The sequence below is a fragment of the Numida meleagris genome, chromosome 8 (genome assembly GCF_002078875.1).
Source record: "Numida meleagris isolate 19003 breed g44 Domestic line chromosome 8, NumMel1.0, whole genome shotgun sequence".
Taxonomy (NCBI): Eukaryota; Metazoa; Chordata; class Aves; order Galliformes; family Numididae; genus Numida; species Numida meleagris.
The window spans coordinates 9,006,240-9,073,949 of NC_034416.1; the positions used below are offsets into that span (position 1 = coordinate 9,006,240).

At 40.4% G+C, this 67,710-nt stretch overlaps 1 protein-coding gene across 4 annotated transcripts; it reads left to right on the top strand.

Annotated features, from left to right (window-relative positions):
* HDX (highly divergent homeobox) lies at positions 16,187-60,437 on the top strand. Of its 4 annotated transcripts, XM_021406218.1 has the most exons (11): positions 16,191-16,363; positions 18,314-18,459; positions 20,868-21,014; positions 24,763-25,884; positions 30,194-30,247; positions 38,392-38,538; positions 42,822-43,029; positions 46,140-46,219; positions 49,330-49,413; positions 52,100-52,222; positions 53,231-60,437. In XM_021406218.1, the coding sequence occupies exons 3-11, from the start codon at positions 20,868-20,870 to the stop codon at positions 53,354-53,356; spliced, it is 2,091 nt and encodes a 696-aa protein (XP_021261893.1). In that variant the 5' UTR covers positions 16,191-16,363; positions 18,314-18,459; the 3' UTR covers positions 53,357-60,437. The 4 variants fall into 4 exon arrangements, 3 of the variants coding, with proteins under 3 accessions (XP_021261895.1, XP_021261893.1, XP_021261894.1); XM_021406220.1 differs by lacking the exon at positions 30,194-30,247 and having other exon boundaries at positions 16,189-16,363; XM_021406219.1 differs by lacking the exon at positions 18,314-18,459.

A 67,710-nucleotide genomic window follows, 5' to 3' on the forward strand; every position in this document is an offset into this window, starting at 1 on the left:
TTAATATTCCGGCTTTTACATGGAGCTTCATAACAAATTTGTATTTTTCATGCTTTATTAGGTGACATAACTGTTTTATTAATGACTGTTAGTGAAAATAAATGATATCTTACATTAATTTGGTAATAAAACACACTTAAAGTAGCTTAGAAATCAGGGCTAGCATAGCAAAAACACAAACTATCCAATTTTCAGCACTATAGGTGAACTATTTTATAATCATTTGCTAAAAGTATGTCTTGACATTTCTGAGATGTTTTTGTGCAGTGCTTTTTTCTTAATATATTTGACTGCTCATGAAACCTCCTGCTCTGACATCTCTAGAGACTGAAGCCCTTCATTTAGCCCCAAAACAGGTATAGTATAGACGGAGACAGTGCAAATCTCATCCTACCTTACCATCACTTTTATCACAATAAAATCATCTGTTTTTTTTTTTTCAGAAATTGCCCTTTAGGTTTGTTACAATGCCTTGACATCAGGAGTGTTCTATATAGGATGGATTTCATACACCATACATTCCTGGGGAAGAAAAAAAATAAAAAGGTCACTTTTTGCAGACATATTCAGGGTTTTGATCATTTTCTGAGTGTGTTAATAACAAAGATATCTAAATCCATACAAAAAAAAGTTAACATAAATAATATAGCTCTTCACAAATGTAAATACTTTGACCTTGGTGATGACACTGTGAAGTTAGAGTAGGAATAATTTTTTCCCAAGAAGATGAACTAGCTGTTGCTTGACTAAGATTGCAAATGGTTTTCTGAGCAAAGAGTACAGAAATGTTTTCATATTAAAGGAAACAAGATCATCTATTTTATTTTTAGCTTGCTTGATATTATCACCAACATCTTTACAGCCTTCTAAACAGCTCCTGTAAGCTGGCACTCTCAAACCTGTGAACCAGTGTGACAATCTTCAAAGCATAGACACAAGAAAGAAGATACCTTGAAGAAGTGCATTTGTCGCTTTTTGTATGGATGCTTTTATACAGAAACTTGAACCACTGCAACTAGTCACTTCTACCTCCCTGCAGAACAGAAACTTCATGAGGACACAGATATTTAAGTCTTAACTTTCAGCTGCTACAAAACAGGGAGGATTGATTATACATGCACCTCATCTGCATAATTTCTCTCTTAAGCTTGCATAATTAATGTATTCAGCTTGCCATCATCAGCTTCATAAAAAGGGAACAAGTACAGAAAGATCATTTCTTGTAATTCTTCTATATACAAAATAACTACAAAGTTTTGCTAAATTCAGGATTGACTGGATACTGTGACTAAATTAATGCAAAACAGGAATATCTTGCAGCAAGTCTATTTCAGTCTCAAATGGATCTTGTTACCTCCAGAGTGGGTCCTACTGCATTAGGTAGACATGAGGTAGATGACAAAGGGAGCATCAGCAGAGCTGGTTAAGATCCATCCAGAGCAGGCGTTTACTAACGTTGATACCGTGATGCCTGAATGACATTGTAAAGCCTTACAGCCTGCACTTCAGAATCTTGCACTGTGCTACCCCTCAATGAGCAACAGTGAGTGTGTTGTAGCGGGCATGCAAGGAGCTTTCCTGGTCCTGCAGGCCCTGACAGCATTCTTGTATTCCTTTGTGTCCAGACCTCTTTTCCATATCCTATAGGTTTTCTCCCATTGTTATTATTCCAGTATTAGAATATTTATTAATATGTTTAATTCCCTACCGATATATCCATATTCATTTGTATACAATATAATTTATTTTTGTCTTTCCCTTCTTCTAGCAAATAAATTGAAAATATTTAATTATTTGGTAAAAACAGAAAAACTGCTTAATATACTTTCTCTGCAAGAATCAGATAACCATGCATAAGCAATAAACCATCTGCTTCTCACTACATTAGGTAAACCATATTACTCTGGAAAAAAAAGTAGCAATAATGGGAAACCTGACAACAGTAATAAAATTTCCAAACTATTGATACCAGATTCCCTTGTTATTCATTATTTGCTGGGTGGATAGCAGGCTTTGAAATAAAATTGCCCGTTGATTTTCCTAATGCCTTTGGGGAACACGGTCTGTATACTTGTTTGCCTGCATATATTTTTTGACATTTACTGTCAGAAGAAAGGAGTTCCACACCATTGCAAATGGGGCAGACCTGCCATTGACGAACACCGGTGGCAGAGGAGAGAAAAGCTCAAGTTCAAGCACACAGGAGAGCACTGGAGTATAATCAAGGCAATGACGTGTTGTAGTATTCCACTGAGAAAAGGCATTTTATTATTTTGCTCTTCAGAATCTTCTTCTCTGTCATTGCGTGGTAAAGCTTGCCTTACAGAAATATTTGAACATGGGCTTAAATATTAAAAGAGTCATTTTTGCCTTGCAGAGATATCTGACGGGGTTACTCAGGGTGTGCTGGCAAACAGGATGTCAGATTCATAAAATTATAACAATTATTATTATGCCATCTTTATTTTTCTGTGTGATTCTCAATTCAAGCTTGTCTTTCACGTTGCCAAGTGAATGGTGACAGGCAAAGCTTTTCTTGAAGGCATTCTCAAGATGGCTTTTGCTTTATCTTAGCATCTCTGCAAAGCCCTGCTATTATTAGGTCTTTCTAATGCCTTGGTTAAAGCCTCAGAGATTATTCTCCTACTTTATACTCCAATAGCCTCTTCATTCATGATGTTTAGTTAGACTAAATATTTGCCTGGAGGACAGGCTGTGCAGTGACTATGGAGATATTCCCAGCACATGACTAGAGCCATTTTTTTGTTGCCTTAATACTGTGAATGGAAAAAGAGAAATAATAATCTGAAAGCTAAAAAAAGAAAATTCATGTAGGCTGCTTATACCTGTCAGACTAATCTAATGTCCAAACATTCCCTTCAGCCGTCACCATGTTTATCTGGGTGAATTCATTATGTGAAGCTTCCTGTACTGCTCTGTGAATGACTGGTGTATGAAACATTAGGTTTAAGTGCATGGGGTTTAAATGCAGAGCTAGGATTTGTTTGTCCTTGCTGCAATAACATAGACACAACATAGAGACATAAGAAGGTGAAAGGATCTCTTTCCCTCAGTCTGTCTCCCCCAGTTATATCCCTTTAGCATTGAAAGAGACAAAGAAGATGGCGGTGGTGTTTCCTGGTGTGGTTTCCTGTACATCCGACCAGCACACTCTTTGCTCTAAACCACGAGCCTTTGTATCAGCAACTGCTTTTCCTCCCACAATTCATTTGTCAGGACTTTTCCTTTGCTCTTTTCACTTCACCTAGCCCCGCTCTCTCTTACACGCAAAGGGAGCTTTATTTTTAGAGATCTTGGGAAACAAGCATCATCATGCTTTCCTTTTCTCGTAAAAATGCACTTGAGCAACTTTAAATCCTTTAGATGGTGACAATATGTGCTCTGATCAGGTGGAAGTAGATTTAAACTAGTTACGGAGAGCTGAAAAGCTGTGTAGCTGTGGTGCTGCCAGCTTTCATGTCTCTTTCTCCTGCAGCTACAAATTGTGTGAGATAGCTCCAAAGTAAAGATCTGCTCTTCTGAAGCCTTGGTTACACTAAAAGCTGTGTCTGAAACTCTGGCCATTGGTATCTCCTCCTCCTCACCCTTCCTCCTTCTGACCCATGGCACTTCCATGAGGTGTCTCAGCAGCCCTCCAGCCAAACAGTCCGTTTGTTGCCTCAGAGTGCAGGATTGTGCTCACAACACATCCTTCAGCCAACAAGGAGCAACCACAGTTCTAGCGTTAAAAACTGGGAACAGTCTTTTCATCTTTCTTTGTTTCAGAGGTTTCCAATAGTTACAGCAACCCTTTAAATGCTCTCTTGTTTCTGAAGGCTGAGTGTTTCCTTAGGACCTGTCCTCAAAGTCCCTGTAAGAGCTGTTTTCTTTCCGGGTCTGCACGAGGACTCTGTCTTCTCTTTCACAGGCACTTCAGAATGACAGAAACCTGCATTTTAAGCTCTTAATGGAGATTGTCTCTGGCTTAGGAGAATGATTAGAAATGCACTCTAATGGCTGCGAGTAGCACAGATATGTCTGAGACCTAGCCCTGCCCTTGGAGTGCTGCTAGATGTCCATCAGCAATTTCCCGTGACACTGAGTTTTACTATTTTTGTTCCTCAGGCTTCTGTTTCATTTCCCAGAAGAATTCAGTCCACCAGCTGCAATACAAAGTTTTCTTTTTTTCTATAGGAAAACATCTCCTGCCGTTCCTTTTTATTTATTTTATTATTTTGTGTGTGTGTGTGGTTTTTTGTTTTCATTGTTTTTTTTAGTTCAGGGCAGTAGCAGCAGCAGATATTTCTGGCTATAAAACCTCTCTGCATGTGGTTAGTGCTGCAAGTCAGCACTGTGAAAAGGTGAGAGAAACAGGAATCCTGCTAAGAACCAACTCTTACTTAATAGTCCCAGTAGAGAAGGCCCTGTGCCTTCCCTTGGGTAAAGCTCAGTGATTTCAGTGGCTGCTTCCCCAGCTTTCAGATTGGATTCAGACTCCAATCCTCGTGCCTTCTTGGGTCTGCTTTTAATTACTAGGGAGCTTAAAGGAAGGCATTGTAAATGTAGCTGAAAACTTCTCCCTGGGTTTAGCTGACATGAGGACTGCTGCAGCCTGCTCAGTTCATCTCTCCCCCCTCTCTCACCATGACATTGGTCCCAGTTCCATATTATTTGGGATGGGAACAGTTCTGCAGTTCACAAGCAGATGCAGAAGCACAGAGGAGCAGCAGGAGTGGCTTAAGGCATAGTCACTCACACCTGCAGCACCTAGCTCAAGTTTAAATACAGACCTAAGCTGCGTATTCCAGTATGACTTAACTTTTCGTTATAGTTCCTCCAAGGCTAATCTCAGGATAATAACCTTCCATCATACAAGCTACCCATTTAACATCTTCCCACTGCTTTCATGAAGGGGCATAACTGTGCAGATAACCAACATTCATTTAAAAGAGTTAGAAAAAATATTGATTTCATTCATCTATCTATGGAAATATGAATACTAGTCCCATCTATTATTTATTAATTCATTTTTCATTCTAAAGTAAAACACGCCATTGCTTTTGTTTAATGCTGGCTGCAAGCTTTGCTGATGAAGTGCCACATTCTCAGCATTTCTGCATCATATCTTTTTAATAAACATCTACGATTCTACAACCATGTATCTTTCTAAGAAAGTTCTTACACTTTTTATAGATCACTCACGTTGTTGTATTGCTGCTTTCCCACATTACATCATCATGAAATTTAACAGGATATTTTTCATGTTATGGACATTGAATAATTCAATATATTTGAATATTATGCTCATGTATAAAGATATTTATAATTTCCTAGAGGAAAAAGCTGTTGTATTGCTTGTTTTGCTTTGTTTAGTTTTTAAAAGCACAGTTTATTTTCATATTTCTACTTATTCATGGAAAACACAAAGATAAAAAATAGTTTAGGCTGAGCATTTTGTTTGCTTTTCCTCCTAAAATTCTAAATTACATTATTTTACACAACCAAAAATGTACTCCAGTCTGAAACATGAAAAGGCAACAGAATGAAAGATTAATTTTGAAATGCATTTATTTATGGTAAATAGCAATGTAAACAAATTGCTAATACACATTTGATGAAGTTTTCAGGTAGAACAATGTCCTATTCATAACTGTAATATACACAGAAGTTAAAAGTTAATTCTTTTTGCTATTAAAATACCCCTGAAATCAAAACTTTATAGGAATTGTGATGTGTTCTTTGCTATTTTTCTAGTTTTGATCTCAAGAAAAGGGGTGATTTTAAAACTTGCTATGCTTTTGATTCCATAGGCTCTGAGTTTCTTTGCATATTTTGTTTTATTCAAGTGTTTCATTTAACTGGAAGATGTTCATTCTGGGTTTCTTTTACATTCATTCAAATACTTAAATAATTTTTAAGACATTGAATATGAGACTTTTTTTTAAACTTACCATTTCCAAATAAAATACAGTTGAGATTTCCTAAAAGAATTCTTCACATGAAGAACTTTGTTTCAGATTATTGAGGTTATTATTGATTATTATTAATTATTGAGGTTATGAGCTGAAGTATTTCCAGCCTCTCCAGAAAAACAGCCAATTTTGCATAAATACTGAAGTCACCCTGCCACAAAAATAAATAAAAAAAGTATTTGAGAGCTAGTACTTTGAGTTGCCAAATGAACAGTACAATTTTGTACGGCAACTACTTTTATAAATGAATTTTATAGATAATTGCAGTCTATATTATCTATGTGTTTTATCTAAATGCTGTCCAAGTATTTTAAACAGATAGTTTGGAAGCTGGAAGCATGGCGTTCGGTCTACATTTTTAAACCTTTTTTTGTGTGCCCTGGATACCAGTGTAAGTGGCCACTGAGGACATTTTCAGAACTGACAGCTAGGCAGAGAAACGGGGATGTTTTGGCTGAGGCCACTGACCCAGCTGGCACAGTGCTGTAGGATGCGCTGTCTGCCTTGAAGAATGTGAAAAGGCCACTGGCTGTCCACCCAGCTGGTGCCTGGTTTTCCAGGCACAAAATCTGATTAGGAACAAGTACTCTGCCAGGATTTGTCATACAAAAGTTTTCAAAGACAAGCGTGCTGTATACTGATTAAATGACATTTTCTAAAAATATCAAACCAGAAGACTTACCTTCCCCAAACTTGCACATCTACACTCTTATGATGCCAAACCTGCTAACTAACTACATTCTCCTGTTATTTAAATGTTTAATTGATGTTCTATTTTAGGTTTGCTAAAAAAGAGAGAGAGAGACAAAGGCAAGTCTATCTAGATCCAAAAATAGCGGTTCTGCTGACCTGCTTTTCTATTTCTTCATGTCTCATAAAAAATGCAACACAGGAGAAAAACAAAATTTACTAATGCGTTAGAGAACCTCTTCACTTTTTGAAAAGCATTTCAAAGGTTAATCAATGTATTTAATTTTAGGTTAGGCAGATTTATGTCTTTATTTCAGTAAGTCGTCAACTGGAAATTAACCAATCAATGCTCTATTAGACATGGAAAATCTTTAAATGCATAAAATCAGGTGAAAATCTGCATAAAATAACGTGTACAGATGTATGAAATCTGTATAATAATCAAGAAATCTCTAAAAACAAATAATAAAATATATTTCTATGTATAATTTATGTATAATATGTATAATTTATGTATAATTATGTATAATAAGGTGTGGATGGCAATACCCTAAATATGTGACTTCACTTGGTACAGACTCAGAACAGAAGAAAAATTTGTGATTGTGTTCCCAATCTCAATTCTGCTTGATAGTGAAACTGAGTGCAAATGGTCTGCAGTCATCTTCTCCTATGCACGTGGACCCTAGCTTCCCTGCACATGGCTTTGTACTGAAATCTTTTATTTTCCTATTGTCATGCTTATTACTTTGGGGGAGTCATTTTCCAGAGGCCAGGGTGACCATGCAGGCAGGCTGATGACGACTGGCCTGGAAGTTATGCAAGTCTGGAAGACTGAATGTCACACAGATTTTCTTCTGATAGTTTGCTGGCTTTCCTCAGAATTTCTTCTATATTGAATTATCTTGATTAGCAACCTCCTATGAAAGAAGCATTCATCAGAATTTCTCTGACGTATTCATGTCCATGAAGAATTTTGCTGCCTGAAGTAAAAAATTCTTTGGGCTTATAACTTCACCTTTCCTTTCTACAGGAATGGAAATGATGGTCTGTGTCAATTAGAATGTATTCCTGCCTTAATACCACTTAAGGAAAGCATAAGTGCCTGGTTTTACTTGGAAAGTGGTTATGCTAATTATCTTAAATTTGCAAGAATTTGACTCAGTAGAAACAACTTGACATTTAGTTTGAAAGGTCTAAATGTTTCTGTACCGTTCAGATAACAACCTTGCTGGTAAGATTCTCCCCCTTTTTTTTTTCCTTTCCCAAATGACACTACAAATACAAAAAGTTAATTTGCAAATGTTTACCTAAAATAAAATAACTTACATTCAGGTCTATCAGCACAGCTGACACAGATCCTGCTTACGTACAATCCCAGGCAACAGAGTCTGCCACAGAAGTTGGGCTGTTTGCTTTTCTTGAATCCTCCCTGGCTTTACATGCTTTCAAATCTTTTCTAATCCTTGCTGAAGGGCAGAGCTAATTAATCGGAGAACAGTGCTACACTACTGCTTTCGCAAACTACGATGACATACCTGCACAACACTGAGTCATGTCTGTAGATGTATCAAGTAGCTCAGTGAAAAAATATGTTTGCGGTATGGCACAAAGCCACCTTTCTGTCCCCTTTCTATGACACACAAAGGATAGCTCTCCTGCTGCAAGGCATCAGAGGCACGCAGTTTGCTGCACTGTACCTACATCTGATCCATGACAAATGTTATGAATTTATTTACTTCCATGCTTTATATTTACAAAAGCACACTAGTTCTTCAAGACATTCATGTGCCTGTTTCATTGCTCTGCTTTCCCTTAGCAAGCAGTGTTGCTTGGCATCTCCTCTGTAGTCCAGTTTCCACCTTGCTCTGATGCAAATAGCTTTGCTTGAAAACAGCTTTGAAGCAATGCTTCCTCTGAAACTGCAGAAGTTCACTCTTCATTTTTTTAATTCCCAAAGTTAGAAACTGATGACTTAATGAATGTTTAATCTTGATGGGCTGCAGCATGCTACACTCTTCCTGTTAGCTGTGAATCCAAGATAATCACTGTGATTTGGGTCCACCGAGCAGATCCGTCTACTGCATTGCATGGCAGGTTGCTGCTGGTTTTGCTTTTGGATATTTACTGAAATAGAATGCTAACAGCCATTGTTGTGGGGTTTTTGTTTTGTTTTGTTTTCACATTATACCTAAAAAAAAGATTGTTTTACTCCTCATCTAATGGTAGGGCAGAGCAGAGGCTCCCTGGGGCCACGAGCAGGGGATCCACATGGGGCAGGGGCTTACTCCAGGACCAAGGCACCCAGGGTTAGCGGTGTGGAGTGGCCCCCAAGGGGCTGCTCAGGGCCAGTGACATTTTAACCCTCACATTAGGAAGCCACGACTACGACCATCTGCCTTTCCAGATGTCACTGAGTTCACCTTTTCTGGTTCAGATTGTTGATTTAAATCATTTTTGAAGTCACTCAGGGTGAGCTAAAGTGTTCTCATGAATCAGTGCTATCCATTTTGTACATGTACTCTCACTGCACCTGGTTGAACGTAACTGAAGCTGTTGGGTAGCTAGTTACAAATGCACATATAAGTTTTCTATTAGTGTTTTTAGAGGAAACCAGCTGACAAGCTGACTAAAGAGTGAATCATTAAGCGTTAGTGGTGCTGACCTTACTCTGACCCAAAACTGTTGCATTTGAACATACCGTGTAATGACAACGTATTCCAGTAGCATTTGTAACAGAGTGGCATGACTACACCTGTCACTGTGAATGCCACCATGGGGCAAGGAGTTTGCACATCTTCCACCACACATTATTAGCTCTATTGACTCATGGCATCTTTTCTCATTGTTGTTATTTGTTTGTTTTTGAGTTTTGTTTGTTTTTGCAGTTTTTCATCTATTTAGGAAAAAACAGTTTTCAGAACAATGGTAAATAAGGCTCTCTAATGTAACGTAGAGTTGCCCCGATTTTATTCCCTACGGAATAAAAGAGCATAACTCCTATCATTGCTGAAACTGATACATTCACTAAAGTAATGCTGCTTGTTTTTACTTACAGACTTTCCAAGTAATATAAAATATTTCCCTAAAATATATCTGATTATAGAAAGGGCATATGATTGAGATTAATATTAATTAAAAAAATTGTAAATGACCCAACAGTATGAAAGGGAAAGATTTTACAAGACTTAAGCAGCAACAGAAAACCCATTTTAGTAAATATCCCAGGTTCCATATCTAGAAGTTCCCTGGCCAGCAGGCATGTGGCAAATAGCATTATGTTGATACTGCCAGGAAACTCCAGTCCCCACAACTCATCTTTGGCACATTAAAATATGACAAAAACAGTATTTCTATTATCTAAACCACCAATTGTTTGAGTTACAAATGAGTAGATCACTCTATGCATGTTTTTTAACCCAAAGCAACTACAGTCAGCCTTTGTAGGGGAAAGGATATAAGGCTCAAAAGGCTTTTAACATTACCCAACACATTTGTCCTCTGCTCTTGTATTCTTATCTTGCTTTTGAAAGGAGATGACTCTATTTCTGCACCAAATGCTACTTTCAAGTGCATCACCAGAGTGACGTTGCCTTATGATAACAAGCATTGGTGACAGCAGCTAGGCCTGTATCTAAAGGAGATTTGGCATCCTGTCTTGACTAAAGAGAGATAAAAGGGCATTTTCTAGATATGGTTGTTCAAGAAGAAGCATCTTTTGGGAACCCAACAGTACAAATATATTACCAGTAGATAGTTGCAGTGATTGGGAAATGTAACTGTCCCCTCCTCTTAAAAAGTCCTCCATTGAAAATTGCATCATTCCATTTTATTTGGACTGAGGTTACAGAAGACTCGACGCATGAAGTAAAAGAGATTTGAATCAATAATGTAGTCCAACCACAAGTAGGACTTAAAGAAATTGTTTAAACAAAAAGTGATTGTTGCAAAAGTGCCTGCAAAGCTTTGAAATGACTGGTTTCTTCCCTGAAACAAGTAGTTTGCCTTTAACCAACTTCCTCTGTGTGTACAAAAAATAATATGACAGACCTACTAGAAAGGGAAAATTATTTGCCATCAAATCATCAGCATTTCAATTCTGTTATCTCAAAGACAGAAATAGAAGATTATTTTGTAAACATATTTCTTATGAAGATATGTTTCTAAAGTGTGATGGCAGTTTGTGGTAAGATTTAATCTTACACAGACTTTTTGCAAAATATCTGCAGTGCTATGGTACTCAACAAAGTAGGACTTTTGTTTACAAAAGACAAGAGTTCTCTCCCAAGGAGGATGCTCTAGGAACCAGGCTGTGCTTTTAGAAAAATTCACGAGAAAGAGTTTTTGATAAAGCAGTTAAGAATGTGTTTTATTGTAGAAAAAAAAAAAGATAAAAAAAAGCAAAAACGAAAGGAAACAACTTTAAAAAATAATAAACTGAAGAACAGACAGTTCAGGAATGCAGCTGATTTTCCACCTCCAAAAATGTCAAGAGGCACACTGGTGTGACATGCAACAAACCTTCTGAAGGTGGCATATGGTGGAGTTAATAAAGATGCTGAATGTAACGCGAGGAAGGATTTAAACACTTTCAGTTTGTAGCCTAAAAGTTTGAAGACAGTAGCACTCCTTCCTGGGGCACAATACACGCTGGGTAGAACAGCTGTGCTTTGAGTGCATTGAGAATTACAGGAATAAGCAGAACAGACTGCAACTCCGCATCTGTAGATTGGACTTACAATACTTCAAGTACTGGAAATAAAAACTGAAGACTGTAATGTGAGAAAACTGGAAAGGAGCAGAATGTTCTGAAAAGCAGTACGACTGAAGAGTTCCCTCAGACTGAAAACATACAGCTGCACCATGGCCTGCAAAGCCAAGAAATGGAGGCATCCAAAGGAGAGTGAATAGCTTCAGAAAGATTTTCTGGTTGTGGGGCATTATTGCTTTGGAAAATAAATGCCCTTCTTTCAGGAATTCTGTAATAATGTGGCCTGAAGCAGTTGACCAGTGGATTCTGTGCAGCACACATCACAGTCTGGAAGAATACAGTCTGGAAGAATATAGAATCCATTTGCAATGTTTTTTAAGAATAGGTCAATTGCATAGGAATGATAGGAAGGAAAAAAGTTTGGGTTTCCTTCCCAGCTTTTTTTTTTTTTTTTTTTTTTTTTTACTCCTGTCCCTACTGTTTTTGTTTTCATTTCTATTAATTTTTTTTTTTCAAATTTGTGCTATAAAAATGCCTGTGATAAGAATACCACTGGATGGAAGGCCAATATTAAATACTTCTCACTCTCTTTTCAGTTTTGGTACATAGCAGTTTTATGTGTTGTACAAGTTCATCTTTTGCACAGCTCACCATTAGAAAAATACTCAAAGGTAATAAAAATAAAAATAAAAAGCAAAGGCGTTCTTGATTTTCATAAAAAATATCCCAAGGAGTAAAAAAGTGGAACAAATCCCTGCAATACATACACAGCCAGGCTCTTCCGCAGTTTTTTTTCCAGAAGCACCAGCTGTTTTTTGCATACTAGCATAAGGGACATATTTGCAGATTCAGTTTATGGGAGTTCTGTTTATGCACTGGGTGGGGATTAACAGTTAATTTTAACTAACATGGCAACACCAAGTTCAAAGAAGTTGGGAAAATTGTAAATCTCTTAAGACCGCTACTTCTGGCTGTGTTTGTGGATGCAGAAAAGGTCTGCATGGAATTTTCTACATTAATATTTTCACTAAGTTTTACATGCTGTAGTCATTTCTCCTTCCCTATTTCACAAGGAATCTCCTGATTTATCAGTCTTTAATTATACTCTTGTGCCTTCCGATCTTTAGTGTGTCTATAGCATTTCTGTAAAACAGAGAAATACCACTGTTGTCATTTCAAGTGACTGTTCATCTAGAAGAGTCTGTGACAGAGCAGGCACCTAACCACAGGTCTGCTTTCTGAGCAACCTGCACCTGGGCAAAGCCAACCACACTGACACAAAAAGAATGGCACACCCGTTTTCATGGTAACTAGTAAATGAACAGCAGGCAACTTAGATTCAAAAATAAATCATGTCAAAGCAATCTGAGTTTCCCCTGTGATAGAATAATGAGCCTTGTGTAGACATGAAGCAGTGAATGTCATATTTCCTGACTTCAGCAGTGCTGTTGGCATTGTCAGTGTTCTTGCAGCGAAGCTGGGGAAACGAAGCCTCCAAGCTGGTTGAGGAACTGCTCAGAGAACTGTTAGAAAATGCTTTTGACCAAATGAAAAGTGTGAGCAGATTTTTTACTGTGATCAGTCTTGAGACTGAAATTTAATAGACCTGCTTTGTGAGTTTAACTTAATTGAAGGTTCAGTACGAATGTTAGCAAAAATTTTCTAATGAGAAGGGCAGCTGAGCACTGGGGTAACTGCAGTTTTCACTGTTGACTCTTTGTTAAAGTTTCCCAAGCACAAGTTCAACATTTCTTTTTGGGATAAGAGGGCAAATTCAGCGATGAGGTCCCTTTTTGGCTGATGCTACATAACTACATGGTTTAGTGGTAAAACTTCTGACTGCTTCTTTCTATCCTGTTTCCACCTTCCCCTGAAAGCCATTGACTCTGCCAGGTCACACCTAGATCTGGCATAGAAACCAATGAACTGAGCAAAGCTGTCCTAGGAGAAGACTGTTCTTGCTGGGTTGGGGTTTTTTGTTTGTTTGTTTGGTGGGCTTTTTTTATTTGTTTGTTTGTTTTTGTCATTGGCTTTCCTGTTCTTTTCCAGACTCAGCAGAAAGCCAAGGGGATGAGCTTGGGTTGGAGGATGAGAAGATTGAGGTGATTTTACAGCTTGGTTCCTGGCTGGGAATGCAAAATTGGGCTTTTGACCTATTCCATATCCAGTATGGAAAGAGTATGACAGTCGCACCCAGTGGCTGCCTTTAACACAGGGTACACACAGCCACAGCGCTCACAAATTCAGCCCAGTGTACGTCCTGCTGAGAAATTCTTTCCGCCATGTAGAAGTAGCAACCCAGACTGAGCCAAGTAAACAACAGTAAGCTGAGCTAATTAGTTTAATGAGCTAATATGAAGTAGCTACATCAGAATCTCACTTTGAAGCTAATTCCCTCGTGTACGGAGTCCTTTTATGTCCCGGGCTACTGTTCAAACCACTGGACCAATTTGCCAGCCTCTGTTAATTTAAATCTGTCATTAATGAATGAGAAAGCACACGGATCTGGTTGCAAGAGCAGGATATTTGTTTTATTTCATCCTGTCATAGCTTTTCCCTCAAGGTTTGTCTCACTGAGAGGGAAGTCTCACTACCAGGGAAGGACATAAATAGTGCAAAGTTTTTTCTGGAGCTTGTCGCTCAGCTGCTGTACACAGTCCCCTCAGGCACTGCGGAGTTTTAATGCTCTCTGGTAAAAGCATTGACTTAAGGTCTTCTAACAAAAGTCACCAAGACGCTTCCAGCCTGTCCCTGCACTTTCATAGCAGGAACTCGCCAGCTTGTTTGTCTCCCTCCTGCCCTTTTTTAACCTAAATGTTCAGTTTACTTTTCTAAAGTGACTCTTACGTACTACTGAGTGCACCTCTTCTACCTCACTCTTAACACTAGCATTACAGTATTTTTTTTTTCAAATTTCCTTTCTTCTTTCTTTTCCTATTCTTCTTGCTGAATACAGATTTTTCTGGTTCAGCTCTTGGTCTTACTTTTCTTACTGAGGCAAATGCCTGTTACTGGGATCTGTACATCTTTTGTGTGGTCACAAGTCTGCGTGTTATTTTTGAGAATGTAAATACACAGCTGAAGTCTTCTTTAAGAATGATTCTATGACTTTCTGATATCAACTGTAGAAAGAGCACCTGTGAGCCCATTGTTAGTCAGAAAGGAGCCTTTGAAATAGTACTTTTTATTATTCAACATGTAAAAAGTTTAATAAGCTATTTAAGCTTATTAATAAGCTATAAGGTATTTTATCAAATATCACTGTATCTTTTTCAAATGACTTTTGAGAGACTGTCTCACCATTTTTCTTTCCTGGAGTCCAGATAACGTGAAAAGAAAAGGATGCAGTTCTCTCTGGAATCATTCCATAGCAAATTCCAAGTCAATGTTTTCTGTAGAAGTGGTGTAGTGTTTTCATGATTGCACTATTTACTTTTCACAAGCAGAGCGTTGATGGCACCAGAAGGGGAACATATCTAGGGGAAGCAGCAGCATAATGCAAGGTTTAGAATTTAAAATACATAGACCATCCACAAGGTCCTGTTATTAAATCGAGGTGCTCAGTGCTACATCAAATTCAGTGTGATTAGGGGCTCATGCCCACAGGGATGCCCTGGCCCAGGAAAGCAGGGCCATCCCATTTGCTGAGCTCCCAGTGCAGCATACAACTACTGGCTATGACACAAGCCAAAGTAAAGACTGATCCTTTGCCGAAAACACTATCAGTAACATAAAATCTTTAGCTAAATTAAGCCTTATTAATTGATTGATTGACTTTCCAATGTGGTAAAGGAAATGTAATTACAATGCAGACAGAACATAAGCAACTATTCAACTACTGAATGGTACTCCAATAGGACAAACTTTATTTGTGAGTGAACACGCAGCTGCTTGTTGCTAGATGGAAACCCAGACGGAATGCTGGTGGCCAGAAGCACAGTTAAATACATGAAAAATTGGTTTAAAAAATATGAGTTACTGTAATTTTAAAATTACAATATGTGCTGGATGCACATATTGACTGCTTTCCTGCTCTGCCTGCCAGTGCCAGTTCTTGTGTTTCAGTCCTGCACACATGTTCGACGAGTCCACATTAACAATGTGGCACAGAATTAATGGCGTTAGTTTCATACCAGGACTCGTAAACTATTCAAAGACAGAGATGGGGGAATCTGAAGGTTTTGTATGAACACAACAGGGCCTCGAATCTGAGGCTTCTCACTGCTACCACATCAGAGCCAATACACGCAGACGGGACGTGATTTCAAGTGTCTGCCACACCACGCAGCCCATGGCATGGCCAAGCAGCGTCGAGCTTCCCGCTCGCTGGGACGCGGTGCTCCTGCAGATGGAGCCGGGCCCGCTCAAGGCCGGCAGTGCTGCCTTCGCGCCGTGGATTCGCACAAAGGCACAGCGTGATGGCAACGCAGCGCTGGTGGGCGCAAGGGGCATTGTGAGGAGCCCGCTCGGCCATGTGCCGCACGCGTGAGCTCCCGACGAGACATTTATTGATCTCAAGCTACAAAAAGTTTATTTCTTCACCCTCGTAATGATCACGTAATCGAAATCCTGCTCCTTTTCTATCTTTTAGATGTTACGGGACACACCTCCCCATCTGCCCAGCAGTAACAAGGCTGCAAAGTGCAGCCAATGCTATTCAGCCACCATTCAGCGCCCGCAACCCCTCCACTGGGCGCACCCCGGCGCCCACCGGTGCCGCCCGGGGCGAGGCTGCCGGCGGGCACAGGGGCGCGGAGCGCGGAGGGGCTGAGGGCGGCGGGGCCCCCCCGGACCGGGGGGCGGGGGCGAGCACTGTCCCGGCCGGCGCTGATCTCACGCTCCCATTGGCCGCTGTCTGCGCTGACGTCACGATCATGATGAGAATTAATGATCGGAGGCGCTGATTTCATTGTGTGACGCCGGGACCGACCCAGCCGAAACCGGCTGAATCCGGAGCCCCGAGCCCCCCAGACCGGCCCCGCGCAGCACGGTAAGCGGGGCCGGGCGGCGGCCGGGTCCCGGGGCCGAGGGGTGCGGCTGGGGGCCGGGCCCGTGAGGCGCCGCGGCGGGGCCGGGCGGGCGGGAGGGGCCCCCGGGCCGGCGGCCTGGCGGTGGGGGAGGGCGGCCGCGCGGGCTCGTTCTCGTGCGCAGACCCACCTTGGCCGCGCACGCGCACTGCGCCTCCCCCGGCGGCCGCGCACGGGCAGGCGCTGCGCACCCGCCGCTAGGGAAGCGCGCACGCGCACGGGCGTTCGGCGCGCTCCGTGTATGTTGGGGAAGGTTGTCCCTGCGCGTGCGCGCACTTCAGCGCGGCGCGAGCGGATTCAGGCTGCGGCCGTCTGAGGGAGGGCAACTACGCCTGCGCACTGCCTTGAGGCATGTGGAGAGCTGCAGGGTGGCGTGTGTGCATGCGCAGAATGCCTCCCCTCAGCTGTGCGTTTGGGTGGCTGTTGCTGTCATGCTGCCGTTTTCTTCTAGTATTCCTTTTCTTACTTCTGCTGCGGTTAAAAGCAAGCAAGCAACTAACCAAAACCACTTATTCCCTTCTGTCGCTGTGTGTTAATCCATGATGGTTTTACAATGTAAAGATTTTTTACACAGTTGCTTGTAGTGTCTTGTACTCTGAATGAATATATTCCTAAGTACGATTTCATGTCCAAGACTGATTTCTGTTTAAAATTATAGGGGTATTCTTAAGTTTTCATTTCCCAGCTTTCAAAGCAATTGGTGTTGTCAATTTAGTATACTACAAGGATGTACCCTGTGAGTCTGCTTGGCTCAGCAATCTTAATATTTCAAGACTTTTTGATGTCTATAATGCTCTATGTTGTACATGACAAAAAAATACATATTTTTTTCCATCCGTTGCTGCTTCTCCTTTTATTTGTATTTTTTTCCCCAAAATCTTTGAAGTAGTTGTGGCAGAACAGATAGCTGTTGAATACTCTTGTCTTGTTTTTGTTTCTTGAAACAGGGAACCATTAGTACAGGAGTATTCCCTCTCTTTTTCACTTGTGATACTCCTTGACACTGATAAATCTTTGGGCTTCCCTGGGTCTGCCCAGAGAGATTCCTGATCCTGAATCAAGTAGCCAGAGTGGCAGAATTGGTTGTTACGGCCACCCATGGGAGACAGTTGTTCCATGAAGCATATGGTTCACAAAGAAAATGCAATACTACTTCAGAAGCCAACCTGACATTAATTCCTCCATGTTCTCCTTCTCACTCATGCTTGCTCTTGCTGCAGGGAAGCAAAGATGGTAGATACTTTGGGAAAGGTCGCTGAACCGTTGTCTAAGGAAGTTCAGCCATAGGAATAACCTTGATCTCTTCTGATGAGGAGCAAGTGTGACAGGTTGAAATGTGTTAGGGTTGTTCTTCCTGAGGCTCATATTCAGCAGTCTTGAAGAAACTGAAGGGCATTGCAGTACCCGTCTTCATTCTTAGTGCTTACGAGCTGTAGATCCCCAGGGCTTGACTTCAGCACTCGGAGTACATTTACATCTCCCTAATCATTAGGGAAGGGCTTCTTCTGGTAATATGATGTATTTTTTTCAGTTAGTATTCAGTTCAGACACTGAATGAAGTTCAACATCTTTATCTTGGTGGGTTTATCATAGATTGAGGAGTGGGAAATTACCAGACTGGAAAGTTGAATGATGTTGGTTGGCTTAGGGCTCATAACACTTGTGAAGTAAATACAGCAAACCTAATTTTTCGATTGTCGGAGATAGTTCCCAGCACTGTCACTTAAACGTCAACATGCTTGCCAAAACTGCCTCATTTTATTAGCAGAGCGGGCAGATGTTGAATTGTTATAAATACTGCTTTGTTACCCCTAGCTCTTATTGAAGGTTCATGGACTTTCACTTTGCATACTGTTCAGCCCGAATTTCACAAATTTCACAGCATTCTTTTCTGAAACAAACTCTCGTTTCAGTTTCAATGTGTTGCCCACCAGCTGGACACCTGGTTTTCCGAAAAGCTCCAATGTGTCTTTTCTAAGCTTGGAGAGTCAAGTTAAAATTAAATTATGATAAGAATCCATGTGGATTTCTAACTTGGAGTCTTCAGTTCAAGATAAAGGTGAGAAATCTGAATGAACTGGTATACTTTGTAGGTACACAAATTGGGGAAAAGGAGATTACATCCTTTAGAGTTACAGAGATTGTCCTGAAGAATACTGAATCTATTATGGAGACATATGAACTGCTGATTCCCATGATACTAATGTGGCTGCATTACTGCTAGGTAATGTCAGCACTTTATAAGTTATTTCCAATTTGTATATATTTCCACTAACAGTCAGGGAACTCCAGTATTAAAGAAAATGTAAGAATTAATATCTTGTTCTGTATAGCTATGAAAACTGATGCTAAACAGGTAATGCTTCTCAAAGAAATTGGGAAGGTAAAAGGAGAAACAGCAACCTGATATTAAGGTGATTCCTGATTTCCTTCCTCTTGTTCTGTGTAATCTAAGATCTTCATTAGAAGTTCTGTTTCCTGCCCTGCTATGAACAGCTCACATGTCACATGAGATTCTGCTTAATATGCAATCTAAATAGTTGAGATTAGTGTTTTTCTTCTGAAGCAGGACCACAAGTATTGGCAGAGTAATAGACACAAAAGTGTAATCTGGGCCCTGCCAATTGCTTTGGGGCCCCACGGGGAGGATCAAAATCAAATCAAAATGAACTCATATTCAGGCTCCTCAGGGCCCCAAGCTGCCAGAGTTCAAGAAGCTTTTGGACAACGCTCTCAGAGATAGGAATTGGATTTTGGATGGTCCTGTGTGGAGCCAGGGTTTGGACTCAGTGGTCCTTGTGTATCCCTTCCAACTGTGCATAGTCTGATTCTGTTCTTTAAAGGTAGCATAAACCAGATGGTGACTGCATCATCGTGTGTATCCTCATGGGAGGTCAGAAGACTGATCTTAATGTTATAAAGTAGATTATTATGAGCTTGATTGGTTTGTTATTCAACCAATTCCTTCCAACAGCACAGTGTTCAAAGCAAGTCTCCCCTTTGCCCAGCTTGAAAGTAACTAAAATACAGATTCTGGGAGGTGTGTAACTCTGGCAGAGCCTGACTTTGTTAGTAATGCACTTGACTGAGAATATAAAGTAAGAATTAGGAACAGAGGTAAAAATGTGATTACAAAATCATCTCAAGTATTATTGAAAAGAATACAGAAATTTTTGCTCGTGCTTTTGGACCCTTAATGATTTTCTTGGTTTGCATTGTTAGATGTTGTTCTGCGAGGATTAGGCTTATTTCCTCTCTACTACTTTCCATCTGAAATTTCCAAAAATAGTAATTAAAAGCTTGGTAACTACAAAGGGTTCTCCCATCCACTTTCCTGCAAGATTATGGTATGTTTTTTTCCACTCATTCTGCTTTATTTTGAAGTGAATATTTAAAGAATTAAAAATAAGTTGTGGTGGGTGATGGCTTTTTTTTCCCTCCTCCTGCTGAAGGACGAAGTCAGATGCTGGTTGTTGCTGGACAGTGGACTGCATTGTCTCAGCTGGCTCCATTCTGTTTAAGACAAAATAAAGGGCTTATTTTGGAAATTTTGTAGTGATGGAGCTTTACTTACTGATTTTAGTAATTCTAATCAGAATTAGATAACCAGGGGATTGTATATTATTGGCTTGCTTAGAGCGTATAACTAATGTGAAACTTCATTTTCCCACTGTGGAGTCTCTTCTGTGTTATTTTGTTTGCACTTGGTAATATTATGCAGTTTGCCATTTCCAATCTCAGGCATGATTTTAGTGTGCCATGAGGCTGTACCTGGTCTAAGACAGCCACCGAACTGCTGCTGAAGAGGCTGCCTTGGCCCTTGGGCTGCCACCATAGCCCCACACAGCTGCAGCTTCCCAGGCAGGGAGCGGGCCCATGCCCCTACAACCTTTGTTTGTGGTTGTTTTTTGAGTTGGTCTTCAGTTTTGGTCCCTGATCTTTTCAACCTTGCAGCTGCAAAGTGCCAGCACTGACACAGCAGGAGGAGTAGGAATGACTGGCCGTAATAGTGTAGGATTTGCTGAAGCCAGAGACAGTGGAAACTCCTCCTGCCAGACTGTAACCTTCATTCTTTTCTCAGATCATGTATCTCTTTTTGTCATGGGAGGGGACGCATCTGCCAGTATTGCTGGAATGGCTGGTGTTATTCTGTTTTGCCTAATGCCTTTTTTTTTTCTTTATTTTGTCTTGAACTGGAGGCTCTTGGACTTAGCAATACAATGTAACACTTTCTTATGAAATTCTGTCACTGGTGTTCCAAACATGTAGTTCACCTGTTCAACTTGAGTCTTTTTAGGGTTTTTTTGTTTGTTTGTTTTTGAAAGAAAGTAAAAGTATTGGTAAAGGATTCCATAAGAAAAAGATGTCAGCACTTAACATTATCACAGGCGTAAATAAGTGCTTGTGCATTCTGCAAGTGTTACAGTTTTTTATTCCAACTTTCAGAGTATCTTCTTTTATTTTTAGATGAATCTGCGTTCTGTATTTACTGTAGAACAACAAAGGATATTACAGCGTTATTATGAAAATGGAATGACAAATCAAAGTAAAAATTGCTTTCAGCTCATATTACAGTGTGCACAAGAAACTAAACTGGACTTCAGTGTAGTCAGGGTAAGTACTGAAGCCTTCCAAATTTATGTGTAAGTTTGTAAGTTATTTGTTTATTTGTAAGGAATGAATGTGTATAACTTTACACAAAATATCTTCAGAGTGCTGAAGTGTCTTCGTATGTGTCTGTAAATCAGACTTCACACTTGTATGACGTGCATTTTTATCCAATGAGCCTGTTCATAGTCTGTTCTCTCTGAAATGCTGAAATGTTACCACATGATTGCTGTATTAAGCAGGTGCTGGGTAGCACAAGAAGTGTTTGTTTTGTTGTTGGTTGTGGTTTGTTTTTGTTTCTTCTTTTTTTTTTTTTTTGTCTCTCATTGCTTGTATTTTTTTAAATTAAACTGCGCATGGAATTGTCCTGTAGAAACTTTGTGCAGTGCCTTGTATCAAAGAAAGGTCATGCTCGTAGGAAACTATCCTTAAGGTAAAGCAATTCTTATGACCTAAGGTATTTGGGCAAAAAATATAACCGTTTTTAATACGGAACACTGACACAATCACAAATATTGTGTCACACATTATTACTTACAGTGAGTACATTGTTTTCTTATAGAAGAATGTCAGTAGTGCTAACAGGAGCTCTTCCAAAGTCTGTGAATCCCATGGGAAGGGAAATAACAATCCCTTTGTGAAACACTAGACAATAAAATGGCTGTTGTCTTGGAGCAGAAGTAGAAATCATGGAGCATAAACTGAAAAAATAATAGTGGTAGTGAAGCTAGCAGTTGGTGCTGCAACACTGGACATTGTGGAGCAAGAAGTGAAACCAGCCTAATTCTTCTTAGACATGTGCCTATGGTATATTGAAAATAACAGCCCCTCCTGCCCCTTAATTCTTAACTAGGTTCCCATCTCTCAGAGTACTCTGGAAATATTCAGGTTACATTCTCAGCTCAGGATGCTCTGAAATTCACCCATAAATTCAAACTCACTGGAACAGACAGAGAGTTGTAACAGGAATCTGCTTGCTGATGATGTAGTTGTGCCTATTTTTCTATTTTTATTCTGATTCAAGGACCTAGAGGAGGCAGCCAGTCTCTCCTCTGCTTGTGCTCCTCATTCACTTTCCATCTTCCTGTTACCATTCCCTTCTCTATTACCCTTACTGCAGTAATGTGTCATAGCCTTTTTCTGTAGTTATCTTCCTTTGCTGAGCCCTTCTTCACGTAACATATACTCTTCCTCCTTGTGAAGTGCAATGGAAACAGACTATTTGTCCTGCATTTGTCATATTTTTTATTATCTTACCTTTTTCTTCTTCATACTTCTCCTTTTTGCCTCTTAGTTAGCAGTCCACTGTTTTGTTCTTCTGTAAGACTTTTGGTCTGGGATTAGTACTTCCTTGTATACTTTCTAACAGAGTGATGTGTAGGTTGCAGCTGACACTTGTAGATACAACTATAAGAGGAACACAAATTACCTAAATGTATGTTATAATTCAAATGTTATCACTCTATAAATTCATTCCCCAAGTGAGTATTCCTGTAGTCTTGTCCCATAGAACCACATGTGGTTTTTCTAATCTTGAGGTGTGTTGGAAAGAAGACCTATTATGATTTGGTGTGAACATCTACAGATTTTATTGCTGCAATACATAAAATATGCCTCTCCCTTTCAAAATTAGGAAACATAGAAGAATTACTTCTAGGAAGATCCTCTGCCCTCTTCAAATTTGATGGAGATGTATGTGAACCATGCAGGGTTTGAATGGCATCATTTTGTTGGTTAATATTAGCATAATTGTACTGTTGGTTGTTTTTTGGCATTGCAGTAAGAATGAGCAGGTAGGACTTGTTAAAGTGCAGAAGTTCTCCAACTTTCAGTTTTCATAGTTGTTATCACAGAGTGCTGAGGAGCACTGATCAGGGTGGTGGTGCGTGCGGTTCTCCCCTCAGTACAACAGTAAATGTTACTGTAACAGAGCGCTTAGAGCTTCATTATTCTTTCACATCTCTTGAAGGAGTTCCTGAGGACATCTTATTGTCATATTTAGGGTGAAAATGGTTAAAACTAAAGGCCAAGTGCTACTGATAGTCACTTGCTGGTGTGTATACAGATTATGGGACAGTCTGAAATTCAGGGGGGTGTCCCTGTTCCTTACTCAGAATTTGCATTGTCTTTAATTATAATTTCTGTTTTAAAAGTTTGCTGTCTGAGGAGAAATAATGAAAAATAAATTTGAACTTCTAAATTTATGTTAAGCAATAAAAGGAAGTGAGACTTGTGGCTCTAATTTCATGTATTTAAACTTGGTTCTGTAAAGCAGAATTCTAAAACAAGTAATGAGACTTGATTGCATGCAATAAATCATGCCTCAAATTAGGCATTTTGTAAAATTGGACGAGGAACATGAGTAGAGTGGATCAGAGACTTCAAGGTATTTCTTTAAAACAGAGGAATGTATTTTGGTCTAGAAAATCAATTTACTTCTCCAGCAGGTGTTAGTATGTGAAGAAATCTTGCCTTCTTTCACGCGATGAAATGAAAATCTGAGATAGGTACTCAGTGCTGTTTGCTTGTGGTGGGATGAAGTGGTTTATTGATCAAATCAACTCGTTTGGGTTGCTCAGTGCTGAGATGTGTCTTCGTTTGGTTTTAGGTGTGCAGCACATGATACCCGGCGTGGTACAGACAACTGTTTCACTGTATCTGTATATGATAACCAGCAGAAGCTGATGCTGAAGGATTATTATTATTATTAGTTTTTGGCACTTATGTCTGCTCCCTTACGCTGTCGCATTCAGCACAAACATGCTGTGGTGAAAGAACGGAGCAAGTCTTGCCTTGCTGATCATGAAAGTTCTCAGGAGTAGTTAGATGGTGCTTATGCTTCTGGTGCCAGAGCTGATGCTTCCACCACATTAATTCTCTTCATCTTGAAACGCTGACGTTAATATTTCCTTTAAGTTCCTTTAGCTATACCTTAATTTGTTACTTGCAAGACAAGCTTCCCACTATGTTTAAAACAACAGTATGTTTTATCTTGTGCTCAACTCTTACAACAAGGGAAGAATTACCTAAGTGAAAAATGTATCTATATATTGTCATTGTCACTTTCAGAGATGTCCATAGTAGTAAATTCTGTTGCAATGTAACCCCAGTACTAGTCTTGCCTACCAGTATCTTTCAAAAGCAGTTTTTGATATCAGATCTTGACAAGTGCAGCTGGCAGAAGAGGAATTAGTTGGTAGGTTTGGATATTTTACAAAAGTGTTTTATCAGAAGGAGTTGTTCCTCTTCTTCTCTTCTTCCTCTTAACCTAAATTCAAGAAGTAACAGTTTCTGGTCAAGACAATTCTGAGAGTTGTGTCCATCAGTTATTTGGTTACAGAATCTTCCTTCTTTTAGAGGTAAATTTAGCTATGTATCTCAGTGAAGGTTTGGCATCCCAAGGCGCTAAATATAAAAACTGATATTTGGGGGAATTAGTGACGGGATGCCAGTGAAATTAATCTTAAGGATAACTTTGGGATAGGAGGCACGATACAGTCTCAGAGATTTTGAGAAACGAGGGATTTGAAGTCAAGATGGCTTCTCATGTGTTTTACTATGTGAGTCCCAAGCATGAGAGACATGGATTTCTACCTTGAGTTGTTCAGAATCTGCATAGTTGTTAAATGATTTATGGATTTGTAAACTTAGGTCTCAACTTCAACACTTAATATTTCATCAGATCTGCTTATAACTGAAATTGCCTAATGTTTTCTGCTTATTTAAAGCTTGTGTTTGTTATTGTTGTTTGCAGACGTGGGTTGGCAATAAAAGAAGGAAGATGAGCAGCAAGAGTGCTGCAGAATCTGGAGGTGCTCTCCCAGGGACCGCCCCTACTGCTCCCTCAGTACCACCAGAAGCAGCAGTTAGAAATGTGGTAAATATTGCTCGATCCCAAAGTCAGCAGTCTTCTTGGACCTCTTCTAATAACGATGTAATAGTTACTGGTATATACAGTCCTGCTAGTTCATCCAGTAGGCAAGGATCCACCAAGCAAACAAATGCTTCAATGGCAGAAATACATAAAACCTCTATTCCAAGACTACCAGGGAAAATTGACACAGACTTTCAGCAGCAGCACATCCCTATAGGACGACAAATACCACACTGTAAAAATGCTTCCCTATTAGTAGGGGAAAAGACTATTATTTTATCTAGACAAACAAGCGTACTGAATTCTGCGAACTCCATTTATAGTCACACGAAAAAAAGCTATGGTGGTTCATCAGTCCAAACTGCAGAGTTGGTGTTACCTCAGAAACCAATGATATGCCACAGACCCTGTAAAGCTGAGCTCATGGGATGTCAGAGGTTACAAAAACCAGAACATGCAGCTCTTACATCGCATATGCCCCCTGGACAAAGGGCTAACACTAGGGACCCTTCTTGTAGCACACAAAACCTGGAAATCCGTGAGGTGTTTTCTCTGGCTGTTACAGATCAACCTCAAAGAATTGTGGGAGGAAGTACAGCACAGAAGCATTGCTCAGTGGAAGGCAGCTCTCTGTCCATTGCGATGGAAACTGGAGATGTGGATGATGAATATGCTAGAGAAGAAGAACTAGCATCCATGGGAGCACAAATACAAAGCTATTCAAGATACTGTGAAAGCAGCAGTTCTGTTCGAGTGGAGAACCAAAGTGCAGCCTTGTCTGGGCCAGGAAGAAATGTGAGCTGTAGTTCTCAGATGGTGAATGCCAGGGACATGCCTGATGGTATGCTGTATCACAGCAGAGACTACCACTTGCCTGCACGGACCTCATTACACACATCCAGTACATTATATAACAGTGCTAATACATCAAGAAGTACTTTTTCTCCTCACTTTACATCTTCAAATCAACTGAGGCTGTCACAAAACCAAAATAATTACCAGGTAATCTGTCAGTTATCTGTCTGCAAATCTTGAAGACAAGGTCATAGATAAGCACTGTTGTCTTTGGAATCCATTAGCTAGTAAGTGGTAGGTTTGTATTTCTGTAAGCTGTACTTGATTTATGTCTTTCAGCAGAGATAATACCTTATTAAAAGTGAAGGTAGGACTGTAGTATGGTAGCACTTGTATCTGGTAGCTCAGCCTGTGGCTGCAGTGGGTAGTCACATACTGAAGATCAGCATGGGCTTTGTGAATTCAATAGATAAACTTAGTTTATGGGGGGATCATACCCCTGATTGCTGCTACATGCTAAAGCCATGTGTCTTGACTTGGCTTACCAGTGCATGTCACAGCTGTACCCTTCGTTGATCCTCTGCAGCCATACTGTGCATGTGGCACAGGGCAGAACGTGGGATCACACCGTCATCCGTGTGCTGTACAGTTGCTTGCCCTTTTTAATGTCAAGTTGGATTAGCTCTTCCATCAATGTCTTATGACTGACAGGATGTTATATTACACATTGCTTTTGCATGTTATTTCTGTTTTAATTTATCCTGAAGATGAACCATGTAAAAATATATCATCTTTTCTTGTGTGTTGCTCACTAGTATAGGGAACAGTATGATATATGGTGGTTTTTCTGTCTTGCTCCTATATCCTGTGAGAACTTGAAGGAAAGCTTTTTGGGTATTTAAGTGCTCCTTCTCACCAGAAATCACCAGAACTACTCTGGACTGGATTCTGCCTAGCAGATGGGACACTGGCAGCCCTTACTTGGGGCATTTTTTAAGTTGAATACTTCAAAGGAGCTGTTTTTTTTTCTCCTTTCTCCCTTTTCTTCTCAGATAGTCTGTCAGTGTTTGATATTACTGTTTCTTGAATTATAAAATTCATTAAATGCTGTTTAGTTTTGAAATTCCTGTTTCATAGGAGAAGAAAAGCTATAAATATGCACATCTGTTCTGTAAAGGGACAGTAAAACTGCCAAAGTGGATACAGTACAGCTAAGGAAACTTGAGAAAAGTTTCACTTAATGAAATACAGTGTGGATACATCCAGCTGCGTGCTCTTGGCACTCTATTTCACTTTTGAAAAACTGTCACTATTCCTTTTTTTTTTTTCTTTCTTTCTTTCTTTTAAATTTTTAATGAAATTTGAAATAACTTGGATTTGGAATACTTTGGGGTAGGGACCGAATCTCTTTATAGATAAAATGTCACCTATCATGAGCCATTCTGTCAGGCCGTGTGGTATGGTATAAATCAGATCAAGGATGTCTCTGTAACTTACTTTACTGTTGTATCTTTGATCCTTTTTTCCTCCATTAGAATGATGTACCTGTTGTTTGGTAAGTGAGGAATTCTTCACACCATTTGAATTCCACGTGAGTCTTTTACAAACTGTGCCCTTTGGATTTAGGAATATACCTTGAATCGGTGGAACTCTTATTTCCTGTGGCATCCTTTGCCCTTACGCGCTCTTAAATCTTGGAAGAGCTGGGAAGGTTGCTATTCATGCACTTGTTGCTGTAGCAATCCACTCTGTGAAATATTAAGATGGCACTTTTCAGTATCAGAATGTATAGGGGAAGACAAAAGCTGTGGTCTTAAGGCATGTCATGGTTCTGTAGAAACTGCAGAGGAAAAGTGTCCTACAACCTGGGCAGATCCTGTACTGCCTTGAAGAAGTGATGGCTCTGACTTCTCCAGATCATTGTATTCCTTTATGAGAGCTCTAGCACATTTCAGAACAATGCCAATAGTGGAAAACCCTTAAACACAGGGAAATCTTCCTAAATTTAAAAATGGATTAAAAGTGAGTTATGTGGTTGTTAGAGTAGTTAAACATCCACACAGATGCTTCTTTTAAGGCAGGAATGTGTGATGTGTGTTTTGATGAAGTAATTACTGTTGTACATTGGTGGGGCATCTAATTAGCAATTAGTTGCAGCTTTCTTACTGGTTCAATTAATCAAATTCATCTTAGTGTAACCTAGAAATAAATTTAATAAAATGATCAATTTTAATGCCTGAGCAGTTTCGTTAAGCAAATTGTTCAACCTACTAACTTTTGTTAGTTTGGTGTTGAGCTTATTGACCAGCAGAGGCAATTCTTACTGGTCCTCGGGGCTGAACAGGGATTTATTCTTAGTTTCCTTCCCCAGTCCTAAGGGGCAAAAATACTGTTGAAAGTATGTGTGGTTTTTTTTTTGTTTTTTGTTTTTAATTACTTTGTTATACACACTGAAGCCCAGTTAATCTAATTTAGCCCCGTGCTCTTCTAGGGAAAATTCTAAGCCTTGCAGCCAGTACAGCAGAGTAGGATATATGTAGTACTTTTTCTTTGTTACTAAGATTCACTTTAAGGATACTGCTTTATATGAATGAGCTTTAAGTTAGTTTTATTAAAGGAAACTGATAATGTTTGTTTTGTGTTCTTATTGTGTCAAAGTGCATTGGTTACTTCTTCAGAGATTTTTAAAGATGAGAGGAGGACTTGCTTGCTAATTTTGGGCAGCACAGCTTTGTGTTAGGCCAAGCAACACGATTCTCTAATGGGACTTGAGCAAAGTGTTTCCTGACGCTCATTCTTGTAACAGAAGCTGCATCTGTCCCAGGAGTTACCTGCGCTTTATTTCTGGGATAAGACTTGCAGAGCTGTGGTCAGAGAGTGCTGGGGAGAGCAGCAGGCTGCAGGGGCGCTGTGTGCCGCCTCCACTCACAGCAGGACACAGCAGCTGAGGGTGGCGGGGGCCTTTTGAATTGTCCCAGCACCGTGTGTTCAGGACAGTGAATCCACAGGTGAGCTGGGAAAAGGCTGTGCAGGGACCTTGTACTGCGTAATCACTTGTAGAGCCATTTTAGATTTCACTGTATATTTCCGTGCATGTTGTCTTTCAAATAGTTACACTGAGGTATTGTGTTTGACATCAGATCTGTCAGAGCTAGTGTGTGTTTGTCTTCCAGTTAACTGTTAATACTCTGCCATACCTTTTCCTCGCGTAGAAAAGCACTGTTTTCTGTAGCTCTGCTTGAAATTTGTTGGTCTGTTGAGGTGTAAGAATATACACTAGTGTTAGATCCCATCCATATCAGCTTAACATTGTAGTTAATTTAGCAGGGGAAAAACACTAAACAACTGAACAGGAAGCCTGAGAAAAGCCAACTGTGTGAGTACTGACAATGCATTGCTGTTGGGGATAGCAAATCTTAATAGGTGTAACTTGTTTCTAAAATGTGTGCTACTAAGAAATTAATAATTTAGACATGAAAGCTGATGCAGACTTCCTATTAGGAGGGAAAAGTGTTCAATTCTAGCTCTCCTCCTCCTCCTCCTTGTGCTGTAATGAGAAAGTCTGCCATTAGGTAACCCTCAGCACTCTCGGCGAAAAGCTTGGAGAATAAAGGTATGTACTTGTACAAAAGACAAACTGTACCAAGTATTCTATATTTAGTCATACCCATGCTGAAAGATTCATTATGAGAGCATTTCCCTAATACAAAAACTGTAGCGTTGTTTGATATAGTCATCAGGAGGAGATTTTTCTTCCTCATGTACAGCGTGTGTAATGACATGAGATTGATTAATCTCTTGAGCTATGTTTATTCTCTGAAGCATTGCTTGTCTGCAGCAGAAGCTGACATGGAATCCTAAATAAGCCTAAAATATTCCAGGCTATAAAACATGGTGCATGTCCAGGGAAAATAGTACAAGATTTTATTTTTTAACAAGTCTGACCTCGAGGAATGATGGAGGAGCAATGAGAATCAAGGGAACTAACCTTCACCTTCATACCCATTCCTCTTCCTCCACTAGCCTCGTGTCCATAGGTTTTCTTCTACTTGGCAAATTCTTGTCATTTGACATTGAATAATTCAGTTACTAATGTCCTAGTGGTTTTTTTTTTGTTGTTCTGAAAGTTTAACTGACATAATTGAAAAATACAACAGTTCTGTTAAACATCAGGCCCCTGCCTGACTCCAGTCTGCTTAATCTGACAAGCTTTGTGCAGCTGTGAGATGAAAACTTGTATTCTGAAGTCTAAGTTTTGAGACAGCAAAAGTACAGAAGCATCTGAATTGCTGTTACGTTGTCGCTCTCATGTGAAGAAGCAGTTCTGTTTTTAGTCCTGTAACAGTAATGCTGTGTGGCTTTGTTTTGCTTTTAAATCTTAAACATTTTATCTTAAATGTTGTTACCAGAACCAAATGCACAGTACTGAAGTCTTTTGGAAGTTGCTCACTGTTTGTTATTGTAGCAACCTAAGCTGCTGTTGTTTTCTGTTCTGTTTTCCTCTTCCTCTCTACAGATTTCAGGAAACCTTACTGTGCCTTGGATTACAGGTTGTTCCAGAAAAAGAGCAGTAAGTATATTTCCATTCAAGTATCTAATGCATCAAGTACAGGTATGAGAACTTTATCTAAATGCATTCTTGGAAATATCAAGTCCTGTTGTACATTCCATCTTTTTTTTTTTCTTCCATGTACAAGTTTTCTTGAGATAGCTTTTGTAAACGTAGCCTTTTTCTGGAAGGCACCATCCAACTATCATTTAATGACCTTTTCAAACATCAAGCAGCCAGTCAGTGCCCTCGAGTACAGTTTCAGCAGCTGGCTGAGGTGGTTTCACAATGCTTCACGGTTGAAAAGGGGGAATTTTATTCCACCCACGCTCCCTACGGGTGCGCTGACACCCCAGCCATAGCACTGGTGCCGGTATCTAATTGCATTCCAAGTTAAGCATCTGATCTGTCTGATACATATTTCTTCCACTGAGTTTCTTTCTGCTGAGTTTGTATTTTTCTGGGTTTTAGTGAGCTGAATGTACTTGGGATCAGATGAGTGCTAGCTCAAAGTAGGCAGCAGGATCGTGTGGCTGGGAGCCACGAGGAGGGTGGGGCAGCAAGAACTAGCTGCGAGTTTTTACACTGGCACTCTTACTTCATTATGGTACATAGTGCCAAAATGCCCCTTCCTGTATGCTTTCCATCTGTGTGTGGTATGAGTAATACTGGTGCATGAAGGCAGAGTTATTGATGCTGATTGCAGCCATATGCGGCAGATTCTGTCCTGGTCTAGGGCAGAGCCCTCAACTGCAAGGTTACTGGGGGTAACGCCAAATCTCCTCTTGTGTCTCCAGTTTAATGTCAGTGGATAATGTTTAGGCAGGACATCTTGAACTTTTGATAGTCAGTAAAATTGTAATTTAGGAGTGTTCCTAAACATGCAGTTTGTTTCTGAAAAGACTTATCTGTTCTTTGCCATCATTCAGACTTTGTGACACGTTATGTTCATATCAGACAGAATTAAACTCAATGTTTTTCAGTAGGGAATCACGATTGAGCACACTACATTTTTCCTATCAATTTCTTCTCTTCTGTATGTACAGACTAGTGAGTCACAAAGCATTTGCATGGTCTTTGGGTAATTAGCTTGCCACTTAGGCTTAAGTGTGTATAGTGTGTGTATGGTAGGGAAGGGTGAGAGAAAACACATGTGGGGGTGGAATTTCTTGAAGTTTGGGCAGGCACGTGAGCAGCTCAGTTTTGCAGCTAACATCTTTTCTTGCAGATATTTGGGACATTTTATCTCCTAATGAGCTACAGATTTGCTTACTGATTCCTTCTGTAGCAGGGGAAGTCACTGCACCAGTCTGCTCACTGTTTGCAAGTGAGATCTCTCCAGGGGGAGAGTCTCCTGGGAAGGGGTTGGTGGTTTCGCTTCCTTCTTGCATTTCAAGTATAGCTATCTTTCCCCACAGCATGCCATCCTCCCACTTTATTTTGGAGGTAAGCATTACAACTTCACACTTCTCTAGCTTGAGCCTTAGATATTTGGACCACTTAAGGGAAGACTTTTCCGTTAACATCAGCTGCTGCTTAAGCATTGCCTCTCTCCATAAACTGTAATTTTAATCACCTATTTAACAATGTAAACTATTTTTTTTCCAATCCATATTTGCTCTGAATTCCCTATGTAAATGAATTTGTTTTGTTTTTTTTTTCTCTTCTCCTATTCCTCTTCAACCAGGATGGATGCAACACTACACTGATTTATTTATTTATTTCCCCCCTCTTTTTGCTCTACCAAGGCTGCACTGCCATCTGGGGATGAACCCAACTGGAAAATGCAGATGTAAGCAATTGCAGTAGATGAATTGCAGTGGATGCTTCAGGGAGGTATGACTGAGAAGGCAATGGGTAGAATTCCAAGGCAGCCATCTTTGCAGCACAGAGGGAACCGTAAGCAGAGCATCCCCTTTGCTATGCAGGGCAGAGAGCATCCCACCTTTCTGTCAGTCACTCCAGAGAAATTACCCTCATCTGATTTAAACTGGGATGTTAGACTTCTCCATAGATGAATCTATGTAGAGTGAGCTGGATAAGCAATCAAGGAACTGGATGGTTTGTGTGTTGGTATTCAGAAGAGTGTTTTATTTTTTTATAGGTGACCAGGAAAGTGATAATGGCCAAGTAGTTGTGGAGTTGGCACTCCAAAACTGATACATGTACATGGGTGTAAGGAAACGAAAGAGAGGAAAATCTCCTACTTCTTAGGAAACTTCAGTTTCAAATGTGAAATTCTTTTGAAGAAAGAACATGAGGAAACAGAAATAGAATGCATAGAGTTGGAGAACTGTGATTATGGCAATTACTACCATTCAAACAGCAAAAAGGCTGATATGTATTTTGTTTAAAATAGAGAAGATTGTGTTTTAGATGCTCTGAATTTGTTTTAATCTTCTGCCTTGGTAATTTGTTTTCCTCTCCTTGTCCTTCAGCTGCATCGAGTCAAATAACTGTGCAGTTCTACAGAAACTCTTGCTGGTCTTCTCAGCTATGCTCTAGAATGATGTAATCCTGACTGTTAGTGAATACTAGTGTAGAACTATCACTCTGTTACTCATATGAATGTCCTTCAAAAAACATGGAGTTCTGTACTGTGAAGTAAGTGAAGGTCTTCTGACCTGAACGCCTGCGTTTTGATTTTAGATCACTTCACTGGGTTATTATAGCCAATTTCAATAAAATTCTGGAGACATTGAGTGGAACACTAATGCCAGAGTTCTGCCCTTCACAGAGGGAGTACAGTCATGTACTTTGGATCAAGTAAAGGACCAGATCCAGCTCCAGGTGGCTGTGAGTCCTGCCACCAGTTGAACTTGCACATCTGGGGGAACTGGGAACTGGCAGCTGGTGTGTGTGGAGGAGACTGGTGGAGTGGATAAGTCAGTACAACTGCTAAAGAAAGTACCTTGTTGAGATGTGGTCTAAAAACCTCATGAAAACTACAGCCACAGTAAGCCTCTGTGCACTGATGAAAAATCTGGTGGCTTTTAAAGTAAAATGAGAACCTGTGGGGGTTAAAACCAAGTGCACTTCAGTTGTACCTTTTTATTTTAAAACTCTATGCTGATATTGAAGTATTTATCAGTCCTGCCTCCCTCAGAGCAAACGTCAGGCTTGCTGAAATAGTGGAACAAGGTGCATGAAGTCTCTTCCAGAAATCTGAGATTGCATACCAGCGGTACGTGAGCCGTAATGGTTTGCAGTCCATATCCAAGCACGTTTGGGTCTGAAGGCTCTGCAGACTGCATTCTTCTCTGTATCTTCTGTTCTATGAATGAGAGTAGCGGTAACAATTCTAACATCTCACTCCTAGCCTTTTTGCTGGGGCCTTCAGGTGTTTCTTTGTCTGAAGATTGAAAGTGTCTTGTGATGGGTACGTATCTGCTCGTATGTTGACAAAGGAACTCTTGAAACTCGGGGAAAATTTGTGTCCAGAAACCAACTCTCCAACTCATTTTGGTAATTATGAACACCAGCTGCATCCTTTTTCTTTTTTTTAATTCCCTAGGGGGAGACGGGTAGCCTGGGAGTCCTAGTGGGTTGGGTGGAAGTGCACGCAGAGCACCAGCCTACAGAGAGCAGGCTCTGTCAGGGATACTCTGACTGCATGTTTCTGCTGATAGTGTTAAGGGAAAATTGAGTCCAAAATTTTGAAGGTTTTTTTAATGACAGTAAAGCAAATTCTATACTCTTGAGTTGTGTGTGACTGAAGTCTAGTCTGTCATTTCTATGAAGAGATGCACTGTTGGTCACTGGAGAAGAAATTGCAAAGTTTGCTAGGGAGCAAGACACTGCAGTAATGACTAATATTTGCTGTGAGAGGTTTATTTGCTAGAAGTAAATGTGGTCTTCGAACACTTCATCACAGAGCATCAGAACTGAGCTGCTGACTTCTTTATGATAACTTCAGTGGAATTTAAACGTAACTTTTGCTATGGAACAACATATAGTGCTCAGCTGCATTATAAATGCAACAGTCATTACATCATATTAAAGCTCTAGTTCTTTCACTTTAGAATATGCCTTTAAGATATACCTGATCTGAACATTTTCAATTGACACATAAAAACTGATCTAGAAAAAGCAGGCGCTAATAAACAACTGGCTAAGGCCACTCCACTGAAATGTAATTATTCATACCAATTACAGACACTAGATTTGCACCACAAATATTGCAGGCACAGTGGGTATTATGAGGGGCTTGGCCAAGTGCCAGGGATGCCTATAATAAACTGGGTCATCTCTTATAAGAACGTTGTTATTACACTTGAGAGGTCAGGGGATAAGCAGGGTTTAACCCTGAGCTTGGCAGAACTGCTGATTCAATTTGCTCACAAGGATTGCTTTTCATTGTGAGCTGATAGGCTATTTTCTGCTGGAAGAAGCTTCTCTGCTTTTCAAAGTATGGACAACAGAACTGATAGATGTAAGGTATTCCACAGACAATTAATGCTCTCAAGGATAAAGTCAGGCCTCAAATCAGCAAGTAGTGGATCTGAAGAAAGGACATAAGAATTTTATTCACAATATTTGTAATATTTAAGTAAAAAAATAGGAACTGAATTACTGATTTCAGCTATGAGAAGAGTTATCCTAAAGATGAAGCTTTTCAGTATTATCTTTTTTTGTTTATTATTTTTTTCCCCTCCCCTGTGGTAACTGGTACATCACCACCAAGGCTATGGTAGTTGTAGAACTGTACATTTTCTTCTTTTTTTGCTTCCCCCATTCCTCTGATGATAGGAAGAGGTTATTAACTAAGCTGATGGAAGTGCAGATGCATATTCAGTGTAGGAATTCTGCCCTTTATTTTTTCACAGAAGGCACGAACTTTTGTGAGAGTGTTAAGTAATTTTTGAGCATATAATGCAGGAGTCAAACTTATTATAATATTTGTCAAATGGATGATAATGTAATAGAATGCTGTTTCTGTAAGAAATCCATGCGAAGACACTGCATGGTCACTTACACAAAGTACTCAGTGTGGATCTGAGTTTTGGACAGGCTGAGGTGTTGTTTACATTTAGTAAGCCTATGGGCTGAGGTGGATCCCAGCAGTGAGAGCAGCGTGAGTAAAGGATAGAATCTTCCTTTGTGTTCCGTGAAGCAGCGCAGTGCAGCTCACGTCTGCGGGAAGCAAGAGTGCGGGCAGGCAGCTTCTGCAGTTCATTTAATGTGCAGGAACCTGCTGCCCATAGTGACTTGTTGATCAGTCTGAGCCCCCAGGTGCCGAATACTTTTCTTTAGGGGGCACTGGTAAAATTTCAAGTCTCAATCCTGTCCTTGGAGATACTCAAGGTCAGGCTGGACCAGACTCTTAACTCCGTGATCGAGATGTAGGTGTCCCTGCTCATTGCAGGGGAGTTGGATTACATGACCTTTAAGGGTCCATCCATTCCAACTCAAATAATTCTATGATTCTGTGATTATAGCTTCTGTTTCCTACTTCATGTGTTTCTAAAGAATATAATCGTCTATTTACTTGAACTGCTTTCCTCTCAGTTTTGTTTCTTCCTTCAGGACTTTAGCATGCAGTGTTTGTTGTAGAGTTTTGTTTTTTTCTTTCATATCAGTTGACTGGAAAAGCTTGTTCTCCATTCCCTTGTCTGACCTGCGATCAGTATCAGCATGATTCATGTGTTGCTGCACGAGTCCTTCAGCAGAAAGAGGAAGGGTAAAGTACCTGATGTGACAGCAGCTGCAAGAGTAACCAAAAAGCAAAAATACGTGTTGTCATCTTAAACACTGGGGATTATTCTCAAGAATGAGGAAAAAACAAATCATGTATTCAGTATGCAAAAGCGGGGCAACCTCTAAAAGAGGGGAGATTTAGGTTAGATGTTAGGAAGAAATTCTTAACTTAGAGGGTGGTGAGGCCCTGGCACAGCTGCCCAGAGAGCTGTGGGTGCCCCATCCCTGGAGGTGCTCAGGGCCAGGTGGGATGGGGCACTGGGCAGCCCGAGCTGGTGGGGGCAACCAGCCCATGGCAGGGAGTGGGACTGGATGGGCTTTCAGATCCCTTCCAACCTCAGCCATTCTGATCCCAGCAGTCTTCTCACAGTACCATTTGTGGGTAACTCAGGCAATTGCTGTGTTTCTCATGTGTTACTTGGGATCCTTTATTGTATCACATAGAAAAAGCTTTTTCATTACAAGAGGTTTTCTTGCCTGGTATTCCTTCAGTAGGAGACGCGTTTCCTTAGATAATGGAAAGTCATATGTCAAGAAGAAGCATAGAATCGTGGTTGGAACAAAACAGTAATGTCATCTAGTCCAACTGTAGACCCATCACCTCTCTACCTACTAAACCATGTCCCCAGCGTGAACTCATACGCCACCACCAACTGTTTTCACTGTGCTTCTTGCTCCTGTTTGGCTGTTAGAACAGACATGGGGAGCACTGTGGGTTGGCGCTGCTTCCAGTGAAGGATCAGGGGCAAGAGGCAGAGTTCCTGAAGCTTGTCTCTCCTCCACTGGGCTGGGAGAGTTTCCACAGCATGCCCAAGGGGGGTTCTTGAAGCTACGCAAACTATGACAAACTTTTCTGTTTTCCTGGTAAGTGAAGATCATACAATGCTGTTTGAGTGGTGAATTGTTGCAGCTGGGTTGTCAATGAACTTTCTTGCAATAATGAGTGATTTTTGTTTAGTTTTTTTTAATAAACTCAATATGCTTCAGAAGATAAAGTTGCCCTAAGCTTCCAGCCCATCCCACAGAGCTGGGGAGGCCAGAGTGACTTGTTTCTCCTTCTGTACTGAGCATTGCTATCACATTCCTTTCTACCCTCCCTTTTCTCAGTGCTTGGCTGCCTCTCCCTGACCATTTCATGCCGAATGAAAGAATTCTTCCAGCCCTTTTTAGAAGTTACAGTCTGCTTTGCCAACCACTATAAGAAGAGATATTGTCACAGTGATTCAGGAAATGACCATATGTCATTCTTTAAAGGTGGCTTGTAGGTAGGAAGAGCATAGGTCAGGTCAAGATTATCAGCATCTGCTTAGGAGTAAATGTGCATGAGGGGTTTAGTTCTGTTCAGCAGTGTGCTCTCGAGGTGAATTCCACTTACTGCACTTTGCTGCTTGTCCTAGTTGTGTCAGCAGCTGGATGGTGAGGGTGGGAACAGCTTCTGGCATTATGTACTTGGATGGATGAAGCCACAGCCAAATTTTGACACCCTTTTTACCAGTGTATTAAGGAAACTCAGGTGCTTCTAACATTTTGCATTTTAATGCACTTTAAATTTATTTCATTCTAACTTTAAACAGCTCTTAAATGAGCAAACTTGGATTTCAGGTATGAAACCATGATTTCTTTCAAAATTCAGCTGTTGAAATGATGACAAATTTGGCGTGTGTGACAGCTACTTACTAACGTACTTTATGGTTGAGTTTGTATGCTCCTAATGGCAGGAGAGATGACAAACATGGACTGGTATAAAGAAACTGGAAATGTTAGTTAAAATTCTGGTCTAAAAATTATTGATAAAACTTTAAAGTCCTGCTAGCAAACCGATGCCCATAAAGTGGTAGGAAGAAGTAGTAGGAAGTGTAGGCTTTGTTTCTCAGTTTCACTGCTTATTATCAGTAATCTACTATCACCTATTTTGTTAAATATACACATAGAGTTAGGGAACTTGCAAATAAACTGTAGAACCAATTTAAACTCTGAAGCTTACCGAATAAACATTAACGTATTCCCTTTAGGAACTCAGAATCTTTTGAATTATGCATGTATTGTAGTTTGCAGTAAGATAAAAGAACTTTAGGTGGGGGATGGTGAGAAACTTGAAAAGCCTTAAGGAATAATTTGCATAAATTGGGTGGAGAGAGTAAACAGCGCAAGTGGAAATAGTTATTTTCAGTAAGGCCTTTTAGAGTGAGATAAAACAAATTAAAAAATCAGGTGGACTTTGGAACAAAGCTGAAGTGCTTTAAACTTGCTTTAGCACTGCCACTGCATTTCAAACAAATCCCAGGGAGCACTGTACTGGCCTGGATAAGAAACTGAACTTAAAAAAAATTCTTAAGCGAGAGTTAGAAGAAAAGCCACAGAGACGGTATAACATACGTCCTACTGTAAACAAGACCTCTGGAAATTAAATGAACAGTATAAGAATTTCGAATCTAACAGTATTCTATTTTTTTTTTTTTATCTTACAGTTACAGGACCGCACACAATTTAGTGACCGAGACTTAGCTACCCTAAAGAAATACTGGGACAATGGCATGACCAGCCTGGGCTCAGTCTGCAGAGAGAAAATTGAAGCTGTTGCTGCAGAATTAAATGTGGACTGTGAAATAGTACGGGTAAGAAATCCAGAGCCTTCCCCTATCTTGTCACAGAATAGGACAAAAATAGGACAGATGAAAGCTTTTAAAAATTTCATGAGGAAGCTTGAAATAGATTTCGTGTATTACATAATGAATGACCATGTTAGGAAGTGTTCTCTTGCTCTTTCTGTAGTCTATATATAGAAAAAAGCCCTCAGGTAAGAGTCTTATTGATCAGGTGAAGGAGTAGCACTCCAAACTGTTTGACATTCTCTTTAGATTCAAGTGAGGTTTTGACTAAAAGACCTGCATGTTTTTAGGGATATCCTAGAAGAATGAGGAGTGTTTTCATTTATATTGCGATTAAGATACAAAAAAGCCTTTCTAAAGATACAAGGAAAATATTTTTCAATACATATAGGAAGAAGTAATTTTAAACATAAAAAAGAAAACATTCAAAAATAACATTTATTTTCCAAGGCTGTCTTGAAGCTGGATTGAGATGTGATAGAGGGCAGGAGCTACTGTAAAGAATTCTGGGTCCTTTCAGTTTGATAGTCCATGTCTTTGAGGAAGGATTGCTTTAGGAAGTACATGGTTAGTGTAGATAACTTGTTTACTGAGAATCATTCTGCCTCATCTGCTCCAGAGGTGGGGAAGTTTTGTAAAGCATCTGAATATAGTTGCCACTGTATTCACAATTACCAGACGTATCATCACTCTAAAACTGCAGGTGTCTTCTTCACTCAGTGCTTCCATTCTTCAGAAAACTGTCTGTCTGTCTTTGCAGTCAGCACAAAAATATGATTAGAGTCATCCTTTCCCATCTTAATGGGCATGACAATTGTGACTGCTCCTTTCAGCCTTTGTATTCTTTTTCCATCTCTCCCTTAAAAAACTGACGTCAAAGGAAAAGAGGATGACAGCAATCAAACTCCTCAAAAATGTATGAGAAATACAAGGAAAATGCATGATTTTTTTTTTAATTTAATAGAACATAAAATGATTGTACTTAAAAGATCAAATGCTATCAAAACAGAAGAGGAGAGATGAGAGCCTTTATTTGAAACTCTTCTATTGTGAAGATCTCTGTTGGGTTGGCATACCAATATGGTACCAAATTAGTTTCAGTAGTGAACACTGCTATGGTTATTTACCTGCTCATTTTCCTGAGTGAATCTGAATTAAGAAAAAATGAAGGTGCACTTTTTTGGAAGCTTAAAGGAGTTACTCTTTTCTCTGTAGAGAACAAAGCTTCTCCATGTTTTCCAAGCTCTTCAGTTCACTTTCTGAAAGGTGAAGCTGTTTCCACTGAAAGCAGCAAAAATGGTCTCCTGGATAACAGGAAGACTGACACCCTTGCTTAGCCTCCCTTACTTTGTTCCCTTGTTGGCTTAGCAGATAATGGCAGCATGAAGTTTTGTGCACATTTTTCAATAGTGTCTTCTTGAAATGCTTTTGTCTTCAGGACCGTTGTACTATGTTCACATGAGCTCCATAAAACTCTCTAGCATGTGCATGCACACTCAAATGGATGAGCAAACAAAAAATTCTTTTTTTTCATAGTAACTAATTATTGTTACCAGTATCTGACCAACCTCTGCCTCAGGTTCCTCTCTACTGACAGACTTGAGAATTATAGTGAGAGTTAGGTTGGTCCTGCTTCTTCATGCTATGCAACTTGTGTTACTAGTAATTCTCCAGAGATATGCAGCAGAAAGGTTGCATAATTGTATCTGATTAACAGCTTCTTTCTGGGGGCCTAGGCATAGTCTAGATCCAGTTTATGATCAAGAGACAAAGTGAAAAAACAGCTTAGAATGTTCAGTCTGTGTTTTTTCTATTACATGGGATTTCCGAAGGTTCCAACCTAGAATCTTTCTAGCATGTTGACATCCTAACCTCAATCACTGGAGACCTATAATCATGCTTTTTCAGTGACTCCCTGTCAGCTTACCTACAGGCTTACTCAGGGCAAACACACCAGATGCTTCTGCCTAGCCTCTGTCCTTTCTTCCTTATCTCCTCCTGGTCATCAGGGGAAGTGCTGCTGAGTTTGTTACTAGCTGTTGTAAGTGGGCTTAGTGAGTCTGATTATATGTACTTTACAGGTGTTTTTTGAAGTTTTTAAGAACTTTATCCATTTTAGGGATATAACTAGAATTACTACTCCTTGCCTACAGGAAAATGCTATTCTGTTCACACTCTCATCATTGTACTGCTCCAGAATATTCACATTTAAGCGTAGCATGTAATCTATGGAAAGTTACAGCTTCTCTTTCCCACTTTGATATGCCGTAAAAATACACTCATTTTCCATGACATACTGAATAGGTTGAATTAAAGAATTTCTGCTTTGAAAAGTACATAAAAGGACTGGTCGTATCTATCTTGTCCAGGAGCCTCAGTTTTTTTTGCAGATTTTTTTAGTAAAATAAGCAGATCGACTCTTAAACCGTATAATTGTTAGTACTATTTATTGGCACCCCAGATGCTAATATATTGTACAAAAATCTTTAGTTAGCTTTTTCGTACCTGTTTTGCATTTGTCACTGAGAAAAATTAGAGCTGGGAAAGCAAGTAGCAGTAGACCAGTGTTAACCATGCCATCCTCTACCTACTTAGAGTTGCAGCTTAATGTATTGTATTTTATTTTTTCCCAAGGCTGGCACAACATGAAACTATAATAGTCAGGATTGTAGTTCATATTTCTTAACTTTTCTATTTGATAACCCAGGTATTATAAGCAGTAAGTTTTTTACTAATCTTTTTCATGCTACACGTTGGAACAGTAGTTAAACAAAGTGGGTTGGGAAGAAGGAACAATGCAATTATTTCCAAAATAAGGCCATAGTAATGTTGCTTCATGTATCTTTAAAGAAAAAATTCCTGTAACATTCTAATGTGTTTGGCAAACTCTGGAGCATATGTTTTATGGAAGCAATGCACATTTTCCATGCCCTGTTCACATGCTTTCAAAAATAGCAATTACGTGTGCTTTCTAGAGGTATGCTTGTTTTTTAGCAATCCAGAAATTCCAGCACTAACCATGCTTCAAAACCCGCTGTTGACCACATTGTACATACCTAATCACTGCAGTAATCAAGCATGCTCTGTATGATTATAGCTTACATGGCCCACTTCCGCTGTTAGCCGTCCTGGGCCAGTGTGTGGTCAGGTCCTAGAGTGACGATGGATGTGCTTCCAGTGCTGGCAGCACCGTTCCTGTCATCTTACGAAGGGTGTGGAAGGAGGAGGAGGGCCAGGGCAGGAAGACTAGGAGTTTTGATGAGGCAAAGAAACTGATTCCAGGCTCTGAGAAGGGTTTTTGGATGCCAGTGAAAAATTGACTTTGATGGAACAAAGTGTCTGTGAACAAGAGCTGATAAGTGGAACTGAAATGGGTGAGAACTCAAAAGCTTGAGTAATGCAAGGAAAGGAAGAGATTTCAGATGTAAAGAGTTGCCGACAATTCTTACTACATCACATTAAACTCTTCTTTGAGTCTTTAATAATTTTAGCATCATTTTTCTTTAGAATTTATAAGAGAAAGCAAGTCAATTAACAGTTATGAAGCTCCATAATTTCTTTTCCTAAAGGCTCATCCTTCAACTAAAGAGGAGGGAAAGATAATATTGCTTTGAGCTTACTTCACTTACTTTACAAAGTTTGCTCCCGTATCAAAGTGGTGTGATGTAAAGTTACCATCTTGAACATTTTCTTCTGTGCTGTAGGAAATCTTGGAACAGGTGGACCATTCGGGTCACTGGATGGTTTGGTCACATTAGAAGTTGTGGAGCAAGAGAACTTGAATAAAAGATCATATGTTGATTTGATATAATAATTTAGGGAGGGATGGACCTTACAAGATCACCTAGTCCTACTCTTTATTCAGAGCACAACTGGCTTCACAGTTAGGTCAGGGCTTTGTCCAGTGAGATGTTGAGTACCTACAAGGCTGGAGATTCCAAAACTCCTGTGGACAAACCATTCCACTGCTTAACTGCCGTCACTGTAAAGCATCTGTTTTCTTATTTCTCAGTTCTACTGGGAGTTTTCCTTGCTGTGACTTGCAGCTGTTGCCTCTGTTCCTTTTGCTCTGCACTTTTCTTTCTTTACCCTTGTATCAAGGACTAAAACTGAACACAGTACTCCAGGAAGCAGTGTCATGAAGGCCAAATACAGGGGAATAGTCACCTCCCTTGGATTGCTGGCCATACTCCCGTACTTAGAGTACAGATGTGCTAATTTCACTTGGTTGTGGGTCTGTTGCTTTTGTTATAGTTTCTGTTATAATTCATGTTTATTTCTCTTGCAAGACGTGGATTGGGAATCGAAGACGGAAATATCGTTTAATGGGGATTGAGGTCCCACCCCCTAGAGGAGGTCCTGCTGACTTCTCTGATCAATCTGAATTTGTTTCTAAATCAGCACTTAATCCAGGAGAGGAAACTGCTACTGAAGTGGGGGATGATAATGACAGGAATGATGAAGTATCAATCTGCTTATCTGAAGAAAGCTCACAAGGTATTTAAAAATGCAGTTACCACTGTGCATGTATTTTTAATTTTGTACTGTGTGCATGCTTTGGGTTCTCTGTTGTACACATTCAAAAATGTCTGAAAGAGTGTCTAACAGCTGCAAGTTGTCTATACTGACGGTACTATTTGGTCTCTTACCTCTCTGTGAATGTTGTCAGTATTTTTATCACAAAGCTGGCAGAAACTTTTTGTCATAAGATTCTTTTTCTGCCAGAGTCCTCAGAAGTTAATTAACAAGTTCACAGTTTGCTCGTGCAACTGAGAGATGAACAGACAGTACAAGTGGATCAGTCTCATTTCCCCAGGAAGCTGAGTTTTCACCAGCGCTCTCTGGTAACTTAACAGTTCTACTCAGCCAACTTGAACATCGATTCCTGTTAGGGTCACATCAACAATTCTTGGCTAAAGAAGCACTGATGCGTGTGAAGCTGCTAGCTTGGAAGTGACCAGAACTATGCGGTTATCGTTTCCACAATAAACTCAAAATGATGAGTTCAGAAAATACATCAGCTCAAACTCTGTCTTGAGCTAAAAGAGCTTCAGACTGTGTCAGAGCACGGCAGAACTTGTGTCATTAAGCTGTCTCAGGTGTGTGTATGCGCTTTGACAGGCTGATACAAATCTGCAGGGAAGATCAAAGTAAGTAGCTGGGGACTGTTCAGGAAGCCTTAGAACTGCACCTACAGGGTGCGTGTTTGTTCACAGTGAATTCCGTGCTCTGGAGTGATAAGTGTCTCGAACTTAATTCCCTTTCACTGCGCCTCACAGAACCATCTGACCACGTGGGACAAACCTCTGCCTTCCCCTCCTGTACACTCGTGCTCTGGGCTGAGGGCATGAACTGCCACTCTGCTCCTTTCGCCAGCTTTGCAACCTTGACTAATTGCTCCCAGTGCTTCCGATTAGAAGAGATCAATAAAACCTTTGCTGTCTAAACTGAAAGAAAGTCTGATCGAGTGCATGCTATTTCAGTTTAATATGCCAGACTTGATCTTGTCATTTTGTCTGAACAATTTAAAGGAAAGAACTAGAAAAATGGAGAACTGCTGGGAATGAATTTGAGATAGCTTTGTCATATCTTACTGTAAAGAGAATAAGATGATAAAGAAATGGGTCAAATGACTGAAAGCCAAGTGAGATGCAGAATCAGAGTCCTTGATTTGCCTGAGGTGTAGAAAGCACTGATTTAGTCAGATCTGTTTGGAAGAAAGTGGTGCCAGGGGAAGAATCTGAGTTCTCTGCAGCTTAAAGTGAAAAATAACATCGCGTGTATTGAATGAGGCTTTCTTACAACAGAGTGTAAGACTGTGAGTACATGAGTATAGCCAAAGTGTAAGGAAGTACCAGAAATCTGTGGGATTTGCATCGCATCCAGGAATCCCTCTTCCATTCTCCCAGGAGAATTGTTTCTGTTGGCTTCTACAGTTCCAACCAGTAGGTTTTACTGCTGCAGCTCTGTTTACTAGGAACTTCTTGGAACTACTCACGCTGATCATCATGTACGCTGTTCAGCCACAGATGTGATTGTTTTAATATAACTCTCAGTCCTAATTAACAACAAAACAAACAAAAAACCATAACTCTTAAAGGATATTTTAAATTGCCTAATTAGAGTGAAAGTGTTGGCATTAGCTTTTAAAAAGTGCTGTGTAAATATTAAAAAGGGACAAGAAAGAAAACAGAAGGCTATACTCTCCAAAATTAAGCATTAAGGTACTCAGTGCCTTGCCTTTTTTGAAGTTACATTAATTGAATCCATAGTTTGTGTAAATGAATGGAACGTGGAGACCATTGTCTTCTACCAGTTTACATTAGCTGAGAATGAATATTTAAAGACTTTAAAGTGCTGCAGAGAATTGGATTCACTGGGGGAATGAGGCTGCAGGCTGCGGAGCGAGGGGAGCTCTGTGCTGCTGGGGTCCCTGTGAGCAGCACAAAGTGGGTGGCGATTGCTCCCTGCCTCACGCTTTTCCCATTTGGAACCACTTTTGTTTTAGCAGAAATTTTCCTCTGAAGTGTGGCCAGTGGCAGATTATTTGAATTTAAAATTTGTTCAGTTTAGAGAAATTTACTGGCAGAAAGGCTATTCAAAACAATAACTGTCTCCCTCTGGCCTGGCCTAAATATTATCCTTTCTCTGCAAGCGTTGGTAGTCTCCACTTAAATCCTGTTGTTAAATGGTGTTGCTGCTCTGTGTGCTTGGAAGAGACACGCCTTGTCCCACTGCTGCCCCTCTACCTCCTCTCTTGTGCTGCGGGTGCTGGGCTGCCCACGGCAGTGGCTGCACGGGCACCTGGTGCCGTGTGTTTCCATCAGTGGCCTCACTGTTAATGACCTCACTCAGGTTTCTTACCAGAGCACTCTTGTCTCTGTCTGCTTATTTATTTGCTGTTTCTGTAAACCACTTTCTTCAGGTCTTTATATTAAATGTGGAGAATTAAAGTAAATCTGAGAAACGTACTTAATCGTAGGAATGAATATCTTATCTTTCTCTAGCCATAGTCAGGGCTAATGGAATCATCTAGTGCTTGTGGTTGAGATCTAAGGATAAGATTCGCCCTGTTTTCAGCATGCGCTTTGCTTGTACATACAGCAGACCAGCCTAGATCTATTAGAAATACACAGTTTGCCATGCAAGAAGGAAATAATCTACTTGATCGCTTTTCTGTTCAAAAGTAGCCAGTGCCTGCAAGTAGGAGGATTCTGATATGTACCCTATAATTACAGGGCATGCTGGATTTTTCATGTATTAATTCCTTAAAAAAAAGTTCTGGGCACCTCTGACGTGTGAAACACTTCATCACCTTTGAATATTCCAACCTGAACCTAAAACTAGGAACGTTTTGGTACGTTGCAAGAGAGTAACTGATATTTTTTCTGTCTTTTCAACTAGCAATTGGCATGACTTTGGCCTGAGATACTTGTGCAATGATGTCTTGTTTAATGAGACATAGAGTATTATTTTTTGTCTAGCTTCTGATAATGATTCTCATTTTTTGTATCTAGTAGATGTGACGTATTTAGTCGTAGGGACAACTAATATTCCTTAAGCATAAAATTTGAGTGAAATCTGAAAAACTCAATTTATTTTTGCAGAAGAGACAAATGAAGCTCTTCAAAATGAAGAAATTCATCACAAAGATGATGACCGGAATCCAGTATCTGCCGATAATGTGGTATGTACATCTGTCCTTTTCCACCGATATGACCTCCTTCATGTCTAATGTTGAAGTTGTTGTCCAACACCATGTTCTTTACTAGGTAAAAACTTCAGTTGGCTTCTGTGAGTGTCTTTTCTTATTGTTTGAGTGCTGAAAGAAACTGTTCTAAAAGTTCCAGTAGAGACAACTATGCACATTCAGTAGAAATTGAATACTAGAGATTTTTCCATACCGTAACAGTGCAGTGTTCTTTTCCTGTAGTGCAAAGCACAATGCTTGGGTAGTGCTCTATTAGTACATAGTGTATTAAAACAGAGAGAATTAAAAGTAAAAATTGAAAGTGGATTTCTGTAGATTTAAGGAAGTCAGGTATTGTTAGTGCTTCCTCTTCATACCTGGCCTTGAATCTGTGAGATCAGTCTAGGCTGGTATGTGCTCTTCATTCCCTTAATCTCAATAGGACATTATTTAGATGATTGTTGTTTTCTCACTTGCATTCACTTTAAGTCAAACACAGTTCTTGCTGTTCTTAATTGACTGTGGTGAGACAAGGAAGGAAGGACAGAGGGAGGAGTCATGGCAAGTAATGCAGTATGTCCCTTTGTTTAGCCTGCCTTCTCTCAGATTAGAAGAAAGGAGAGGAGGAAGAGAAGACCCCAAGTGGTAGGGTGATTTTTATCTTAAAAAGATATCTGGAGAGTGAACAGGTCCCAGTTACAGCCATTGCAGCCAGAGGCTACAGCTCAGAACACGATTAGAACATTTGTTTTTACATTAATCACACAAAAGCTGAAGGGCTAATGAACAGGAGATTCTCTTTCCTCTATAGGTAGATATATGTGAAGAAGAGAACATTTTATTTCTTTTTTATTTCTTTTGTTCGTATATGGTCAGCTTTTGGATAAAAAAAAATCCCAGGGCTGTATGTTCTGTGGCTTGCCTGAATAGAAGCAGCTCCTTTTTCCTTTCTGTTTACCGTAGCAGCCTGCTGTGACCTTAGATATAATCACTCACGCTGATGTGTTTGCCATGGAGATGCAGAATGTAAAATGACAAAGGTAAAAGGTTTGCAAAGGGGATGTCCAAGAGCCTCAGTTCTCCACCTAAACTCCAGCATTATATAATTTGATAAGGGAGAAGGGGGGAGGAAAAGATGACTGTTTTTTTTTTTCATGCTCTGTTCTGGTAGCACTGTAACAATTCTTAAAATGTGTGCGCTGTTGTAGTTGCACTTGGACTTTGCGTAACACTTTTTCTTATTTGAAATTCGAATCCATTCTTTCCCCTGCTATCTTAAAATGTATAATTATAAGAAAGATAGTGTGAATGTTTGACATTTATTTAGAAATTTTTTCCTCAAGCTGAGTCTAAACCCAAAAATATGTAGATCACAGTGTTGCTCAGTGTATGATACAGCAGCATCTCTTTGTGGCATTAAGCCTTTGAAGTGCTGTCACTTCAGCTGGGTTGTCAGACACCGAAGGACAGAAAATGTGGTTTCCCCTCCCTCCCTGTGACACATGTTTTTGGGTAGTGAGAGTCATAGCCACTCCTTATGGACATCTCAGTGGGGATTAGAAGGAAGTTTCTGATGGCTGGTCTGCAGGAGGAGGGAAGAAGGCACACACACATGCTCCTCCTCTAAAATAACAGCTCAAGAACCAACCATTAGAGTCTATTGTGTCAGTGAGAGTCCTTGCCTACACTGTATTACATAGCATACTAAATAATGGAATAAAACCACTTTAACCTGTTATATGCAGTCTCTTATGTCGGCGCTTGGTCCCGTTACAGAATTCCCTCAGTCAGTGTGGCATCAGAATAGCAAGTTTTCTTTATTGTGTTTTACACACACCTTATATCCTTCACTCGTAAGCAGTAAATCCACTCACGGTTAATTGTCCTTAGGTTCTTCACAACAACGTAGATAACAAACAAAGGGCTGCTTAACTGTCCCAGAAGTGACCACATTAGCTGTGCATACTAAAGAGTATTCTGTTTACACCTTAGCCCTGTCTCCAGACTCCGGAGGCCTCAGAGAGATAAGATCTACCAGAGTCTGTTGAGCTCTTTGTTGTTAAGTCTCCCCCCACACTGTTATACACTTTCAACTGCCAAAACAGTGAAAAATAGTAAAAACAAGTAAACAAAACATCCTCTTCTTGCCTGACCACTGCTTCCCTCTCAAAAGTAGAACGAAATTTCTGGTTTTATCTGAGCAGTTATCCTTCTGAATTCCTGGGTAGAAGTGCCAGTCTCTTATTGTTGTTTAATTCAAATTAATTCCAGCTGTTTGAGATCTAACTTAGATGTTAATTAAAGAAATGTCAAAGGTGTACTAAAGACATCTAAATTCTGTATATTCTCCTATAGAAATAACATTTTAAGTTGATTTTCTTGTGTAAGAAGGCTTTCTGTTAGGAAGAAAAACACACTGCGTGGAAGTTAATATATTTAAAATTTGTGATACAGTTATATGGTATTTCTAAGTCTTAAGCAGCATTAAAGTTGGCCTTAAACATTTAACTTTAGATATCTTTAGAAACTCAATATAAAAAACATCCAAGAATTGTTATGAATTAAGGGGAAAATGTCCATGGGTATGGAATTAGAACTGTCTTCATACGCATTTTAGGGCATTTGACTTGCACTATGACCAAAGTAGGCCAAAGGACCTCCTCAGGTCCTTAGGCAAGAAGTAGGTCAGTTAGGACTTGCTTGTCACTTGCTGTAATGTCTTTTTTGCTCCAGAGGAATAAACTGTGATAATCTTTGCTCTCTAGGAAGTCTTCAATGAGCAGCTGATGGAATAAAATGCAGGCTTTTGTGGGCTGTAATGAGATGCGGTGTGCAATTTAATGCCAAAAGCATGGTGACATGTAAACAGCCTGAGTCACCATGGCAGCAGCTCTTGAGTAGTTTCAACTGGGTTTCCTCCTGGAGCCCGTGGCTGAGGTGCATGATTGCCACCTAATGGGTGCTCCACACTTCCAAATTGTTCATGAGCAAGCACCAAGTCCTCTTCCCCTCACCCTGTCATGTCAGTCTGAGATAGGATTGTTTGTCTAATGTATTTTAAGACAAATATTTGCATATATGGAATGAACCATTTACTTCTGTTTCAGAAAATAGAAATTATAGATGATGAAGAAAGCGATATGATAAGTAATTCTGAAGTGGATCAAATGAGCTCTCTTTTGGATTACAAGGTGAGTAATTCAGACTGTGAGGTGTTAAGCAGGGAAGTCATAGTGCCACACATCATCCGTTCGGTCACATCTCCTCATCCCACTTAAAGTAAGTTCACCCATATTTCAGTGCAGAGGGAAGCAGGAAAAGTTCCATTTCTACAGGGGAGCTATGTTACTCTAGCTGTAGCCATCTGCAGCTCCCACCACGTGTCCCAAAACAAATGTATGTAGTATCTGAAACAAAACTTCATCGTTCCGTGCCAGAATTGTTCTTTGGAGTGCTACAGCGTGATTTAAAATGCAGCATGATGCTGCCAGCTCTGGAAAGGGACGTAACAGCTGAACTCTTCTAATAAAATGGAGGAACTGAGAAATAAATCATTCTAACAATGTAGTGCAGAACTTGTCTGTAAGCAGTAGTTGTGGATTGGAGGAAAATCAGTTGGATATCTGACAGCTGCTGTCTTCTCCCAGATGGTAAAGGTTACATTTGTTACAGCTCTCATACAAGTTGCCGCAGCTCTGTATTGTGTATTTAGCACATTTTTATGCAAGTAGCTAATTTTTTTTTAGTTAGAAACAGGTATGCTCTTCTAATGATAATCAGTTACCAAAATAATGAATAGATCATCTATTCGGAACAAAAATTACTCCCTCAAGCAGTGTTTTCCTGGTAAGGGCAGTACAGAATGAATATGGATAGGGAATGACCTTTTCATAATGTCACCTGTCACCAAACTGAAAGGCTTGTTGTGACAGCATGCCCTACAGAGTCTTGTTTGTTGCTTTGTTGTTTGACATAAGTGATTAGTCTTTGTGGCTATGTATTTTGTGCATAAATCTGAATTCCATCTTTGGCTGGCCAAAATCCACTGCTACATAAGAATCTTATAAGTTTCCATCTAAAAGAAATACATTAAGCTGATTTTCTTATGTAAGCCCCCAAACTGAAGTTTGCTTATGTAACTATTTGCTGCCATCAAAACCAGCCAGCAAGGAACGTTTTATGTGCACCACTGCCAACCTAATTAGTCATGTGGCTGCCTAATAAGGGTGGTGCTTTTTTTTTTTTAATTCTCTTTCATTCATTTTCAAAAGGGAATTTCTGCTATGGTATCTGGTCTTCTGTCCAAAAACTCTAATTATGTTATTGGAACAAGAGACCTATATAAAATGGCTTCATACCGGAATCTTGAATCTAGATTACCATAATACATTTGCAAGTACTTCTTAAGGCATTCACTGGGGGTTTTTCCCTTTTCCCTTCTGTTCTTTCTTCCAGTTTTGTGCTCTGTAGCAGGGTTTTAGGCTTACAGGTAGGCTAGGCTGCGGATTACAGGTGACGTCTTGTGCAACAGGATGTGAAGTATGCGAGAACACAATTTACCATGGAACAATCTTCATAAACTTCAGCTTAGAGTTTACTCAAAGTTGTCTGTTTCTAATTGTTATCTTCCATTTTCTTGTCTCTGATATCCCCTGGTAAATGCAGCACTTACCGTGAAGTATTTGTGAGCCTAACTGCTTACTTTGTGTGTATCATGTATAATTTTAATTGTACACGATAATAATTTTAATGGGTATTTTTTTTCTTTATTATCTTACGGAGGATGTGCATTTGGTGCCACCATGCAGATATCTTTTGCGAAAATGCACAGTGACTTTGTTTCTTAAAAGTGAACTGCATATTTAGGTTACATGATCTTTCCAAAGGTTAATAACCAGAGAAAATTGATTTTAGCTTTACACTGATCAATAGGCAGATTTAGCGTTTGGGTCTTACATACCAGTCAGCTGGTAAATTTAAGGGAGAAGAGCTACTTGAAATAAACTGAAGTATGTCTGAATTTTTAATCAAGATGTTTGTTATTTCTGTATTAAGGAAGTGATTAGCACGTACAGTGACATGTATTTATACAAAGGTTGGAAAAACCTTCCAACTCCTGGGTCTATGACTCTATGAAATGTCTTTTTATTCACTGTATAGAGGTTACTAATATTTCTCCATTTTTGTAAATACATTCTGATTTATTCAGAGAGATCCCAGGAGGTTGGTAAGCTGCTGCTCCGTGACACATGGCAGATTTGGCTGTCCTAAGGATGCTATATTTTAATTTTGGTAACTTTGAGGAATTCTCAAGTTAGTTTCCCTGGCCTTAGTTTCAGACCTCCTGCTGTAATAATGGAAGTGACTTGTCGCTCCATGTCATAGGTCAGCCTGCCTTTTCAAGATCATCTCTTCTGGGAAGAGACCTAGGATCCATTTTTCTTTATTTCAAGATCGAATTAGAGATCATCCTTACTTTATAAGAAGTGCTTCCCTTAAGAAGTTTATGTACTTTGGCTCACATCATTAATTTTTTAATGATAGCAGCAATTTTGAAATGCCTTGTCTGTGTGGAACGTGACTGGCCATTCCAGGCCTCTTTTGGAGGATAATGAGAAAGGAGATAGCTCATGTTTGTAGGTTTAGAGTGATGCTCCTGGTGGTCCATCAGAAACCTCTGTTTGTACCCAGTGTGTCTACATGCTACGTTGAAGAATTCTACAATTGTAGAATTTTTTGCCTTAGTAGTGGTTTTGGCAGGAATCGTAACATGTGGTTTCACTTATTTTCACAAAAGAAGTTTTAAGTACAAGTATGTATTAAAGCGATGCAGTACGATCTATTACTTGCAGAACTTTATGCAATTTTCCCCCTCAGAATGAAGAAGTCAGATTCATTGAAAATGAGTTGGAGAATCACAAACAGAAGTATTTTGAACTGCAGACGTTTACGCGGAGTTTGATACTTGCTATTAAATCAGATGACAAAGAACAGCAGCAGGTGAGTGTCAAAGCAGATTTTAATGATGGGGGTATTTGTCATGTTGTGTTCTGTCATTTCCTTATTTTTATTCTGTAGTGCCTAGAAGTTCAATTTATGATTAGGGGCAGTGCTGTGCAGAACATCTTGCAGATAAAGAAAAGTTAAACGTTAAATAAAACAAAGATCTCACAATGTAGATGAGCAATGACATTAGAAAGTGTTACTTGTACCAAAGGGCAAGCAGTGCAACAGCGTGCACTGAGTGAGTTGGATTTGTCTGTTGTGAGGTCCAAGATGGATCTGGGAAAAAAAGCCAGGCTTCAGTTTTACCACACTGTATTAAAGCACAGCATTTCTTCGAGTACTTGGCCAGATCATGTCCTGTATCTGGGGTCTTTCTGAACAGATTTGTTGCCCCTCTTTTTTCCTTTCACCTTTAGAGTCTGCAGTCTTTCATTTGTAAAAATAGGAACTATAACTTGCAAGAAAAAAGCTTAGAACGCTTTTACTTCCAAAATAAATTTTGGCTCCTGGTTGTTCTATAATTTTTTCATAAAACCACGTGAACTAAATTTTAAGAAAAATGAACTTGAAATCTTTAGAGATAAATAATGTAACTGTAATGTCCCTGTGTGCAGCGTCTGGTTCTGTCTTTGCACGTCCACTGTGTAGCACAACTGTAGATAGAGTAAAGCTTTTGCATGTTCACAATGACTGAATAAAAGAAATGGATGTACATCATTTGATTTCATCCAGTCTGGGGAAAAATGTTTTGAGGTGTTTCCAAATTAACTGCTGGTCTAACATGCATCATCTTGGTCGATGTTTTTCTTCTCAATATCTATCAGTACTGATCCATGGGAGTTTAGTTTGTTTTTAATCCATCCTATACAAACACTGACCAAAAAGCTCAACAAAGTTTTGTTGTTGTTGTTTTTTAACTATATGTTTAAATTATCTTTAATTGCTGATATAAAAGATAAACCTAATACTGCATTCTTCTTTTAATGCTTCTTTTAATTACAGGCACTGCTCTCAGACTTACCTCCTGAATTAGAAGAAATGGATTTCAATCACACATCACCAGAGCCTGATGATACCTCATTCAGCTTGTCGTCTTTATCGGAGAAAAATGCCTCAGACAGTTTGTGATTTTACTTCATTTTTTTTTAATTATTTCTAATTGACAGAAAGAAACCCCACGTAATGTGTAGGTTTCCAGAGAACAGCATTTTGCTATACAGTGTTCTTCAACCCAAAAAAGGAAAGCCCAAGGTGAAGTAGACTTCCCTGAAGACTGACTGTAGTACAGAATGGCTGCAGTTCGCAATGTCAAGAAATGTTGAGTGTTGTTTTTGCTAAATGAAAGAACTGTGTGAGGAAATGTTTCACTTTTAGCAGTTTGGCCTTGATTAGGATAACTTCTGACTTTCCGGAATAACACTTGCTCTGTAGCAAAGATGTTTTGAGCAGGGATCCAAGAGTGGAAAACAAATGTCCTGTTAGACAAACAGCTAATTTTTCAGAGTTGCTTGCTCACTATTCCTGGTTTTAATTGTTTTCCTCATTTTGACTCAGGTAGGTGGACTGAAAATTGAGAACCCAAATAGAATAATGAGCTTTTTTGAGTTGTGCTTGAACTCTTTGCAAATCTGAAATTAAACTGAGGTGTTTTTCATCATATGACTTCAGATTGTTTAATCATAATGTTTTGTGACCAAAACAGTTGAAAACACTTTGAAATGCTAGCTGAATAATTTGAATCATCACTAAATGGTTGATGTACAGAATCAGTCTGTAAGCGATCCACCAGTGAGATCACGTGGGAGACCCGGTAGCTGCACTGTGTGACTTTTTCTGGTACTCTCCCAACAGCAATGGGTTAGACAGGTTTACACTGCTATTGGGGGTTTATGATTCTATGAATGTAGTTACATTTTTTTGTTTGTTGAGATGCAGTGCTGAAGTTCTGTTCATTAAGTACCATTTATATAGACTTCAGCAAACCTTACTCCCTTTTATCAAGACACTCTCTTAAATCCATTATGCCCTGAAAGGCATTTAAGTGTTTGGAATTGAGCGTTACAGACTTTCTACATGTGACCTGGTTTTGAAGTAGCCGTGTCTGACAAATTTTTTGGCTCTGCCATGTCACAGTTGCCATTTTTAACTGTGAGCTTGATTGCAGGCAGTGACTGAAATGAGTTTCTGCTTTCCCAGCTGCTGGTCGCATTGAATCCCTTTCCTCGTCTGAATAAATGGATGTGCAGACACATTCAGATGAATTTAATAGGGTTTGTGGGTGCATGCCCACGTTATTAATGCTCTGTATCTTCTAATCTGAATATTCCTCAGCAGGCATTTTTGAAACCTACCTTCACAGTTTGTAAAAAAAAAAAAAAAAAAAAAAAAAAAAAAAAAAAAAGCCCAATCTTTCAATTTTACACCAAGTAATAATACAGTCTGGTGAGTCCCTGTTCATGCAGTGCAGTAAGTAATCCCATTAATTTCAGCGTAGGTACCAGGTGTGGGCCAGAAGATTCAGGAGTGGTGGCAGGTAGGGGATGACCCAAAACATTTTTTTCTTTAACACTGGGATTAACTCACTAATGATTTCAGGGTTTCTCAGTCTGGTCCTCCCTAATCACTCCTGCAGATTTTGTATTTGTAGGATCTGTACTGAGCTCTGCTTTTTTTTGTTGTTGTTGTTCCTGTTTCTGTGTTGTACTCGGTCATGGGGGATTTTTAACAATCTTGCTAAGTGCCAGTTGCATAAAGGATAGTAGAAGTTTTAAACATTGGGTTTTTATTTCTTTTTCTTTTTTCTTTTTTTTTTTTTAAAAAAAAAGGTTTCACAGTTCTGAAATTCGGACTGCTATACAATTCAGTTAGTATTCAGTCCTCAAAAAACCTCTTACAGAGTAACCCCACAAAAGGAAGCTGTTAGGCCTGCATTTGAGTTAAGATATTAACTGCTGAAATACCACACCCTGGCTGGTAGATGCACACTGATAGACTACTCAAAGGAGGAGCATTATTTTACATGCCTGCTGAAATGACCACCAACTTAAAAGTAATTAAGGTTTGTGAGCAGAGATCACAGTACTAGCCTTCAAATGTAAGGAAGAGCTCAACTGTAATTCTGCTCACTCTGGAAAAAATCTTTTATGAAGGGTTTTCTATACTGAGTTAACAATACTCTCTGTTACTGTTCTCTCTAGATAGGAAATTTGTGCCACTGACAATGAAACCTCTGTAAGCTTTGCTGAAATTAAAAAAAAAACAAACAAAAAAAAAACAAAAAACAAACCCAACCAACTGTGATTTACCACTATATGGACCCAATTTTCCTGCTGCTTTTGCTTAAATGCCCCATACAAAGGGCAGGATAGACTTGATTTCACAGTCAGTTTCATTATCCACTTTCATACAAGCAAATTGTAATTGATAATAACTCTCATTTGCTCTGACTTGCTTTTATTTCATGTGCCAAACAAGTTGAAGGAATTTTGAATGAACTATTGTCAGATTCAAGCACTTTTGCAAGTCCCTTTGCTAAAGGAACTGGAACTCCTCTTTAGGAAGCTCAGCTAGAGCTCTAGCTGCAGTCTGCACCCACATCGTGCCTCTGGGCATGTTGTTCTATGGTTCTCTTCTGCATGGTGACAAGCCAAAGCATTGTACAGTATTCCTGTTTTCATACCCTGAAACATTTGACAATATTACAGCGATTCAGAAAGAAGGTGTGTATATGATATTCCTGTATAGCAAAATAGGATACACGGGATAGTACTGTACAGCTGTTTGTTCGGGTTAATATTGCAGCAGCAATAGTTTTTCAGTACAGTGGCCGAAAGGCTACACACTTGCTTAGGAGATTCTGTAGCATAAAACATAATGATCCTTGAGAATGATGGAAAATACATATCTAAGTCTTGCGGATCAGACTGGCACCACACATGCTTTATGGCTTTGTGATTTAGGATTTTGTTTTTCTTTGTCTGTGTCCCTGACAGACAACTTAATTTTCTACTCAAATGTTCTACTCAGATTACATCCAAATCCAGATACCTGCATCTAATTGGGCCTTAGAACAGTGTGAGGGAGTTTGACATTGTTGCCATCTGTTTTCCTGGCCAACTTTGTCTTAGCAGTTGTGCTGATGAGCATCAAATTCTAGTATGGGGTCACCAGGATACTCATTTCTGCTCTGAAGGTGCTTTAGAAGATGGAAAATTATAGGTGATATCTGTCTGGGTCCAGGTCTTGCTTAGGGTTTTGGTTTGTGTTCACCTCCTCTGATCAGAGGATGACCACAGAACACACATTTGTATGGAAAATACCTGACAAAAAAAGCTAATACTGTGTTGTGTCATAATGAAAGAAATAAGCCTCTCTTTGCTATCTCACTGATGTGGATCTGTAACTTGAATAATGACAGCAGCAGCCATGCCGTGAATTGATGTTCTCAGCATCTTTCTGCTAAGGCTCTCATTTGCTTTGTCCATGGAAGATGACTTTGCAGGCGTTATTTATGCCTAATGCATCTGTAGGAATATGAATGATTAAGTATGTCTTTCTGAAGAAGCCAAAGTGGAAGAAGGTAGTTCAGAACAGACACTTTAAAACAGAAACGGGACGCTCTCCCTTCCTTAGGGAGCACTGAAATTCTTTGATGCTAGCAAGCTTGCGTATACTTCAGAAAGCTGTTTCCTGAAGCTATGCCTCTTTTCATTTCCCTGCAGATGATGCTTCTGTCAAGTCTATAGGTCTAGCAGGAATGAGTAATAGTAAATATTCTAATAGGTAAATTTTGGCAGGTTTAAAAGTACGTGAACAGATGTACTATACAAGTGTCAATTTCCTTGAGTACCTGGTTCTTGAAGCAGCACTGCACTTTAATCTTTCCAAGTATTTCTTTTTTGCTAAGGCAATAAAAAGTCTGAAAATGACAAGCAGATCATGGGCTTTGCAGTCCTCTGAGTAAAAGAAAAGGAATGTATTAACTTACAGCTTCATCTTCTGAACTCGGGAAGCAGCTCATCAGGTCTCCTCTCCAAACAGAGGCAGCAATATCTACTGTTGTCGTTACAGAGTTGAAATGATAGGACAAATCGACCATATCATGAGCATCTTTATTGTGGAAATTACTGCTCAGAGTTCATCAGCTATCTGATTTGAGGTCTCTGCTGCACTGCCCTGTTGGTGACATTCAAGATGATAATGCACAGCACTAACTTTTCCAGAGGTACTGTAGTCGTAGCTGACTGTTGGTCTCAGGATAGTGATAGAAGACAAAAATAATATGCATAAATGGAATAGCACACAGAATATCTGAAACATGAAGAATTAGCAATTTGTAATGTTGCAACCAAAAGCTTAATTTACTACCTCCAGTCCTGCTGCCCAGATCCTTCGGCTCAGCTGGGAATGAGGAGGCTGCTTTATGCGTTGGAGGGACTGGCAGCTGCCTGTCCAGCCTTCATTTCAGGACTCCGCCTTTTTTGCCCCAAATCATCCTAACAATAAGTTCATCAGTTGTCAGATGCCTGGTCAAAGAGGAGATGGTTATTAAGAAAAGCTGTTTTATGGAGTTTGATTTATGAACCAATTCATATTTTAGCGCATGGGCCAAATGCTAACAGTTGTGAGCAAAACCAAACAGGCGGTGCCACAAAGCGCTTCCAGTGGTAGGACAGGGTTCTGCTCTTGACTGAAGAGTATTTGTTTCCGTAAGAGGGTGCCTGACACTTGGCTCAGAAGACAACAGATGTAAAAGGGGCAGAATCAGAAGCTCGGGCTTGTGGTGGTGGGTGTTGTTTTTAGACAAATAAGCATTCATTTTCAATAAAAGATGCTTAAGAATGTCTCTGTAAGGAAAGGGATTTCAGGTCAGTGCTTTGGTTCCGGTGAACGTTTTACTGTATTACTGAATGAAGTAAATCTTTTCCAGTTCTGTATTTCGTTTTACACACGCTACCTCTGAAACGTAACACCACCTTTAAAACCACGCAGAAAATGTGAATTAAAAAATAAAGTGGAAAAGCTTTTATAGGCAATAAATTATTTCCAACACACATTCTCCAATTTTGTGCCTGTTTTTTAGTTGTGTGAAACATTCAGTTTGTTTTTTGTTTTGGTACTGTTCATGTACTTGTCTCGGTCTATGGACAGGGAAGTAATAAAGATGTGATATCTGGAAAAAAAGATTAGCATATGTTAATGGTAGTAAATATTTATATTAAAGCTCAAGGATGATACAGTAAATTGTTGCAGCCGTACAAGTTTTTGGTACAGCTATTGTAAGAAATGAATGTTATACTTAGAAATAATCTGGTACTGAGTGACTGATGTGATGCTTCTTAGTACACTGTAGATGGACTGATCAGAGGGGTCAGTCAGATAATGAGTCTCAGCAATGTAATGAGAAGGGATAGGATTTTACTTTTTCTGAGGTACCACATCTTGTAAGAACGCTCTCATCTTTTAGTTTCCGGTGTCTCTTCATTTTCTAATATATATATTTTAATAACCCTATGTATAAAAACCTCTAGGAACCATTCTGATTTGCTTGTAAGCAAGTGTGATGTTAAAATGAGTCAGTGGCAAGCTACAGCTCCCATGTAAACGCAGACCGTTTTGGGGTAGCAAAATGTAATCTTAAAAAGAAGCAAGTCCCTGTAATTTGCCCCGTCCCATCTGTGCCTACAGAAGATGGGGGCAGGCTGGCGCAACGGCCGCGCCCTGGGAGCTGTGGCGGCAGAGAGGCACCAAGTGCCAGGGCAGCTGCGTGGCTGCGGCAGAGGCCTTGGGGGTTGTCCAAGGGAATGAGAATAAACGGAGAAATGTCTGCACCTCGGACAACAAGAGCGTCTGCATTATCTCAGATTTTGTGCAGTACAGCGTATAAAAGCGCTGGAGAATCAGCTGCATTGTGTTCGGGAAAAATATTCCTCTCCGACAAGAATGATGTTCTCTGAGTTCTAGAGTTACTGAGCGCGTACGTGAGTCCATGTATGCAGAATTACAGTGTGCACAAAGAACACGGTAACATTAGCACCTACAAAGGTACTTTCACCTAAAATATTAATGTAATTCATATAAAAATACTTGATTTGAGCTCACTTGTGTAAGTTTTACTGTATTGATCACGTAGTTCTGGACATCTGTACAAATACAGATTATAGTTCAGCTGCAAAACTGGTAGTTTTTAGGATTGGAAATTAGTTAAAATGTCTTCAGTAATGATATCTGTAAGTGATCTTGGCAAACAAACAAACTGCTGTATTTGTGAAACGGTAACGAATCTTCTGCCGTGACAATTTCTGTTTTATTTGCACAAAAGGTATTAATTCAATTTAATTTTTCTTCTGACAGTTTAAACATTATTCTGTATCGTAGATGTTTTTGTTAGTCTACAAAAAACAATCTTAAAACGAGGATGATTTCTTTCTGGGCCAGTCTGCCAAGGCCCGTAACCCGAGTGAACTGATGAATCTGTGTGACACGTCACTATCTGTATGGCACCTCTATTCTTTGTATCGGTACGTGTAGCAAAAACAAACTGCTCTCAACCTTGACCTGCTGTACCTCCATGCAGCCCAGGACACTGGATCTTGGCTGGTTTGAGAGATGGACGCCTAGTGAAATATTCCATGCATTCATACTGATTTTTTTCTTGTTGTTGTTCAGTATATATAAGGGTATTTATAATTCTGTACTAACAGAAATGCTCATTTCCTTCTTTAGAAGCCTGCTCAGCTATTTTTATATAAAATGTTGGTCTTTGCCTTAATTTTTTTGTGAAGAGTTGTGCCATAGATACTTTAACTTATCCACAGATAGTTTACGGGATTTGCTTTGAATTGTCTTTGGTTAATTATTTTTCCCTAAAATTGTTCAAAATTGTTTTCTCCTCCAAGTGTATGACGAGATTTTTTGCTTCTTAATTTTTATTTTGTTACATTTTGGAAGATCCCAGGGTTTGCATGCTTCGGTTAGGACCAGCCCTCTCTCTGTAGCTTATTGTTTATAGTTAAAAATGCTTTTACTGAAAAAGAAAGAAGAAATGAAGTAATGCTTGTTCAAATGTATCTAGAGCGCCCAGGCGGTCGGAGCAAAGGGCTATTTAGCGTTGGTAAATTTGTCTACTAGACTCAAGGATATTTTTCTACGTCTGTCAAGTTTGGGACTCTGGTGAAATGAAATAAAGGTGAACTAACTCCTTTTCCTACATGGCGTTCCTGTGTCCGTTGTCTTAACACCGACGCGTGTGAAACTGGGCGCTGCTCTTCCTGGCACCTCCCTCCTTCCTCGGTAACAAGCGTGTTGTGCCGGGGAGGAGCGATGTGTTAGGACCCGACGAGGCACCAACAAATAGATTGAGTCTGTTTGCCGGTGCCAGTTGTGTAAGGAGCTGCTCTAGTGAGGTTTATGCTGTTTCTTTTCAGAGCAGGCGCGCGCTTCTCTAGCTCAGTGAGCACTGCATCATCAGGAGACAGGAACCTGCCAAGCTAAAACCGCTGCCCGGTTACTGCTGCGACCTGAGTAACGTCGTGACAGGCGCAAGTTCAACACAGCCGGGGAGCGGTGCAGTCACTAGCTGCGTACATTGCTAGGTTATATCTAGTATATTTGAAATAATAATAATAATTCTCAGCTGCTTCCACAGTCTTCCGTGTTTATAAGAGCAGATTAGAAAGCAGGACAACAACAGAACCCGTTCTGCTGCGGCCCGCGGGTGCGAGCCCGTGCTTAGCCAGGCTGCTCCTGCTTGTGCCCGTGAGTGCTGCCAGGTGGCAGCAGAGGTCGGGATGGCTGCGTTGTGCGGGCACGCACGTGCTCACCTCGTTCTTCTCTCTTTAAACTCCAGTTATGTGTGAACACGATTACTAACAAATGAATCCCGTGGTGAACAGGGGCCGTGCCATACGTTTCTGGAAGCTGTGAGCACCGCAGCCCGGTGCACCCTGGTGTCAGCGGGGGCAGATACGGGGCTACGTGGGTAGGATGCAGAGGAGATTTTAAGAGCCAGAAAAGCAGCAAATGAAGAGGAAGAAAATGCGTCTGACAATAAAGCGTTTGTAGGGGACACTGAAATTGGTTATTTTTTTTGAGGAGGAGGGAAATAAAACTCGACCCGGGGATGCTGGCTGTGCTTGTATTGCCACCTGGTGGCGGAAAACTCCCAGTAATTGGGGAAAAATGCCTTCAGCTGTTCGGTTTCACAGCGCTTTTCATTTAAACGGTAAATAAATGCTTGATTCCTCAGTTTAATATTGCTTCCAGAAACCAGGAGACTGAGGCTAGGCTGAGTGGTCTGCCTCAACTTTGTCCTAGTGCCATCCTGCAGCTCCACAACACCAGTGTGAGTGAGTGCGCGAGTGAGTGTGTGAGTGTGCCACTGTAGAGAGAAGGCTTTGGTGGGCAGTTCTGTATCTTCTGTGGTACTTTCAGGTTTTGCTGCTTCTAATTTTTCATAAGCGCTTGTAGAAGTTCATCCGGAGTGTTAAAGTAACCGGAGCAGCCCTACTTCTCAATCAGTGCTATGTGTTTTGAAATCCAGTGCTGTACAGAAGTAGCAAGTAAATAGGATTTTCAGGGTACTACCTAAAGAGTCTTGATACTAATATTTATACGAAGCCGAGAAACAAAGAGCAAGCATGTGTGTGTATCAGGTAAGCCAAATTTCCTGGATCTGTTCAAACCTGAAGGAAACTATTCTCAGAAATTAAAATGAAGCATCCAGGGACTTGCAATACGATGCTGAGCCTTCCAGCTATTCTCTATTCTTCCCTGTCTGAACAGCGTGTTTCTACATCAAATGCCTGCAAAGGAAATGCAATCAGAAAGAAAGTAAAATATTGCCCGCAGTCATCTGAGGCATCCTGCTGTGTTGTATGGGTAAAGACCTGGCTGTAACCAAGGAAAAGGTCTGGAACCCTTCTGTAAATGCTGGCCTTCAGCGGGGGGATGCTTTTCCACAGGGAAAGGGGAAGGTGCAGGGTGCCCGGGGAGCTACTGGGGAAGTGATGCTTTGAAGCTGTGGCTGCGGAGCCAGGTGCCGCTCAGGAAGGTGGCAGTCTCCCCGCGGCCTCTCGTGCCGCCCTCTGGCAAGCGGGGCTCTCTTTGTGCTGCTGCCGCTAAGCAGAATGCTCTCGTGGACGTGGGCGGTGCTGGGTTTGCTCCTTTTCATGTGGCTGACCAGAGCACATGAAGGCAGACAAACGTACTTGTTTGTTCTCCTCGTGCAGCAACTTCATCCATACACAGGTAAGAAAAAAAAAATCAGGAAGAAACTTGTTTCCTGCTTACCTACTTGTAGTTACTTGTTTCATTTTAGTAGGGAAGAAAGTAAGAGGAAAGGGGGAGCAGTGTTGTTCCTCCCAAAGAGAACTGAGCATTTCAGGCCTTATCATTTTATCTGAATTCTTGGCTATTTTTCACTAGAGATCTGGAACAATCTTGGATGGAATACGTAACTGTTTTTCACTTTTTTTAAAAAAAAAAAGTCTCATTAGAAACTTTTTTGAAGGGAAGGTTTTTCCTGCTCCCTGTCTTTCTGCAACTCTGTGCTCTTTTCTGTTTGAGGTGAAATTTCAGTTGAAGGTCTGTTATCTCTTCCTTCACAAGTGTTTTGGGTACAGCCGGCCTCAGAACAGGGATGGGGGAGTGGGAGGGATCCTGTGCTGGCACTTGCTAGAACCAGTGCTGTCTTTTGGCCTGGAAAGCCTTGGAAACAAAAATGCACTGTTAGTTGTTGGGCGCGAGGCCAGCTGCATCATCTGCCTCCTCCTGAAGAGAAGCCGTATTTCAGGGCGAGCGGAGCTGTGCGTAAAGCCCCAACCCAGAGAACAGCATCACCCCCTGGATTTCATCTCTCGTGTCTGTGCAAATCAAACAGGGATGATCTTTCTGCCCCGGCTGCTGGCTCCTTGCTGCTCCTACGCCACTGAACTCAGTAGTTACCCAGAGAGCTCTCAGACACGCAGCATGCAGGAGCACGAGAGCAGCAAGACCCACCAGCGACCACTTCTTGGTCTGTAATATTTGCAAAACCATTGTAAGCAAACTCCCTTAGATGGTGGGACTTATTTCCAATAATAGTGAGTAAATGGTTCACTGTGATCTCAACTATAAACACATTTTATGAATTCTGCCAGAAATTTAATATTGAATTATTTCTTTATGCCCACATGTCTTTCCTGGTTTTCTTAATTCTGCCAAATATTTAGCTCAGCAATCTCTTCTCTCAGCAACCCACACTCTCCTAGCTACACAATCCCATTTTTGGACCATTATTTAAAATTTCAGCGTTTTCACAGAGCTGGCCAAAGAAACAAAACTGATCGGAGAGGAATAAAACAAATGAACTCGGTCAGCTCTTATCTGTGCATCAAGTTGCTCACTGCTCACACAGAGATTGGACTAGCAGACAGCAGGCTTTGGACCTGCAATAAAGAAGCCTGTGTGCACTGTTAACCTTCCCCACACCCTGGTGAGCCCTGGCCCTGCTCTCCCCGACCCAGCTGCACAGCCCCACTGCTCACCCTTCTTTATTTGTAATGAATGGCTCAATGTGCTCTTTTCCACTCAGTTCTGTGAGAACTTGGGGAAACAGAATGAGGTGCTGGTGACCATCGCTGTATCAGAGGCAGGCTCCCTTCTGGGTACGCCTTCCGCCTCCCAGCTGAGCTCAGGGCTGTAAGAAATGAATGTGTGTGCTTTTTTGTGCCCCACGATCGCTCTTCAGAACTACAGCTTTCTGATTTTAGCTTTGTTAAAATGATAATTTATCTAAGTCATAAAACTCCGAGTGCTGCCCTGAAAATATCATCCCTTGGTGACGTCAGTGGGCTATGAGCTCACTCGCTGCTCACTATGATCCATTTCCTCACTGGGAAATAATAGGACAAACACACGTGACTTAATTTTCAGAGTTTGTGTTTCATATTTGTCTGAATGACGTCAGTAGAGAAAAAGTGAGAAAATAATGCTCAGTGCTTTGGTTTCATTGCTGAACAATCAGGTAATGAAATAATTCAGATTAGTGCAAATACTCATAACAAAGAGTTAAATCACCTCTGTTTACTGCTGAAAGGATTTCTCCCTCTTTGAATCTCTTACACCTTCCAACTGAAGAAGCCGCCCGTGGTGTCACACTGAGCGCTCGCTGCAGCTGCTCGCTCCGTGCCCATGGCTCCTGTGCCTGGGTCCTGGGCATGGCTGGGGGTGGGCACCCGGGGGCTGACAGAGCCCCGCATCCCCCGAGGATGGGGACAGCAGCATCACCAGCTGCTCGCTACTCCCACGCTGAAGCAATGTGTTGATTCACTCTGTAATTGATTTGGGCAACTTGAAGCAATTGGTTTCCAAGATACCACATCCTTCGGATATTTAAAAAATCATAACTCCGGTGGTATATTATATTTAAATGTCGATGTATAATGTGTGTGTATATATATACACTCATAGGTCTCTGTGTGAATTGGAAATGTGTACATGGGAAGGGAAGCGTGTGCATCTGTTGCATCTCATCCAAGGAGGCTGCTGGGTGGAGCCCAGCACCCAAGGAGGTTCAGTGGGTGGCACCTCTCTGAGTCACTGCGCTGTCAACACTGCAGCACGGCCTTCGAGTTGCTGCTTTATCTCCTGAGCTGGCTTTCTTGCGTCTAGCTCAAGTTAACATCCTGAACACATGCAGTTATTCAAGTGCAATTTCAGATTTTTCATAAAAATAGAGGCCCGGTGACCAACTCCCCCTTGGCAAGCTGCATGTAATTCACCATTTCTGTGGAAGCGATGCTGTTCTCATCATCGCTTCCTTGCCTGACAGCCCTTCAGGCTGCGTGTCACTGTCCGGCCACCACAGTTCTCCTGGGTGCTGGTTGCTGCCTTTCAGTGGTGCTGGGGTGGCCTCCCACCTCAGCAGGTGTGCCAAGCGGTTTGGATGTGGTTGTGGGGATGCAGTCATCCCTCAGACTGGCTCTGCTGCTGGAGGAGCTGGGACAAAGTTCTGAGGAAGGGAGGTTTTCTGTCCCCCCCACCCGCTGATTCTCATGCAGGAGCTGCCCTTCATGAAATCCAGAGGTCTGGCACGAGCAAATCTCAGGCAATGCAGAGATGCCTTTTTCTGAGGCAAAGACAAGGTGTAAGATGTGTGGAGAATGGAGATAAAACAAAGGGTTGTGACCATCACGATTTAGGTTTGAATTTAAGCCTGGTTCCAAGATCACCCAAATTCTCGTTGTAGCTGGGGTGTAAGTAGTGGCACGGAAACTTTGAACAATCAGAACCAGAACAGATGGGAACTGCAAGTAACAAACCCCGATTTAACTGATGGACAAAATGTCATTGTACAAAAATGAGAAAGAGGACAATTATGGGATGCAAAGGCAGCGTCAGGAAAGGTTTGAGAGCACAAACAGATGCGGAAGAAAGAGCAAGAGAAGAGAAAGCAGCTTACTGACAGCAAAGTCAGAGCACCGTGCATTTCTAAATTATGAGTTCTTGAACAGATCTACCTCACACCAGAAATAAATCGAGTTCTACTTTCTCTATCCAAGATCTGTCCCGATAACTTCAATTTACATTTTTGGTGACTCCTTCAACACATTAGTCATTCAAATATAATTAGAGCTTGTAAATATGCATTTCTAATTTGTAGTAAAAGGAAGAAATGCAGCTTGTGAGGGGCTCCTGCAGGAACCAGCCGGGAGCTGTGGAGAAGCATTGTGCCCTGACTGGGGCCGCCCTTGCCCAGATGCTGTTTCAGAATGCTTCCTGGGTTCTAAGAACCCGCGTGTCAGACTGGAGTCTTGAAGTCCCCAGAGAGTTGAATCTCTCAGGAAATCCTGAGCATCACACGGGAAGGTTTTAGCAGCTCTCTGTGAAATCGATGCCAGCTGAAAGATGGACAGTCTGGAGGCAAAACAGCTGACTCTGTACCACACAATGTACTTAATTTTCAGCAGTCTAGAGAAGAAATTAAAACCAAAATTGAGAAGCACTGCACTCCTATGGAGACAAAGCAGAAGAAAGATGTTTTTACATAGAGAGTGGGATGAAGATAAAAGCATAGAAGAGCTTGGGACTGCATTAGGGCCAATCAATGTGCTTGTCATTTGGGGGGTTCAGGCAGTCAGTAAAAGCTCAAAATATGACTTCCTGCTCAAAAACAAAACAGAAGCCCCCACGCTCACCCACACAGAGAACAAGAAGCTGAAATGTTCTCCAGATTAACCCTTCCCAGCATGAGAAGGATTTGATGATGCAATGAGCTCTCCAACCCGTCCACTTTGGCGGTGAACGTGGCAGTCCGTTCAGGGCTAGGCCCAGCATTCTTTGTGTTGCTGTTGGGTGGAGGTTTCCAAGCCACGGAGAAGCCGACACCATGGAGGAGCTCCTGTTTCTCACAAATATTTAAAGGACTTTGAAGTGAAATGCATTAGCAGCTGTTTCAGCAGCTGCATTTCAAACTGAACCATCAACCCCTGCGAGTTAATCACCCTCTTTTGTAGCAGTATTTGGTAAAGTGCTGGTTCAGCAGCCAGCGGGTGTTGTCAAGTGACCTCTTCTTTTTCCAGTTACATAGGGTATCATGAGATGTAGATGTCCCTATGACAGTAGCATAAATAAAGCTTTCCCAGAGTCTCAGAGCAACTTTGGAAAAAGCCAGAAGCGCTCGATTAGTGTCCAACAAAGAACTGAACAAGGAGGGACAATTTTCACGTCCCATGAGCTTCCTGCATCTACCAGGGGGTTACGCAGGGCTGTCAGCGGGGCTCAAGGGGAGCTGGAAGGAAATGCCCAGCACTCGCTGCGATGTCTCATGAAGGAAATCTTTTATGTAAAAAACTTTATGGTAAAATATTCTTTCCTACAGAAGAAGAATACAATGTTTGCCCCATTGAAATCCTATCTAATTTTGTAATGGATCTGTAGGTGTCTTGTGCCAGTTCTATGTTTAGACGAGCATACTCCTTGCTTGAAAAATGCCATCTCTCAATTTTAAATGGAGACACAGGTTTATCTGTAGCTGTTAAAACAGAGAGAATCATCTCTGAGGGAAAATAGCTACCATCCAGTGAGCGAAGTAAGCAATGGTAATAGATGGATGTAAAATGTGTGTAAAACCATAAAATATTTTATAACTGTCTTATAAAAATGCATTAAGCAATGAGGATTTTGTCATAACAGAAGAAATATGTTACTTCTGTTGCTGCAAGCTTAATAATTACACTTAATCACCCATTGTTTGGTAATTCAAGATTTAGAAGGGTGTTTCAATTTAAATTTTTAAGAGATCTCAGAGTTCGTGTGCTCTAAAAGAGAATCGTTGGGAGGCACTTATGCTGCTCTACAGATACTAATTTAGCATTAAATCTGAAGTTCCAGAACCACTGTCCCGGCCGCATCCTGCCTGCAGCCCTTCCTGCTGAGCTCAGCAACTTCAGCTGTCACTTTGTGGGGCGGATTTCTTTCTTTGCATTGATTTGAACTTCAGC

Excerpts from the sequence above, each read along its gene's own strand:
- HDX (XM_021406218.1), top strand. The coding sequence starts at position 20,868 with ATGAATCTGCGTTCTGTATTTACTGTAGAACAACAAAGGATATTACAG. Across the intron at positions 21,015-24,762 it reads TGGACTTCAGTGTAGTCAGG|ACGTGGGTTGGCAATAAAAG; the intron begins GTAAGTACTGAA and ends TGTTGTTTGCAG. Across the intron at positions 25,885-30,193 it reads AAAACCAAAATAATTACCAG|ATTTCAGGAAACCTTACTGT; the intron begins GTAATCTGTCAG and ends TCCTCTCTACAG.